Source organism: Euleptes europaea, chromosome 11, assembly GCF_029931775.1.
Source record: "Euleptes europaea isolate rEulEur1 chromosome 11, rEulEur1.hap1, whole genome shotgun sequence".
Lineage (NCBI taxonomy): Eukaryota > Metazoa > Chordata > Lepidosauria > Squamata > Sphaerodactylidae > Euleptes > Euleptes europaea.
In genome coordinates, this window is record NC_079322.1 from 62039032 (window position 1) to 62100675 (window position 61644).

At 43.1% G+C, this 61644-nt stretch overlaps 1 protein-coding gene and 1 non-coding gene across 2 annotated transcripts; one reads left to right on the forward strand and one right to left on the reverse strand.

Annotated features, from left to right (window-relative positions):
• Nucleotides 1-17862: 17862 nt before the first annotated feature.
• Nucleotides 17863-55647, reverse strand: KIF5B (kinesin family member 5B). Its single transcript, XM_056857973.1, has 26 exons — nucleotides 55507-55647; nucleotides 43922-44009; nucleotides 41770-41843; nucleotides 40736-40840; nucleotides 38614-38662; nucleotides 37594-37649; nucleotides 37425-37512; nucleotides 36096-36220; nucleotides 34774-34878; nucleotides 34267-34412; nucleotides 33340-33488; nucleotides 32510-32703; nucleotides 31548-31616; nucleotides 30238-30444; nucleotides 29301-29444; nucleotides 27594-27782; nucleotides 25859-25976; nucleotides 25376-25441; nucleotides 25172-25277; nucleotides 24425-24526; nucleotides 22814-22874; nucleotides 22659-22730; nucleotides 22451-22555; nucleotides 20142-20358; nucleotides 19260-19412; nucleotides 17863-18469 (listed from the first exon to the last, which is right to left on the reverse strand). Exons 1-25 carry the CDS (start codon nucleotides 55630-55632, stop codon nucleotides 19276-19278), a joined length of 2898 nt encoding a protein of 965 aa, XP_056713951.1. The 5' UTR covers nucleotides 55633-55647; the 3' UTR covers nucleotides 17863-18469; nucleotides 19260-19275.
• Nucleotides 27234-27305, forward strand: TRNAV-GAC (transfer RNA valine (anticodon GAC)). The gene has a single exon. It is a non-coding gene; the product is annotated as a tRNA-Val (tRNA).
• Nucleotides 55648-61644: the final 5997 nt, after the last annotated feature.

Sequence of the window (61644 nt, forward strand, 5' to 3'; positions counted from 1 at the left end):
ATATGCCAGTGATCCCTGATGTGCCCATGAGCATCACGGGTTTCCAGTTGTCCATTTGCTTCTTCTCAAAGCCAAGAGCTAGTCCTGGCTACCCTGTACCTCATTGAAGCAGGACATGCTTCAGAAGAATCCTGAAGGCATCATCTTTATGTCTGCAGGGAGCACTTATTCAGAAAGAGCTGCTTCCATTGAAGGTGGATACTTGACTTGCAACATCTAACATTTTGTGATTGGCCCCAGTGTCACCATGACAGCCATTTTGTGGTGACACCCATTACTCACAAGCTTAACAAGATTGGGGACCCCTGCCATATGCTGAAACATTTTCACACATGGGAATATTGAAACATATTAGCCTTGCCCGCATTTTCACATGGCACCATCCTGAAAAGACTGTCTACTTACCATTTTTGTTAATGTCTGAATTCTCTCTGTGGTGCAGCAAATTATCTTTGTTTAGGAGATTCCCAAAAAGCTCTCAAGAATTTGCAAAGCATGGTAGAAGTCTTTAGGGTGGATAAAATCTGAGTCAATGCCATTCATTAATCTGGTAATTACACTGGCTCAGTCTTTCTAATCCTATTAGATTTAAGTTTTTCTTTCTAAAACGTTACATCTCACAGAAGTCATTTTGTGCATGGACATTTCCGGCTCTAGGGATATCACAGGAGCTGAAGATCTATTTATAAGCCATGGGCAATGATATGTCTGAATTAAAAGGGTGGGTGGGAGGGGAGAGCTCTTATTTGGGGACTTAAATGCATTAAGAAACCAATATTCTGGCTTTCTTAAAGGCATACGATTATTTTAGCAACTAGCAATCCTGAACTTACTAAAATTGATGGAAAGTCTTCCACTGGTGGTATGGTTTCCCAGTCAAGAACTGGAAACGAATAATGTAATGATTTATTACAAAAGTAAGATTTGAATCATGAATCTACCGTATCTGAAGGATGTTTTTTATCTCTTGCAAATCTAAGCCAATCTTCTGACAGATATTTGCTGGCAGAGATTCCTGTGCTGTTACCAAAGATACTAAGGGCCTGTAGACAGGATGGAAGCTGGCAATGCCACCTTTGTCAATTGGACAGTATGGCAGAATCACAGGCCAAGAAAAATTGGTTTGGAGTAAGTCATAATTAAGTGATTGTTGGGCTTTGGGAAGAAGAGACCTTTAGGAGGACAAGTAATTTGGTCACACTTTTGAGACATGAACCCTCACCCCAGCACTTGAAAGAGATCTCCCAGCATTTGAAAGCCTTAATTTTGTTGGCACAGGCTTCTATTGAAAAACTAGCTCCTCTGATCCAGTTTTGAGGTATACAGCCAGCTGCTCATCACAACTGAAAAGCAACATGGATTACTACAGGCTGGAGAGCCAGTGTGGTGTAGTGGTTAAGAGTGGTGGTTTGGAGCGGTGGACTCTGATCTGGAGAACAGGGTTTGATTCCCCACTCCTCCTCATGAGCGGCAGACTCTACTCTGGTGAACAGGGTTGGTTTCCCCACTCCTACACATGAAGCCAGCTGGGTGACCTTGGGTAAGTTACAGCTCTCTTAGAGCTCTCTCAGCCCCACCTACTTCACAGGGTGTCTGTTGTGGGGATGAGAAGGGAAGGTGATTGTAAGCCGGTTTGAGTCTCCCTTAAGTGGTAGAGAAAGTCAGCATATAAAAACCAACTCTTCTTCTTCATGCTAGTTGTGCTTTATTAGTACTCTATCTGTATCCTGTTAAGTATGGGAAAACTGTTTTATGACTTACCTAGTTTTAGTAATTTTTCATCCTATCCCTCCAAAGAGCTCAAGGAAGCATACATGGCTCTTCCCTCCTCCATTTTAACTTCACTAGAACCATGTGTGGTAGGTAAGGCTGATGGAGAATGGCAGACAGACCAAAGTTACCCAGGAAACGCCTATGGCAGAGTGGGAATCCAAGCCCAGTCTCTCAGAGACAAATCTGACGCTTTAACTACTACACCACCCTGGCTTTCTTCCCACCCTTTGAACAGTTATCAATCTCCCTAATTACAAATGTGAAGCTGCCTTCTACTTAGGGTTGCCAACTTCCAGGTTGCGGCATAAGATCTCCTGCTATTACAACTGATCTCCAGCCGATAGAGATCAGTTCACCTGGAGAAAATGGCCGCTTTGGCAATTGGACTATGGCATTGAAGTCCCTCCCCTCCCAAACCCCACCCTCCTCAGGCCCTGCCCCAAAAACCTCCCGCCGGTGGTGAAGAGGGACCTGGCAACCCTACTTCTACTGAATCAGCCCATCGGTCCATCAAGGTCAGTATTGTCTACTCAGACTGGCAGCAGCTCTCCAGGGTCTCGGGTAGAGGTCTTTCACATCACCAACTACCTGCTCCTTTTTAATTGGAGATGCTGGGGATTGAACCTGGGACCTGCTGCCTGGAAAGCAGATGCTCTGCCACTGAGCCACAGTCCCTCCCTAAGATCCGAGTCAAAGCTAGATCATTACTAAGTATATGAACTCTTGACTATCTTCAACATACTGTATTTCAAATCCCAGTTTTGCACACTGGGAAACTGCATCAAGAAACAACTTTTTTAAAATCTCTGGAATAACAGTGGTAGAAGAAAGGCCTAATGCCAAATCTTGCAAACCTGATGGAGAGTGATATATTCATACTTTATTTTCATTGACTAGCCCTGGAAGTGGCTGATTAGACACTAATTTAAACATGATTAGGATGCCCCCCCCCAGGGCACTGGATACATGCACATGCCAGATAATTTTCTTCTGATGTTGAGGAAGGAAATCATGGTGACGAGATAAGTACTTAAGCAATAGTGTTCCAAAGCAGAAAAAAGGGAGAGAAAGACTGCCATAGATCACCAAAAGCACGCTAGAACTGAAAACCATTCGTGTTCCAAACAGCTTGTTACAAAATCCACAAGGAATAAAACACCCAGTCCAGGTCAAGGTCCCCTGTGCAAGCACTGGGTCATTCCTGACCCATGGGGTGACGTCACATCCCGACGTTTCGAAGGCAGACTTTGTTTGCGGGGTGGTTTGCCAGTGCCTTCCCCAGTCATCTTCCCTTTACCCCCAGCAAGCTGGGTCCTCATTTGACCGACCTCGGAAGGATGGAAGGCTGAGTCAACCTTGAGCCGGCTACCTGAAACCGACTTCTGTCGGGATCGAACTCCGGTCGTGAGCAGAGCTTTTGACTGCAGTACTGCAGCTTACTACTCTGCGCCACGGGGCTCAGAACAAATAAGTAATATGTTTGCTCTTTAATAATGAGCACATTAAAAAGGGATTTAGTGTACTCATCACCCTGTGCTTTAATCTGGCAGCTGTTAACACAACTGTTTTCTCAAGTCTCTGGCACCCGATTGAAGCTGCCCTCAGAACCAAGGACTATGAGAGAATATTAACACTTCTACAACTTGGGGATCAATGGAAATCACATTCTGAGCAGCTGTAACCTCACACTTCCTCTATTCTGTGGCTGGTTGTTTTCGATATTTGTCAGCCTTATCAGCATTCATCAGATCCATACCCTTTGTGCCCCATAGGCTGCTCTTCCTGTTTCTAGGTCATAGCCTCAGAGAACAGACAGCATTTAAGAAAAAGGGAGAAGTGGGTCATGGAAGGGGGAGGACGACGTGAGGGAGCGCTGGGGCTGGTGTCGAAATGGTGCAGAGAAGGTGGGAAACCGTGTCTTCTCCCTCACAGTGCCTGCTGAATATGCATTTTGAAGAGCGATGTCAAATGTTCAGAGTTGAAAAACAATGGCAATCCGTGGTGTTGAGCTCTTTCCTTTTAAGCCAAATATTGTAGCTGATGCTACAATAAAAATGCCTCCTGTTGAAGGTGTCTTGGGGCTCTTCCTGCCAAATCAGTGGCCAGAAATTCTGCAGCTGGGAAAGAGGTACAGATACAGTCAGGAGGCTGTCTGGTTGTACTGTCTTTAGACCAAAGGGGCTGAGGTGGTAAAATCCCTCAGTTCCCCGGGCGGTGTTATTTGCATGAAGTTATCCCCAGGAGGAAATTGCCAGAATTGCTTCACAAGAGAGAATGTTGTGGTTCAAAACTTCGCTCATAGGGTTGCCAACTCAAGCTTGGGAAATTCCTGGAGATTTGGAGGTGGTGCATGGGGTGGGCAGAATTTGAGGAAGGGGAGGGAAACTTGGTGGGGATGTGATGCCATACAGTCTTCCCTCTCAAGCTGCCATCTGCTCCCTTCCAGGTCCCACCTGGAGGCTGGCAACCCGAACTGAGAATAAAGTAATCCTGAAGATTTTTCACTTGGTGCTGATGTCAGACAGAGGGAAACGTGAGGTAATAAGTTGACCTCAGGACTTCCCACGTGGATCTTTCCCACAGTGGAAACTTCCTTATGCATCACAAGGCTTCCAGTGCAGGGAGGTCCCGATCCCCTGATCAGTCTTCCAGTGGAAAGGTCAGTGGTGTCTTCTCTATAGTGAGGGCTGGTAACTGGCTCTAGGGAATGCCACCAATATGAACAGATGAACCAGCTTTGTTGGTGCTCTTTCACGGAGGCAAAAACAATCCACCCTTTAAACCCCCCCAATTACTGAGATCAATGCTAGATAAAGCCAGAGCTAACTAAAGGAAGAGGGAAGATATATCGCTAGGAAATACAGGATTCCTAAATCCCCATAGAGCGAACTGAATGAACTGATTTTGGGTAAATACCCCTTGGATCAGGGTGAGGATATTGGAATGAGTTGCACGTGCTTCAGGGACAGTGACCCCTCTCCCATTTATTGTATAAATGTTGGAAAACGCACTGAATTCCCCCTGAGCTCAAGGTTATAAGTTGAAATAAATAAATGTAATAAAATTCCCTTCACTGTGTTTCTCATAGCCAAACTGATACGATGCTAGAAGTGCGGAGCATGGCCCTTCTTTTCAGAGGAGAGCTGCAGTGTGGTGGAAAGAGCCACCATGGTAGAGTGATTAGAATATTGGACGAGGGTCTGAGAGACTCCGGTTCAAATCCCCACTCAGCCATGGGAGCTCTCTGGGTGACCCTGGGCCAACCTCGCACCCTCAGCCTAACCTACCTCACAGGGTTGTTGTGAGGATAAAATGGAGAACACACTGGGCCCTCACCGGGGATAAAGGTGGGATATAAATGAAGTAAATTTTAAATATGTAACCCTTGCACCTCCATGCAGTTTTATCCCTCTACTCTCCACTGTCACACAGGCACACATTATTATATTCCCAGTAAAGTAGAAAAAACAGACAAAGTAAGTTCCTGTCTTATTTCTTTTCAAGAGCTAACAACAGACCAGTGTGTGTGTGTGTGTGTGTGTGTGTGTGTGTGTGTGTGTGTGTGTGTGTTTGTGCGAGGGGGAGAATCATCGTCTAACCCAGTGACTGTCTCACACAGCAGCCATGAGTCTCTTTAAAAGCACTAAGCTCCAACCACGTACCTTTCAGTGTCATGTCTGTTTTGGCCCTTCTGCTGTCAATATGATGGACTCATATTGTTTAACGGGGATAGGTGGAGGACAGATATTTCCATTTCCTACAGTCCTGAAGTTTCCCGGGACACCAGCTTCCATTTTGGCTTTTATTCCAGCTCTTAGCCCCTTTCCTATTAAAACTGACAGAGGTCCACCCAAGACAAGCCAGGGAATTATGGTCAATCCTGTGGTGCGGGGAATCTTTTGATTAGATCCCCCAAAGTGTAATTTAACTATAAAAACCACAACAGGGAGAGGGACCTGAATTGGGTCTGTGGTGCCAGAGAAAGAAGGGTTAACTCCCCCCCCACACACACATACACACCAGTTGTTTCCCTTTTTGGAAATGGTTTATTCCCTAGAGTGTGTTTATTCTCAGTACATAACAAAAGATGGACGCCTAATCGAGATTGCCTCTTCCAATGACTTTTCGAAAACAGTTACGTTAACATGTCTGATTCCCCAACCTCATGTGTAGATATGGGAAGAACGAGAAGCAGCTGAGCTTAGCAGGCTACTGTCATCCTGAGTAGGCGTTCAGAAGGAAACACAGAGCACGGTGTAGCTCAAGGCTAGTTCTAACTTCCTTATGCATCACAAGGCTTCGAGTGCAGGGAGGTCACGATCCCCTGATCAGTCTTCCAGTGGAATTATTGACTGGCATTTACTGCACACCACTCGAGTGCTGCTCTGAAGGTCAATACCAACTGGTACAACACGTTGAGTGGGATATTTTTACATGGTCATCAGTTTATTTGCATTCAGAAACAGAATGAGCAGGCCACTGATAACTGCAGTTATTACTCAGTTAGCCCATATAGCACAATACACACACACACACACACACACAAGCAAAGCTGCTGGTATCATTCGCTATTTTAAACAGATAGTTCAAAGCTGATAGTCAAACTCCCCACTGAACTGTTCTTTCGGAGTGCCTACTGCATAGGTTAAACAACATTAGTTAAGCAACATTCTACCGTTATCATGCCAGACAATTTTTTTTTCCATTAAAAAAAATCTAAACAATGTTCCACCAGTCTGAAATTTGGCATAGAGAATCTTGCCAGTAAGCAAGTGCAGTCTGGCCAGGTTTCAGAAGAATACGTTGCACAATATTTGAGTTAACAGAAGCTTTTCAAGGCTGCTATAATGTCGAGGAGGTAACTCCCCCTTTTCAGCAAAGCAAGATATATTGGTGGGCAGGAAGTTGCATGACTCCGTCTGCTGGGTCAAATGCCATCTAGATTGTGACAGGGAATTCATTTCTACAAGCCTTCTCGTCTACATCAGCCACTCCTCTGTAAGTCTCCACACCCAGGAAAAAGGGCATAAATACAGTGAGAGGGCATCATAATCAATATGCTCTCATATCTTGCTCTCGTGTCAAGCCTTGTCTGTAGCCTGACAAAACTCCCATGGGATCAGCTCGAGTCTTAAAAATGTATCTCAGACCTGCTTCCCTCTACGAAGGATGCCAATTATGGAATTTATGGCAATGGGCAGATGCCAGAACATGGCTGCCTGTTTGTCTCTACACAGCCCCCGAGGGCAAGAGGGCTTTCCTGTGAATCACTGATGTGCTATTTTTTCCCCCTGTTTCTGCTGTCAAGAGCATGTGGCTCTGCCCTGACTCAGCCGGCTTGTGAAAAATGATTGCATCAGTCCCTGGAGTTCATTGAAAGCCTGGTGTAACGCACATTCACCGTGCATGTTCTATCACTGAGTGAGAATGCCAAGCCTGCCTCAGGATCCACCACATCCCTTTGCCATTGAAAGAATGCCAGAGTTTACAAATTGTTCCACAAGCCACACCAGTTGTTTAGGCTAACTGTGCCCGCTGATGATACCTTGGAATCTATCAACATCCTGATTAGACATCCTGATGTAACTTCGGTCGGAACTCGAGGCAGAAATAGTCGCGAGAAGATAAGAAACTAAAAGATGGACCATTTGGTGCGTTTAATGGTAGTCTAAACCCTGCCACATGCTACTCCGCCCTGCTTAATGGTAGCGCTGGCCCTTCTTATGCTCTCTTAGAAGCTGCCCAGCCTGAAGCCTTTTTAGACCAAGAAGAGTACTCCCATTCTGTTTTGAAACTATGGTTTGGATCCTACACCTTTGCTCCAGGCATGTTTCTCTCTGTGCGATGTGGAGGCAGTCCTCCACTGCGCTCCTCTTGCATTGGGCACTTCAAGCCTCCTTGAAAAACGAGTGAAAGAGCGTAGCGTCAAAGTAAGCACGCTCTGCAGTAGAGGCCTGCTGCTGCAGAACACGGAGAGAAGTGCACATGAGCCTAACGTAGCTCAAACGGTTGTCGTTGTGATGATAAGGAAGAGTAGGGGGAAGTGATGTTGTAAGCTGTTTTGGGTCCCCAATTGTCATTTACTGCCTCTGCATAGCAACCACGGACTGCCTTGGTGGTCTCCCATCTAAGTACTAACCAGGACCGACCCTGCTTAGTTTCTGAGATCTGGCAAGATCAGGCTAGCCTGGTCCCTTCAGGCCAGGGACATCCATAGTATTTACCTTGTTGTAATTATAGTAATTGTAATTATAGGGTCGTCATGAGTTGGAAGCGACTTGACAGCACTTAACACACACACACACACAATTATAGTACACAACTTCTTTGAGAGTTTTGATATGTTTATTTGCTTATAATATCTATGTTCCACCTCTCAATATAAATACTCTAAAAAGGATAGAATCATTGATCTTCAGGGGAATAATAACCCCTTCCACACCATTTAGCATGCCTATATAGGCTCAAGAGATGCACAAGATTTGCTCACAAACACGCAACATTACGAACTCCATTTGCATGCTGACATGAAGGTATTGTGATGGCAGCATTATATATTTGCATCACTTCCCCATCTGGCATGTCCAGGAGGAAACACCCCTAAATAGGTAACTGTGATGTTTATTAGACCCACGTTTGGCTAGCACCTAATTATGCAATGCCGCTGAGTCACACAGAATTTCTGCAATGGAGAGAATGGAGAGGCAACTAACATCCTGCTGTGACCAAGAACCCTTCCTGAGAAAAGTCAAGTGTTATGGGTAGAGAAGAAGATCTCAACTCACTGTATTAGTCCGAGTTCCGGTGTAGGCGTAGGGTAAGGATGGTTTGAATCATTGTGCTACACTGCCGGCAGCTGTTTTCATCTTGCTAAACACATTTCTTGAGCAGCCTGAACAGCCCGACTAGCCTGAGCTTGTCAGATTTCAAAAGCTAAGAAGGGTCACTCATGGTCAGTACTTAGATGGGAAAGCGCACACACACATACAAAGAAGACCCAGGTTGCTATGCTAGAGGAAGGCAATGGAAAACCGTATCATCTCTTGCCTTGGACAGCCCACCGATGGGATGACCATGAGTCAGATGCGACTTGATGGCACTTAATTTTATTTATTTAATTCAATTTGTTATTATTAAACACATTTCTTCTAGGCTCCCCCCCAACACACACACACACACACAAACCAGTGAAAGTCAGTTGTCTCCCCACGGAGTCTCGCTTTCCAGCCATCTCTAATTCTTCATACACCTTTGACCAGACACCCATTCTCAGCCCCCTCCTCTCAATTGTGACAACTGCAGGAAATAGTGGTTGATATTTATATGGTTTGAAGACCCTTTGCTTTGCACAATTGTATTATTTGGGGTGGGGGGAAATCACCAGTTCTCATTCCATTATAGTTTTTCCTACTGAAAAGTTTCTTTTGAGGGTTGCACCCCTTTGCTTACATGGAGGGCAACCACCAAGAGACTGAAATAGGACAGACACATGCTACACACAGGCACTCCCTCTTGAGCCCACTAGGAGTGGTGGACTTTAATCTGGAGAACCGGGTTTGATTCCCCACTCCTCCACGTGAGCAGCAGACTAATCGAGTGAACCGGGTTGGTTTCCCTACTCCTCCACATGAAGCCTGATGGGTGACCTTGGGCCGGGCACAGTTCTCTCCGAACTCTCTCAACCCCACCTACCTCACAAGATGCCTGTTCTGGGGAGAAAAAGGGAAGGTGATTGTAAGCCGGTTTATCCGGCATATAAAAACCAATGACGGCACTTTCCACCACCACCAAGCCCCATGCAGTACAATACATCCCCTCCCACACACACACAATTCAACATATACAGACTTAACAGGGTTATGTAACTCCAAGGGTGGTTCGACCTCCAGAAATAATTGCTGGTATAAATTTTGTGTCTTAGAATCATAGAATTGGAAGAGACCACAGGGTCATCTAGTCCAACCCCCTGCACAATGCAGGAAATTCACAACTACCTATCCCCCACACCCCAGTGACCCCTACTCCATGCCCAGAAGATGGCCAAGGTGCCCTCCCTCTCATCATCTGCTTAAGGTAATAGAATCAGCATTGCTGACAGATGGCCATCTAACCTCTTCTTAAAAACCTCCAGGGAAGGAGAGCTCACCACCTCCCAAGGAAGCTTGTACCACTGAGGAACCGCTCTGTTAGAAAGTTTTTCCTAATGTCTAGACGGAAATTCTTTTGATTTAATTTCAACCCGTTGGTTCTGGTCCGACCTTCTGGGGCAACAGAAAACAACTCGGCACCCTTGTTCACTTCCGATCTCCTGCATCACCCAACTGCTGCTGAAAGTAGCACTAATTGACCAAAGTGGTGTTTTGCATGGTAGCTGAAGACCAGCAGCGCTGGCCTTCTCTATGGTTCTCGCCCTCCCCTTCCCCTGACAACATCATGCCTTGAAGGAAATGAGCACAATGGAATATAGTGGGACAGCCACTCAAGCGTGATAATCTTTGCGTCAGGTCACTGAATGGAAACAAGGCAAACATTGTTCCTCTAGGGACAAGAGGAGCTTGGAGAGAAATGCAGGGAATGGAGATCAAAACTGAATCACACTCACTTGGGAGAGGAAGCAACAGAAAGGAAAACTAAGGTGCATTTTTCTTGCTTAAAAAATTGAACTAAAGGCTCAATTTAGTACTGCTTATGTGAAGAAATTGTTAAGCGTTGGCCCTGTCTGGGGTATCAGCTATGTCTTTAAACCACACTGTTAGGCTATGTCTTTAAACCACACTGAACAGTTGATCAATTCACACAGATCTGTGTGTGCAGAATTCAGTTGTGCCTCTTGGAACGTAAGTCATGTCATGGGCAGGCTAACAAAACAGCATCCAACTCCAAGGATTTGCCGCCTGTGGTTTATTTCCTTTATTTGCAGTCTTCTACAGGGAAAACTGCTGGGGGAGGGGGTGGCTTTTGTTTGCTAATAAATATTGTTCTGCTCTCATCCATCTTTAACTGTTGCAAAGACAGCGCTTTGGTAAAACACTTTAAGCCTAGCATCATTCACTGTCAGTTGTCAGCTCGCCTGTTGTGTAGAGTTGCTTCTCCCTCCCTGGTGATTCCTGGAAATTGTGACTGGAATAGGTTGCAATGAAACTGCAAAGGATGCATTTCATTAATCTTTACAATAAATACTATACCTTATTTGTCAGATATCACAAATAATGAATATCGTGGGGCTTTTATGCTCCTTCGGTATAATGCTCTCCCTTCTAAGTTTCTTGAAGGGATATATAATAAAAGGCCAATGGATGCACGAAAATGTATATGCAACCAGGACGGATTAGAAACCACTGAACACGTCATTTTTGAGCGCACTTTATACAATCATATACACTCAGGCTCTCTGATTCCCTTGTTAGTGGATTGTTCCAGACCTCTGAAAAAGCTGAACTCAGCTTATACGCGGGTCAATACGGTAGAGGAGGGAGGAGGGAGGGGGGAACTTACCGCCATCACTGCCGCCATCGCCGCCGGGCCCGCGCACCTTTCCCCGGCCAGCAGCGGCCTTCCTGGGCCGGCAGGAGGCCCCTGCAGGCCGGGCCGCCGCTGCCCACGCGCCTTCCTCCGGCCAGCAGCGGCCTGGAGGGGCCTCCTGCTGGCCCAGGAAGGCCGCGCCGCCGCCGATTCACCATCTCTGCCGTTGAGTAGGGGGTTCAGGGGCTCTTCCCCCTCCCCCCCTTGGATGGCACTGGGGTCAGGGAGGGTTGGGGTGGGTCGGGAGGGCCCGGGAGGCCGGCGGGAGGGCAACCTGGGGCAGGGGCAAGATCATCCCTGCGCTCTAAAATGGCGGCTGCCATTTTAGAGCGCAGCATTGCCGGTAAAGGGAATTTCTTATTGACCCTCGGCTTATACGCGGGTCAATAAGAAATTCCCTTTTCTGGCCTCAAATTTGGGGGGTCGCCTTATACTCGGGTCGGCTTATACCCGAGTATATACGGTATTCATGGCTATTCGTTAGAATGGATACTAGTCATGCTGCATACCTATTCTCTCTAGTTATCAGAGGAGCATGCCTGTTATTTTGGGTGCTGTGGAACACAGGCAGGAGGGTGCTGCTGCAGTCGTCTTGTTTGTGGCTTCCTAGAGGCACCTGGTTGGCCGCCGTGTGAACAGACTGCTGGACTTGATGGGCCTTGGTCTGATCCAGCAGGGCCTTTCTCATGTTCTTATTATGTTTAATTGAGGTTGTCTACCTGCACACCCTATCACTGCATCTGTAGACAGGGCAAGTCCCTAAGCTAATGATTTTTGGCTCATCATACACCTCTTTAAAGGCACAGGAGCCTTGCCTGGAATAAACTGGCAACTTTATTCCAAATCAATATTAAAGCAGAGCTATGGTCTTGAGGCAATATTTTAAAGATCCATAATGAATGAGGCTCTTTCAAGATCAATAACAGCAAATGTAACCATTTGCAAGGACTAAAATTTTGTTCACATCCATTATTCACCTTCTTTGAAGTAGTAAAGAGGCAGTCGTGGAAGAAATGCCTTTTGAAATCCTCCATAATTTAAATAACCTGCTCCTTCGCCTTCCAAAGATACAGCATTAAATACAAATTTCTGTTTCTATGGTTACAAAGATCACTCCAAGGTACAAGAGATGATCAATAAAACATGCCAGATGCCTCTTTGAAGTCACTTGTAAGAACACATACAACAAAGATCTTTTAGATAATTCCAGTGGGCTATGAATAAATTGGTACTGAATGATGGAAAACGGCTTTTGAGGAAGGGAATAAAACCGAAGTAACCAGCAATGAGTTTTAAGGCACGTTTCTCTGCATTTTTGAGCTGCACAGATGCTGTGCAATGCAGGTCGTGACAGACACCACAATCGGATCAGGGTTTGAGACTCAAGTACAGCAGTTACCCTATACCAGAAGCTACATTTTACTCGAAGGCTTATTTGGGTCACATCTTTTATTTACAAGATGGCAGGAGTATTACAAGAAATTTGTGGTATGCTTTGAGCACTTCTAGGCTCTCATATAAAGAGAGACATTTACAAAGAGAAATTGCTGCGTGTAGGGTTCTAATTTTTTTGTACCAGACCTAGTGTGTGTAGGGCTCATCTCTGACAAGCTCCAAATTTATGCTTCATGAACAGCGGTGTCAATTAACAATATGACAGAAACATGAGGAAATGAATTGAAAAGTTTAATACCTCGCAGTCAGTAGCAGCAGCATTGGAGGGTGCAGGGAGGGGGTTAAAATTCTTGGTTTGGTGATCATGCCAAGAGATGTCATAAGACCTCTGAGGCACACCAGCATCTAGAGCCCCAAAATGGGCCACAGCAAAAAGCATCACTCACAAAACAAGGCCAAAGAGGAGTACGGAATGGGTGGAATGGAAGACAAGATCATGAATAAGCAGGAGCTCCACGTACTGTTATTCAGACTCACGGAGGGGGGACGAACCTTGGATTACTTACCGTGAAGGTTCGTTCTGCTCTGAGGTAAGGAGGGCATCTTGCAACATTGGTGATGCAAATGCAGGATTTAAAATATGCCATCAATGGCTGTACCCTAAGAATCCCAGCATTGCTCCTTAGGTCTGGGCTTCAGAAACAGGTAGTCAGCATGAACATGGTCAGGGGCAGACATTTCTGCACTCTAAGCAGCAAACTGAACAATGCAAGTTTATATGATCAGCAATATTAAGGAGCAGAATCTTTTTTCTCCTACATAGAAGGGTGGGGGGAGAGAGACTGATTCAATGTCAGGATCATGATGTTAAGCAACATGGAAAAAAACATGCCATCCACGAATAATCAACTGCAGAGAGACTATTACAATTATCTAGGTTTGGCTTTTAATCTTACCAGTCCTGCCCTGACCTGGATGGCCCAGGCTAGCCTGATCTCGTCAGATCTCAGAAGCTAAGCAGGGTCAGCCCTGGTTAGTATTTGGATGGGAGACCACCAAGGAAGTCCAGGGTTGCTGTGCAGAGGAAGGCACTGGCAAACCACCTCTGTTAGTCTCTTGCCATGGAAACCCCAAAAAGGGGTCGCCATAAGTCGGTTGCGACTTGAAGGCACTTTACACACACACACACACACTACCAGTCCTACATTCCCCTTTGTCATAACTCAAAAGCCCACTGCATATAGTTGGCAACACTTGTGGTAATCTTGACTTTGTTGTCAAAGGTACAATGGAAATCTTGACTTTGTTGTCAAAGGTACAATGAAAAACCTAATGTAAGCATGCAAAATGCTGCCGTATAAAAGAACTGTGATATAAAGCTTCAATATCTGAGGCATTTTATATACTTGAATATCGGAGGCATTTTATATAAATGTATGGTACCAATTTAAGTCATCTGCTAAAGGCCGAGATGATTAACCCAACAGATACAGAAACGCCATAGCTACAAGTCTGGTACTGCATTTGTCCAAACACCCATAACCTCTTATTCTTAGAACTCTTCTCTGAGAGCCAGCATGGTGTAGTGGTTAGAAGCAGCGGATTCTAATATGAAGAACCAGGTTTGATTCCTCTGCATGAGTGGCAGGTTCTAATCTGGTGAACTGGGTTGATTTCCCCACTCCTACACATGAAGCCAGCTGGGTGACCTTGGGCAAGTCACAGTTCTCTTTGAAGTCTCTCAGCCTCACCTATCTCACAAGGTGTCTGTTGTGGGGCGAGAAAGGGAAGGAGATTGTAAGATGGTTTGATTCTCCTTAAAAGGTAGATAAGGTCAGCATATAAAAACCAACTCTTTGTCTTCTTCTCCATCCTTAACGTAGTAGCCAAACTTCCAATTCAAGCATAAAAACAATCATCTCTCCCTCCCTTGTTTCGATCTTATTTTTCAACTTTTAAAAAAATCTAACTGCAGCAGCTCAATTGTAGAGGGGTAGAGAAGCCACCAACTTACCTTTAAAAAAAAAAACATCTATTTTTTGGCTTGGGATTTTAAAAAAATGTTTTTCAGTAGACCTGGGTGATGCCCAATGAAAACGTGTCCAAGCTTCTGCTAAATTAGTTACCAGACAAGAACATTTAATCAGGATACAAAATCCCTTCATGTCCTGTCCACAGCGACAGCCAAATTATTTCCTCCTGATGAAGCCCCCATATCCCAATGGATACATCAAAGTTACCAGATTGTCTTCTGGGGCTTCTTGCTCTATATCTATTAGCTGTGCATTATAACAAGGTCACTTCCCATGTTACTTTACGGGATGAACTACAAATGCATCTTTGAAATGTGCAAGCACAGCTCCCTGAAGTATCTGGTCATTTACACATTATAAACGCATGTCGTCCTACTTCATTTTTTAAAAATGCTGTCATTTTAAAAGAAAAATACAAAATGTAAGCAAATTACACCATTCTTTCCATCAATGGCTGAGCCAAAGACTTCCAGTATAATTGAAGGGACTGCTGCACCCTCTAGTGGTCATGTGTTCTTCATGAGAGATTTAAATGGGCACAACCAGATATACAGAGGCTGCAAATGATAAACAGTAGCGAGCATTAACATTTGGAAGTTCAGAACAGGCAGGGTTTTCTTAGTATAAAAAGGTTGTTTTCCCGAGAGCAGAATTTGAACAGGACTGTCAGTACAGTGGACCAGGACTTTCGTATGCAAGATACATTAAGTCTTCCAAGGTACTCCAAGAAAGGAATTTAGGCTGATTTAGACCAAGGTTTTGGGATTTATTCTGGGTTAATGACCATGTAAATCAAGGAGTAAGTCAACATAATGGTAACCATTGTAAAAATGTGATGTTCTGGTCTCAAACAAGCTTAAGAACTGGCTCACACATGGCAAGTGCATGTACTTACTACACGAGCTGGATCCCAAATAAAGTTTCTGAGAATGAAAGAGAAGCAATTTTTGCTGCTTCCTCCCATTCCTCTGCAGACCCTTGATTCATCTCTCACGCTGTTCCTCAACGTCCTCTGTCAGCGTGGCCAAACTAGATGAGACAGTGTCCGTGGGTCTGACCCATGGATGCCACCCCCATTTTAAAGCGACTTAAAAATGCCAGTGCTGTGGGCTGAGGCGCTCTTGACCCCCTGTGCCCCCTTCCAAGTGCTGAAATAGCCCTCCACAGCTAACAGAGGAAAACCCTTTTGACATCAACAAAACATTGCTCGCGCTACCTTCAAAACATGTCAGCGCCGTTTTTCCTATACCTGTTAATTATTGGGTCACGTGCTAACACCTGATCCAACTTTAAAAGATTATGTAGAGCTCAATGGAGTTCACTGAAATTCAAAGATTTTATTTAAACACAAAGAACATTTACAGCATGCAAGTAATTAAAACTATATGGCATCTTCTCCAAACCATTTATTCCGTAATGCATCCTCATGTACTGAGAATAAACCACTGTGTCCACAAGGCAGACTGTTTTCATTTTAGGTCTAATTTAGAGTTACATAAAGAAATACATCAGTAAAGTTATGCAAATAATTTAGTTGATCTCCATGAATAAATAGTGTTTTTTCATCTCACTCAATTCCTATCCCAAGCCATTTTTTTTAAAATGGCCTAGAGGAATAATTAAAAAACCCCAAGGAGTGTAAATTGGAACAGCAATGCTTTTAAAATTCTATTGCAGATTGAAGATCTTAAATTTACAAAACCGGTTAACTATCCTGTTCATGCAACCTACTGTAGGTGATCCAAAGAACTAAAATAGGAGTTCTTTTTGAAAGTCTAAGTTGCAGTTCTTGGTAAACTTCATAAAAGGCTAAAATAAAAAAAAAGCTTAGGTATAAAAAGGATGTACATTTTGAGCTACATGCTAGTTACAGTTTATTTAACCGCTTTAATTACACAGCCATGTCAGCACCAAAACCCGTGATACGTTACTTACAGGAATGAAATTACCATTAACAGCCATGAGAAAATATCCTGCTTCATTTGAATATATGGCCAGGAAACCAGACTTACTGCAACAACCGAATCGGGACTGAAAACATATGGTTACTGTTGAGAAACTGACGTAAGTTGAGAAGTTCAACTTCAAGCCTGACTTGCAACACCTTTTTTTCCTTTGTATTAGCCCCCTTGTAAGTTCCAGAATCAGTTCATTTTGGGTTTGGAGTGTGAATTCAAGCACAAACACAGGTATGAAAATCCCTAAATGGCGAGGGTCTGGCTGGTAAAAAAAAATCCAGCCTCTAAAAACAAATTACATACAAAAAGGGACAAATCATAAGGAATAGGAAATAAATGACTACCCAAGTGTTCCATAATACAAATATTTTTGTTTGTGTTAAAAAAAAAAAAAAGCCAATCCTCAAGATCAACAAAAGTGCTTGTGAACTTTCTATAGCAAGATATAAAAGTGGCATGAACCTACTCCAGAAAAGCCGTTATTCAGTATCTCTCCAACGCTGCAACATTTCTTCTCTTGCCTGCTACCAACCTAATCACTGTCTAATGAGGAAGGAACCTTTTGGAACACCCCATCACAGGCATTTGATGTTCACGTGATTATAGTTACAAGTGCTTTTTTACAGGGCAATATTTTTTTTCCATTCTTAAAGTTGCTAAACAGAAAGGTAATTAAAAAAAAAAGGCCTAACAAAGTACTCTGGAAGAAAACATTTACAGAATTCTAGATTTACAAATAAGTTACAATACAGATTCAGTGTAGCACAACTCCCACAACCACCTGATGCTTCTGGCCATGTCAAGCACTTTTGTCTCCTCACTGTATCCAGCTGGTTCCTTGTGTCCAAGTGATTCACACACACCCTTAAACCGAAAACCCGATCTGTACTTCGCAGATAATTAATAAAACCACGGCTGGCACAGGAGGCAGTCGACAGCGTCCCAATTGCTCACTACAGCAGTTAACGCCATTCATCCAACCCTGGCGGCCATTAACAGGCTCATCAAGATGAAGCAGAACGTTTTCACCTCATCGCCCTATTCCGTGTCTAATTGGGAACAGGACAGATGAAAGAAGTCGCTGCCAAGTCTTTCTATGTAAACTTACATTTACTACTTGCTATACAGTATTAACTCATTAATAACCTGATAAGAGAGGTTTAAACAAATAGTTCAGCAGCCTCATTAGAACAGAAGATTTTAGTTCCACGTTGGAGACTTCAGTGCCTTTAGGGCAGTCATCATAAGCACATCTCAGTAACTGCATACTGTACAAATAATTTCAGTCTTATGCTCTATACCGCCATGTGGGCAAACTTAATGTACAGTGCTGCTCTAACTCAAGATTGGGCCAAATAGTGTTATTTAATAGTGGTAAAAATTAAAAACATACTTTAACATTGTTCCACATTCCCTAAGACCATAAAATATACACAAATTAAGCTAGGAAGTTTTTTTTAAACTAGGATGTTGCTTAACATACATTCAACTTGGCACAGTGCGGACTAAGTTTAAGACGTGAAAGACAGGATTGTGTAATGGAAAGAGATACATTTTAAAGTTACAAGTCAATTTTCCAAGAGGGACAAATTTTCTCCATAATTTCATTGGGAATCAGCCGAATCTGTAGAATGAGGAGAGCTGTACAGACCAGTATAAATTTATACAATTTTCCCAAAAAACAATCCTACAATTCCCCGTTAAGAGACAGATATAGAGATCACTGTCACGGAATGACTCTCGCTGCACAATACCAATTTTCTCCATGCTGCATGTACCTTTCAGCATCTACAAAGAACCAGAGAAACTTATTCAGAAACATAACTTGTTAAGTTATGTAGTTTTATGAAAACAGGTAAGCTTTATACTATGCTGTTAGAACTATTCTCTGTCTTCAGCAGAAGCGAAATTATGCGGTATACAATTAAGGTAAAACGTATGACAGGGTTTTAACTAATGCCTTACTTAGATCTAGAACATTATTAGTTGATAAGTTTATCCCCATATTTTTAGATCTTACTCTAATCTGAACCCCTAGTAATTCATCCAATTTGGTCCCTGTTTCCCTCAAAATCCCAAGAGACTCCCGTTCTTCTGGGTTGTCCTTTTTAAAAAAAAAAAAAAGGAAACAAGTTCTTTAGCTTGTTTATACAAAGTTCAATATTCCATTATAAAAGTTGAATATGAAGAGATCGTCATTTTACAATTAGTTTGCTCTGGTAGATTTCATTAGAAACTCTGTTCTTATCCTAAATGGGCTTTGTACCTGGTTCAAAATTCAGTAGGACTGGCAGGACGTGGGCAGACTCCCTCCCCCCAACTGATCTATGGCTAGCACACTGAAATAGTGAACCAGAGGCACAAACTAAGAGCACGCTGGGCAACTTCTGAACCAGTCAAGACTTTACCCAGACCCCGTGTGCAACTGAAGATGCTCTTAACTACAACAAAACCCACTTGCCTACTGGGAATTTTACTTTGTAGTACTACTATTTCATATTCTGTGTTTGCCTAGAAAATAATTTCTTTCCTTTAGAATTTTCCAATGGAATAAATAAGCATCTCGTTGAAAGCCAACCTTTATGATGTAGATGTTACACTTTATCCTGCCGTCCTCCACCTCCACGCAGGGCAACTGGCTGGCTGTTCTGTGTAAAAGCACCTCCCCCGCGAATTGCACTTGGATGAGTAGGAGAAGCTGCTGGATGCTGGCCAGGGCGGATAGGCTTAGCTGCATGGAAGAAGCGCAAGGGTTAAAGACAGAGCAAACCACAGGACATATGAGGTCTGCAATATAATTTATTTTCCCATGTAATGTGTGGAATTTTCTGAAGTGTGGTGATGAAGGGGGTCATTTGACTTCTGTAAGTCTATGATGTCTGGAGGTCTTCTGGCAATGATCCCGCTCAGAACCCCCCCCCCAAAAAAAAACTTTTAAGTGCCTAAAAGAAGGTAAAGGTCCCCTGGGCAAGCACCGGGTCATTCCTGACCCATGGGGTGACGTCGGTCACATCCCGACGTTTACTAGGCAGACTTTGTTTACGGGGTGGTTTGCCAGTGGCTTCCCCAGTCATCTTCCCTTTACCCCCAGCAAGCTGGGTACTCATTAAGTGCCTAATCAATACCTAATCAATAACTGTTTCGGTTACTAGTTTTGTATTATGCCAACTTCCTACATGCCAACATTCAAATTAAAGTTGTTTTTAGAAGCTTACACTTCTAAAAGATTTAAATCCCCAAGTGTGCAGACTGGGCAACTGCTGCACTAATAATAAACAGAATACTGATGATTGTGGCACAATAAACTGCATCTGCTCTTTCAAAAAAAAAAGTAACAAACTTGAGATAATATGAACATGCACAAATGCATCTCTCTGGATATCTCTTCCACCACTAAAACAACATACGGCATCATGCACGCCCCTCCGGCAGTGACTGCTCTTCCATTTCTTCCACTTACCAATCTGTGCAGAATGAGCCTTTCTGATCATATTCTTCGATCTGACGGCTTCCTTAATACGATCAACTTCTTGCTGATATCGCTTGCGATCACGAGATGCATTTTCTTTGGCTTCCTTCAGTGCAGACTCCAAAGCTTTAACTCTCTCAGCTGTAGCTCTAAGCCGTTTCTCCAGTTTTGGAAGCTCACAACGAAGATCCGCATTATCACGCACCAGCTGAAGGACAAAAACACCCCATATATTTGGCTTTGCTGTCAAAGGAACCTCATTCATTCAACATTACTAAAAGGCAGAGGTCAGAACACAGAGAAATGTAAAGTATGAACCACCAATGGAACTTTATATGCAGTAATGATAAAAAACACATATACCGTATATACTCGGGTATAAGCCGACCCAAGTATAAGCCGAGGTGCCTAATTTCACCCCCAAAATGGGGAAAAATTAGGCACCCGCGTATAGGCTGAGGGGGAAATGCAGCCCCTCCCCCCCTGCAGGCTTACCTTAAGGCGGGCGGGCAGCGGTGGCCCCTTCCCTGCGGGCCAGGAGCGGCGCACGGGGCCTCCTGTGCGCGGGGGGGGGGGGCTGCCGCCGGCTGCCTGCGCGCCTTCCCTGCGGGCCAGGAGTGGCCTGCGGGGCCTCCTGCGCGCAGGGAGGGGGCCGCCGCCAGGGAAGGCGTGTGGGCAGGCGGCAGCAGCGGCCCTCTTTCTGCGCACAGGAGGCAGTGCGGGCCGCTCCTGGCCCGCAGAGAAGGCGCGCGGGCAGGCTGGCAGCGGCAACCCCCTCCCTGCGCCCAGGAGGCTGCGCGGGCCGCTCCTGGCCAGCAGAGAAGGCACGCGGGCAGGCGGCGGTGGCGGCCCCCTCCCTGTGCCCAGGAGGCAGCGCGCGCCGCTCCTGGCCTGCAGAGAAGGCGCGCGGGCAGGCAGTGGCCCCCTCCCTGCGCTCAGGAGGCCGCACAAGCCGCTCCTGGCCGCAGAGAAGGCGCGCGGGCAGGCTGGCGGTGGTAAGTTCCCCCCCTCCCCCCCACCTTATAGACCTGCATATAAGCCGAGTTGGGCTTTTTCAGCACTTTTTTGGGGCTGAAAAACTCGGCTTATACACGAGTATATACAGTAAAAGTTCATATTGAGTACATTTGGCTCTAATCTTAGCCGCAACTAATGTAATATAAAGCAGTCATCAGTGTAACCTTTGATTTTGCCATTCAGTAGAAATTGTTTCAAATAAAATATGATTTACACCAGATAACAAGAAAGGTAAAAGCTCACTATACTTTCATACTTGAAATAAGGTAAAGGTCACCTGTGCAAGCACCGGGTCATTCCTGACCCATGGGGTGACGTCACATCCCGATGTTTACCAGGCAGACTTTGTTTAAGGGGTGGTTTGCCAGTGCTTTCCCTAGTCATCTTCCCTTTACCCCCAGCAAGCTAGGTACTCATTTCACCGACCTCGGAAGGATGGAAGGCTGAGTCTACCTTGAGCCGGCTACCTGAAACCGACTTCCGTTGAAACTTGAAATAAGAGAGATCTAAATTTTCCACTAAAACGACAAAACTGATCAAAAGAGGTCTTCTAAAAACTCTAGTGATCTTCGGCTGAAATGTAATAGAAGGCTGTTCTTCTTTCAAATGAGAGGTGAACCATCTAGACCCGTGTTGGCGAACCTATGGCATGCGTGCCAAGTCCGGCACGCCAAGCCCTCTCTGTGGGCACGCGCAGGAGCGGCGGGGGCTTTGAAGGGAGCACGGAGCCGGTCAAAGCCCCCCCTTCCCCGGACTCCCCGGCGCCCGGCTTTGAAGGGGAGCCGTTCAAAGCCCCCCCTTCCCTGGACTCCCCGCGGGGGCCCCCCTTGCAGAGCTGGGAGGAAACCTCAGTATTCAGGTTAAATTGCCGTGTTGGCACTTTGCGATAAATAAGTGGGTTTTGGGTTGCAGTTTGGGCACTCAGTCTCTAAAAGGTTCGCCATCACTGATCTAGACCTTCCATATGAGTGAACTGAAATGCAGCAATATCTGCTCAGGATTCAGTATCCTCCATTGTTGTTTTAAAGAATGACTGGCTGCAATGGAACCCCGGGAAATATCAAACAAGCCAAGGCCATTCAAGGTGTCAAAGTTGACAAAGAGTTTTCGAACTTCCCTCACTAACCCATATAATCTGTAAGGTAGCTTAGCTGGAAAGTGACAATTTCTTGTGGCGTCGCACAAGTCAAAGGCCTCTAGGATCTACAAGAGCAACCAGCTTTTATAAATCCACGGCCAAAAAAACAAACGCTATAGCGATGCAAGAAAATATTATAGGTTACCTGTTTGTGGACTTTTGTGAGCTGCTCAAGATTATTTTCAAGAAAAGAGATCTTTTGCTTTTGTGCAGCGCTGCCCCCGGTGTCATCTGAGTCAATCTCGGCACTCTGTAGGAAGGAAGAAGAGCAACCGATGAGTTCAGTTTCCAAAGCAACCAGCATCAAAAGTGGCTACAGACTTTGAAATAAAACCAATTACTTTTCACGTTACCTTCTTAACTCTGGTGGCCAAATCTTGAACAAACAGCTTCCTCAGATTGTGCAGGGTCTGAAGTTCTTTGGCCTAATAATACAAGTCAAATTTTAGTAACGTTCTAAACGGAGGAACTCAGCCATTTGAAAAACCATTCTGCATAAATTACTTACCACCGTCTCTTCCAAACCTTTCAAGTCTTGCCTTGCTTGTTCTCTCCTATCTTGCATAACCCTAAAGTTACAAAAATTCACACTTACAACTCTGGAGGAAACAGAGGCTACCAGTCTGAGGCTCAAAGCGGTTTACAATAATGCTACACACGAAGAAAATGAACCGTCAAACCCCAGACAACTCAAAGAACTGGCTTTATATCTCATATCAGAACAATTAGACTAAGCTTTTATTGAAGAAAAGCAGTCTTTGCCCACATGTTGAAAGTCAACAGGTTAGGCTTAAGTGAGCTGAATGGGATGGGCTTATACCATGGGGCACGGGGGAGAATATAAACCCATGGTAAGTTTTATACGAGACATTTAGAAGGTTCAGACAGATGTGAAGAACACACCGTGACTATATGTTCTCATGTTCTTGAAAAGAACTGATCACATCACAAACCATTTTATTTGAGAAGCCAATAGTTCCGGCAGCAGAGGGAGGAAAGGTTACTTGAACATCACCCATCACCATGAAAAAGCAGGGGGGGGGAGCTGTCTTATTTGTGGACAACATGTGTTCACAGCCATGCTGGTCCAAAGTCCAAACCCAAACCACAATCCAGGTAACGCCTTTTAATAGGACCAGCTACAATTACATCACACAGGGTGCAGGCTTTCAAGCTGTCCAATGATAGAAAACTACTTGTTGAACTTTTAACTACTGAGCAAATCACAGGAAAGCATGCACAGACCAAAGAGTATAAGATTGTTTTAGGGTGATTCTCAGAGCTGAGAAAATGTTAATGCACGAAAGGGAATCAAACGTTCTTAACCACTTCTATATAAATTCAATATTACAGGGAACAAATGTCTGACATGGTCCCTTTCCTCTACCTCAGTTTTATAAATTAAGAGCTGTTTGGAGACAGTTCTGGCATTACACAGAACAGGGCAGACTACTCATCATGCTATTAAGGGATTAAAGGATGTTACCTGTACACTACTGATCAAACAGTTTGGCACAGATCTTTCAAACGGCACACCACACCACATTTTCAAAGGCACACCACACCAGGGTTTGTGATGTAATGGAATGCATTTTAAACAAATCCCTGGAGTTGGTCTCAACAGTTGGCTTCAAGTCTATTACACACATCCACATACCAGATTTCTCCAAACCTCAAAGTGTGCCAGCAGTTTTAATGAGAGATACTTGACAGTACAGGGTAAGGTATTCTAATTTTAACACAGTATTTACCCAAAAGGAACTCTTTATCATTTGGGCTTTTAAGAACAGCTTCTATTACAATTGCACATAGATGCTTACCTCAATGTCATTGAGTTTATTTATTTAATTTCCGCCTCACCCTTCCTGGCCAAAGCTGGGCTCAGGGTAGCTAACAATAAACACAATTAGTTCCCTAATCAGCAATTTCTAGAAATGCAATAACCACCCCCCTCCCCAATATGCATTATCTAGGGATGCTCAGGTATGGAAAGTACTTAATATTTTAGTGGTCATTATTTCTACACCGCTACAGATGTACACGGCACACCATACCACATTACTACAGATTACTTTCATTGCAACTTCTACACACTATCTTCATTGTAACTTCTACTTACGTAAGTTCATGCAGCTTCCTGCTTTTCTCTTGATCTGTAGCTTTCAGCTTATCATGCTCAATTCTGAGTCTTTCCTGCTCAAGCATCATCTTCTGATTTTGACTGAATAGAAAAACAACAACAAACATGCAATTAGGAAGAGAGAAGAGTTCTACAAAGATCAACATGTCCTTAATCTTGTGACATATGGAACTCCATAAATACAAAAATACGTACATTAGCCTAGCTCCATTTGTGCTAGAAACTATAACTGCAATCCACAAAAGATGCAGAATCAGACAGCTTGCAGTTATATCTCCCAGTAGATGTGATTGCAAAGCTTTAATCAACTTTTAGAACTGACAGCCAACTAGGAAGACTCAAATAAAATGTACTTTGAAAAAAGCTGGTGATGCTTCAAATTCTCCCTTTTTATTTTAATATTATGGTGCTAACACTAGTTCCTGTATTTTTCACTAAACTTGCAAAATCAACATGAACAGGTGATGATATTCTCCTGCAAAGATAAGACATCGTCTTAACTATCTGGTACAAAGGACACAGCTAAAGTAAACAACGAAGAATGGTTCAAAAACAGAACTAGACCCCTAGCTCTAGCTTTGGATCTCCTGCACTGAGGGGGACAGGATGGGACACTAAACAGCCTGCAGTGCCTCTTTCAACTCTAGAACTCAATGTAGCAATGCAGCAATGTAGCAATGCAGTGCCTCTTTCAACCACAAACATAAAACAGCTTGCAATGCTTACTCTTGCAGTTCAGTGATTAGTTTCTCCTTTGCCTCAACTTCATCTCTCAGGCTGCTGATCTGCTTTTGATGAGTCTCACGGTGGCTCTGAATCTGCTGCTCAACAGCTTGCTAAAGAATCAAATACTCTGATTACTTTTACAGCACTGAAATCAGAAGTTGAAGAAATTCGTTCTGAACAATCTATTAAAAACACAGAGTTTACATGCCTTGACTTCATTTGCAGTTTGAACTTTGTTCAAGTGCTCCTTCTCCATTTCATGGACTTTTTCTAGAGAGAAAAAGAAACACAGACTTTTGAATACACAGCTTCACAGTCATGGCATGCCACTCCTGAAACAGTGTACTTTACACAAAGAGTATCAGCAGCGGTCCTGTTGGAACAGGCCAATCTGATCCTGTATCCTGTTTCCAAAAGTGGCCAGCCAGATGCCTCTGGACATTCACATGACCGCATAAGCACTTTTCACAAGTGTCGAAAAGCACTTCACAGTGTGGGTATAAGGATCACTAAGAATGTGTGAAGTATGCCATTATCAGTCCCATGTTACGGTTAAGAAGCTGAGAGTGGCCTGCCCAAGGACAACAACTTCACAATCAGCTGACCCGGGAACCTGGGGCTTCTTCAAGCTTACAACTCGTGCTCTTCCAACACTACAAACAAAGTATATGCATAAGGAAATCATACTTTGTGCTCGAAGCTCGACGAGCTCATCATTAAGGGAATCCACAGACTCTTCAAGCTGCCTTTTCTTCTGTTCCACATTCTGAAGATACTCTGTAAGCGACTTGATCTTGGCTTCATGCTTTTGGATTGAAAATAAGATGAGTATTAGATTCAAGAATACAACACGTCGATAGTTGAAACAACAAGACTGAGATGTTAGTCAGGAAAAGTATACACGAAAGTAGGTTGTTCTACTGTAATTATCAGAGGTTCCCAGTCTTTTTATGCCACAACAGGTGGAGCCAAACGCAATAGCTCCCTCTTTGCTTTGTGAAAGAATTGCACGGCAACCAAGCAGAATATATGAAACTGGCTTATTAGGAATCCAGACATTGATCTGTCAAGGTTAGCATTCTCTGCTTTGGTTGAAAGCACGGTCTAGCCCCTGGGAGGAAGGCAAGCCTTGAGAAGGAGGGGATGGGGTTCTACTCCTGGAAACTTATCTCCACTCAAGCAGCAGTCCAAATCCCTGGACTCTAAGGCTAGAACAAAGCTCCTTCTCTGATCTGAAAAAGAGGCTCATAGCAACAGTCAGTCAGGTTTGAAGGGGAATGGAAGCACACACAGGCTAAGGAATGCCAGGGTGCTTATCAGTCCTCCTGATCCTGCAGTGGCTACAATTGCTTTTGCAGCCATGGGCACCCCTTTCAGCCAATAACAAGCCCTGTCTTACAATGGCCCCATCCACTTTCTGAAAAGCTTGGTGGGCACCAGGGGATGAATTGGGTTGGTGAGCCCTGGCTTCTACTTGCTGCTCAAAGTTATCAGAGGTGGAGCTTTCTGCCAGCAGTGGGAGTAGTCAGCATCCGATACAACTGCTACCTTTGTACAATGTTCATGACAGCTTTGTATGGCAGCAAGCTTGCAATGTTTTTAGGAAAAAGAAGAGTTGTTTTTTTTATATACCCTGATGTTCTCTACCTTTACGGAGTCTCAAACCGGCTTACAATCACCTTCCCTTCCTCTCCCCACAAGGTATCTTGTGAGGTAGGTGGGACTGACAGAGTTCTAGGAAAGCTGTGACTAGCCCAAGGTCACCCAGCAGGCTTCATGTGGAGGAGTGGGAAAACCAACCCGGTTCACCAGATTAGCCTGTGCCGCTCATGTGGAGGAGTGGAGAATCAAACCTGAGCCCACAGCTCTTAACCACTACACTATGATGGCCCATGAGTTCAGACATATAAATATTAGAATAAAAAGAACAATTCATACTAATAACTAAAACCTGTTTACTGTAATAGCACCCTACACAAAAACTCAGCTGGCAAAGCTGCTAAAGTGTTGTCAAAAATCAGCCACACTCCATACAAAAGCTACAGTGTATGGGTGTTAGGAAGGGGGTGTGGCTCAGTGGTAGAGCATCTGCTTGACATGCAGGAGGTCCCAGGTTCAATCCCCGGCATCTCCAGTTAAAGGGACTAGGCAAGTAGGTGAGACCCTGGAGAGCCGCTGCCAGTCTGAGTAGACCAGACAATACTGACTTAGATGGACCTTGATGGTCTGAATCAGTATAAGGCAGCTTCATGTGTTCATGTGTATAAAATACTAGGCTCGTTAAGAAAATAATAACACACTTATTTTCAAAGAAATTTGAATGCTTATTAGCTTAAAATGCTGTTTACCTGCAAACATTTTGCTAACCTAGGACTCAAGAAGCAGAAGCAACAAACTAGCAGAACCGAGTCAACACATTTACCTGTGAGATACGAAGCTGACAGGCTGCTAGCTCTTTCTCGTTTTCTTCCATTTTCTTATTGCTTTCTGTTTGAGTACTTTCTAACTGCTTGCATCGCTTTACCATGGTTTTCACTTCAGACTTCATTTTACTGATGTAGAGTCTTGCAACTGTGAATTCTTCATCTATCATGCCAGTTCCTTCTGGTTGCTGACAATTTAAAAAAAATATTGAAAATAATCATGCAACATACACACGGGTAATCACAGCCACAGTTCAAGACAGTTTTCAAAGCATTTCCTTCCTATCTGTAGCTATGTAAACTGAAAAAAAGTTTAATTATGAACTCTGAACTTTAACGTTTTCTGTATCACAACTATGTGTAATACAAAGACTATTTTGTTTATGAGACACTGCCACACATTTTAAACCACTGCATTGTTTAGGTACCCTACCGTTGCAACACGGTTCGTTAACATTCCCTTAATATTCTACAGGTTTCCAATCCTGCAAAAGTAACTTTACTCACATTTACAAAATGTACTCCCTATTGATTACTCAGGTATAGCAGAAATCTGAAGAGGAACCAACAACAATAGTAACTGATTGTGGTCTCTATCCAACCATGTGTGCACACAAAAGTTATGTCTAGTTTTCCTGCATTCCAACAACCTCATCCTCAGCAAGATCATTCTTGGAGTTGTGGGACCTGCACAGAGGAAGTCACGTGAACCTGGGCACTGCAGTAAGGGGGGGGGGGAGTTAGAATTGCCCCCTTTCCTTTCTCTTTCTTTTGACAGCAGAGAGACTTGCATAAGACACAGAAAGAATGATTTCACCCCGTTTTTATTCTTCCCTGCAGGGGTCCATGCAACTATCCCTCTGTGCAAGTCCCACTATCCCAGGAATGAGCTTTCCAGGGATTGGATAGAACTGCCAGAATAAAGAGGAAGAAGAAGAAGAAGAGTTGGTTTTTATATGTCGACTTTCTCTACCTTTTAAAGGAGAATCAAACCTGCCTACAATTTCCCTTTCGTCCTCTCCCCAGAACAGGCCCCTTGTGAGGTTGGTGGGCTGAGAGAGTGCGAACTGTGGCTTGCCCAAAGTTACCCAGCTGGCTTCGTGTGTAGGAGTGGGGAAACCAACCCGGTTCACCAGATTAGCACCTGCCACTCATGTGGAGGAGTGGGGAATCAAAGCAGGAAGATCAGTGTTGTAAACACAGCAGTGGCCACAAGCATGTATATAGGCCACAAGCCTTTGAAGGAAAGATCCATCAATGGCTGCCAGCCATGGTGAGTAAAGAGAACCTCCACATCCAGAGTCAGTAAACCTTTGAACATCTGCGTAGGAGACAACACAGGGGAAGGCCCTGGCCTCTATGCTCTGCTTGGCCCTCCAGGGCAAGTGGTTGGCCATCGTGCTGGACTAGACAGACTATTGCTCTGATCCAGCAGCTTCTATTTATATTCTATGCATGCAAGGTTGGATACAGCCCACTACAAACATGTTTACTATCATTACAGGCAATAAAATGATAAGTTTTATCTTGTAGTATTCGTTAGTAAAATACAGACAGATGTAGAGATACAGTCACACAACTAACAGGTGCTTCTAATGTCTAGGAATCATCTGTTCAAAATGGTGTCAGGAGCTTTTACATTCCAATAAGAGGACATACGTGAATTTGCTCCTAATGTTCGGTTGCATGCCTGAGTTTCCACTTACCTTCACGTCATTATTCCCCACAGCAATTCCTATTTCTGCAAGATCTTTCAGTAAGGATGCCATCATTTCTGTAGCCCGCTTTTTCTGGTGATTGGTCATTTCCTTAAGTTTCTGAAGTTCTGTATCTATACTGGCTAATGTAACCTGAAACGAGATGATGAAAACAATCAGATAAAGAATGCACAGCATAGCAGATGCTATCTGTATGCACAAAAAGATTGGAGAGCCTCCTAAACGGAGTCTGAAGTGGGATGGTATAGGCAAAGCTTCTGAAGTGAAAGGATATACTTAAGCATCAATTTTATATATGGGAACTCTAGTACTTATGGATTAACGGTACCACTCAATTCCAGAAGGTAGCCTGTCTTCTTTGCTCTCAAAAATGGAATTGAGCAGAAGATTATTTTTGCAGAAATAAGAGACTGATGCCACCAGAAGCTATGCTCAGGAGCACAGAGACAAAGGAGCAAACAGTCATACTGATTTTATAACCTTAACATCCAACACTAACGTACAAGGCAGCAAAAGATAATGTTTAAAGTTTTCATGGTGTCTATGAAGATCTCTTAATTGAGAAGACATCACAACTACTGACATATATTAAAAATGGCAGTTTGAGTTCTTCAGATTAAAAGCCTGGAATAAAGTGGCAATAAATTAGCTGGAACCCCCAAGAGGTTCTGCCGCTGGCATTTACAAGTAGTTAAAAAAAAAAACCTTAACAGAAGCTGCAATAAAAAATCTTTATGCAGCTACTTTTTAATCAAACAAATGGCTCATGAATGCACATAATTTCAGATGTCCATGGACTGCACAAGCACACACAAAACTTAGTTTTAAAAAGGAGACCCAGAAAAGATGTTGTTTGGTTCCTCATTCCCAGCCACCAAAAAGTTAAGAGATGCTGAATTCCTTGCCCCAACCTCCCCTTTCCTACCGATTTCTGATTAAGTTCATCACTAAGCAGCTCATATTCCTTCGCCTTGTCCTCCACTTCCTGAGACTTCTGGTCGTAGTTGACAGCAAGTTCCTCAAGGGCCTGGAGCACCTCTTTCACCTCTTCTTTAGAAGCATCATTTTCAGCCTGGAGGCGATTCAGTTCAGCTTGCATGTTGTCTTGGTCCCGCCTAGTTGATGCTAGAAGCTACACACAGAGGTTATTATTTATTATCATCATCATCATCATCTTTAATCTTATATCCCACCCTTCTCTCGGCCGAAGCAGGTCTCAGGGCGGCTTACAATAATGAAGAACAACATATAAATCTAGCAACATGTAAATTATTAAGTTAAAACCAACAGATCTAAGTTTTAAAAATCCAGATGGCGCTCATCCAGTACACAGAGGTCAAGGGCCAGCCAGGGTCCCCTAGTCCAGAGCCTAAAAGGCAGCAGGGGAGCAGGAAGGGATTATGTCTATAGTCTGCTTAGCAGTTATTGGCTCAACTGTAAAATGATAAGATTTGCAAAATGAACAAATTCTAACATACTTCTAATTATCTATTTGATGACTAGCTAACATGGTCTATGTATATTTTGGTAGCTGCTCAGCTGCACACGATTTAACAGTTCACTGAAACATTTCAAAATGAAACCAACTTATAGTCTAAATTCTGAGAAATTCCTAGATTTCTGCAGTTGTACTCTCAAGGGTGACTCTGAAGACGTTACCCAGAAACCCTAAAAAAAACTCTTACAAAATATGACTTTACCTTTCTGAAATACTTTAAAAATAAAACCTGTGAAACACTGGTAGTACTACAAGTTACATCTCACTTCAGCGGTAGCATTATTTGCAAAACCACATATTGCTATTATTCATTTATAGCCACCACTGCATATGTTGTACAAGGGTCCCCATCGTGGTACACGTGGGTGCCATAGCCTCCGCCAAATGTATTTAGAAAGTGGGCAGGGCTAGGAGGGGACTGTAACCCAGCAAGGCTTCTGTTCACCCACTGGAGAACTCACTGGCTGTGCAGATCTTTAAAAACAGTGTTGTGGCAGAAGCTGCCACCACGGCTTAAGGGTCTTCACTGTGTGACTGACGGTAAGATGCGGCAGCCACATTGTGGCTGGCTATGCCTCCTGCAGCAGCAATTTTGTGACTGCGCCCACCATACTATGTCAGAATTCCAAAGGTGCCTGCTGGCTCAAAAAGGTTGGGGACCTCCACTCTAGTAAATTGCATAGGTGATTATAGGGTACTAGGCATTAAGAAAGCAACACCCCAAGAACTAAACTTACCTCTTCCTGGTCCAACATCTGTGTTTTCAGCTTTTCAACCAACTGGCTCTGCTGATTAATTTCTTCATCCTGTATATGTATACGAAATCTATTTATACTCTACAGTCCATTAAAAATGTCCAAGTTCAATAAAATGTGTTTGACCAGCTTCATAATTAAGCCAATGATCAAGATCCAACTGATTCTTTTTTTATTTATGTTGTTTATAGACCACCTTTCTCACAGGGACTCAAGGCGAATTACACATAGCGAGTCAGTATAATCAACAAAATGGGACATTCAGTAACCAATGCATTAGGATTTCAGAAGCCTGGAACCACAAGAACTAAGCACAGTAAGTATTAACACAACACATTAAGTGGTACAGAGATTACATAACAGGACAGTTCCCTAAATAGCAACCTCTCTTGCCACATGGCAACCCACTTTTGAGAAGATTATAACTTTTCAAAGTAGGGCGCAATACAGGAGGAAGTGGGCTACCAAAAAAAAAGGTCAGTAATGCTAATGCATGCACCCAAAACCTGGGCACACCTGAAGAAGCCAGATTCTGGCCAAATCTCAGCTGAAATTTTCCAACTAATGATCTTTGACATACAACAAAGTTATCTGGTACCAAAGAAAATCAGAACACAAGAAAGTTTGTCATGAGAATGTACTAAACTATTTTCCACTCATGAACTTTGCCACTGAATTTAAGTTTGTCACTTTAAAACTGTTGTCTTAACATGTGTTCTCATGATCTTTCAGGTGTTCAATCTTTAAACTGCCTAAGATCAGGTGACCCTTACAGTCTCATCTGAATAAGAATGAACACAGCCTCCAGTTCCTACTTGAAATGAACGCATATTCTTTTAAATTACAGTGAAATGCTTGGTTAGCTATCAGAACACACACTGGTGGACTGTATTAAATGTTTTCAATTCCAAGAAAAAGAATGTATGTTAAAACCTAACACATACCTTGTCATCTAGTTGTTTGTATAATTTAGCAATTTCTTCTTCACACTTTCTCCTTTCAGCATCAGTAAAACTGCCTACCACTCCAATAGTAGCAGTTGGAGTATCATTAGTAATAGTAACATCCTTATCCACAGCAAATGCTTCCAAGTTGGCTTTCTCCTTGTCAAACTGCTCATCAATAGGTACAGTCTCACCTTGAAATACAATTAGTCCCCAAACAAATGTTACCACTATTGCTGGAAACATATTTACAAGTTGATTCAACATTAGGTTGGCTTAGATAGGGCACCAGTTTCACAGACAAGTAAAATATTCACATTTTTAACGCTACTTTCACATGAAGCTGCCTTATTCTGAATCAGACCCTTGGTCCATCAAAGTCAGTATTATCTACTAAGACCAGCAGTGGCTCTCCAGGGCCTCAGGCAGAGGTCTTTCACATCACCGACCTGCCTAGTCCCTTTAACTGGAGATGCCGGGGGTTGAACCTGCAACCTTCTGCAAACCAAGCAGATGCTCTACCACTGAGCCACAGCCCCTCCCCACAAACCTATCTGGAGATTCCACAATGCAGCTATGGTATTAACATAGTTTATGAAGTAATGTTTTAATCATTTGGACAACACCTTTTCAGTTAAGAAATTATTTAGAAGGGCTGGATTAACACTCCAAATTCCTAGGCATAAACTTCATCTCAGACATCTCTACAGCTGGAAGCCTGGGCTTTTTCCAGCTTTACATCCAATATTAGTTTGCAATGTAACAAAGAGCCTACTCTGATCACTTGCAGCATAAGTAACAGCAGAGACAACAGCAAAGATTCAACTCACCATTGCGCCATCTATTGAGCTCATTTTCAAGCCACTGTATGGTGTTGCGCAATGTCTTATTTCTCTCCTTTTCTTTCTCATATTTTTTCTTCCATTGCTCTGCAGTCAGCTCTACATTGACACAAACTGTGTTCTTGATAGTCTTGGCTCTAGAAAAGCAGATTAAAAATTCATTAAGTTAACAAAAATACTGGGCAGCTCAAAAGCTATTCCAGTCTAACCTGTAAAAAGGATTTTAACTTCAATCTACAACACAATATTTCCTTCCTGACTTTAAAGGAGCCTCAAATAGTTTTTCAGTCTCCATACTGCTTCAAAGGATAAATGCATCCTTTGTTGCCTTACAAACTCACATCTAGATACTTCATGTTGTAAGTTACTTTAGCAGACGTAGGCCTGCCAACTGCCCTCCTGCCCGTCACCGCTGCTGACAGCCATGGCAGGAGAAAAGGGGTGGAGAACGGTGCCTGACCCCAATCATGTATTAGGAACCCCTCCAAAATCTCTGCGGTCCTAGAATGTCAACAGGAAGTGATGTCACTTTCTGGGGTCAGATTCAGGCCTGCTCCAAAAATCTACTAAGGGCTGCAAGTACAGGCCTGGCATCTCTAAGCAAAAGCACAGGCATAATGTAGTCACACCACAAGAAATGTTACGTTTTAATGAGAGCTGCAGATGAGGTTATAAAGCAAGAACTTCAGTTCTGCAAATTGGCAAAACTAAAGCCACTAACACCACCTTTGCAAGCCATAATCCTGAGGCTCTGACTTCTTTTAAATGCAAATTCACAAAAGTCTACTGGCAAACTCAGAGATAAACAATACAGATCAGGGGGTCCACTGGTATATTAAGAGTCTACCAGTTTCCAAAGCAGCACAATCTCTTTGGATTGTGCTCAATAAGCATATTCTTCTTTTAAAATCTCACCTTTGACCAAACAGCAGTGTAGATTTCGTTTCAGATTCATTGTAAGATGATGGAGAGCAACAAATAACAATTGTTGTTCTACAGTTGCCACCTAGTGAATCTTGAAGGATTCGGGTCATCTTGCTATCACGGTATGGAACATATGACTGTAAACAAAATAAGGTGACCTGCTAAGTTTACAACACTTTACCTAAGTATCATTTGGCTAAGCACTTTCTTTTGTCAAGTTATGCAAAGCGCAACATTATTGTATCTCCACTACCTGAGATAATGAACTTAAACAATGACATTTTCAAGCAGGAAGTTGTACATTAGTATATTGCATAAATGCTATTGTATATGTAGTTTTGAAGGCACAGCATCTCAAGGGAATTACAGACATCCAGCTCTAAATCTTTCTCCCTGCTGTAGACTCTCATTTTTGTTTTGTTTCTATTTGGAAATGCTGAATGTGGCTTAACACGATAAGAGATTTTCACCAAACGCATTCAAACCAGATATACTTACACTGTTTTCGGCTAAAGCAGAAATGACGTTGCCAAGCGCTGACAAAGACTTGTTGATGTTCTTAGCTTCATCCAGCACAGCCCCTTCTGCTCCTGTTTTACTAACCTAAAATAATAAAGGCTATCGTAAGCCAAGTTTATCATCAACTCTGGTCTGGATTTTTTAAAAAACACTGCATGGTTCTTTTTTCTCTGTGTACGATAAGATTTTCCCCACCTTGCTGCTACAGCTACAATCTCCAAGAAGTCATTCCTCAAGGCCGAAGGACTCTCTAGAATAGTCCAAGGAGCCTTAGAATCTTTGTTTGTACATAACCATATAGTATTAAAATCCAGCATTATTCAAACTGTAGAATCTTAAACACAGTTACACCCTTCTAAGCAAATTTAATTAAATCAACTTAGAAGGGTGTAGCTCTGCTCAGGATTGCAAGGTCATAAAAGAACAAGAAGTGACACATATATCAGCAGCTAAACTAGACACTTATGGACGTTAGCTATACAACCCAGCGAGTCATAATCCAAGAGGCCCACAGCTTCACAAAAGAGTAAGCGCGGTGATTTATATCAGAAGCTCTCTAGAGTGGAAGCTGATGACTGTACATACTTTTCCAGGTCTCAGAAACTACTGCAAACATATGCTATCGGAGGACATATTTGTCTAGATGTACTGCAAATCCTAAACTCGATAGGATTTACATATAACTAGACAATAAAAGGAGGCAATTACTGGTTCTTGTAGGTTATCCGGGCTGTGTGACCGTGGTCTTGGTATTATCTTTCCTGACGTTTCGCCAGCAGCTGTGGCAGGCATCTTCAGAGGAGTAACACTGAAGGACAGTCTCTTCAGTGTTACTCCTCTGAAGATGCCTGCCACAGCTGCTGGCGAAACGTCAGGAAAGATAATACCAAGACCACGGTCACACAGCCCGGATAACCTACAAGAACCAATGAACTCTGACCGTGAAAGCCTTCGACGATGCAATTACTGTCCACAATTGTACAGAAGCCCCACACACTGGTAACTGACTAGGATTCTTGACCATATAGGACAGACAGAAGACAACCACATATAATTCTGCATAAGTATCTTCTAGAAAGAGTTCAGACACAATGGTGCCTCCCAAATACTCCTGGATTATAGATTAAGCACATGTGGTTGTAAAAAGATGCTGCGCACAAGGTGAGGAGGTTGAATATTCATGGCTCACAATGCAGATCAACAGGCGACCACACCCACACTGGCACTGTAATGTCAACACCCATCTGGACACTGCAGGGTAATTACCCACTTTCTATTCATTGTTTCAAAACATGTATTACCTTTTCGCTACCTGCCAAGTCTACAAGGTAAAGCTTTCCACTTAATTTCTGTTCCGTTTGAGTATTTTCTTGTTTTACATTGATGAGAAAGATGCTATGACTTCGAGAACTGTGTTCGTTCATGTCTAGAATAGAAACATTTCACAGTTTTGTAAACATGCAACAAATCTCAATGGCCAATTCAATTTCACTGGCCAGTAACTGAAGTGGAAGAGATTACATGGGCAAACCAACGGCAACAGATTGCAAAGTTCCTTGGGACTGAAGGACAAAGAGAAGATGCAAGGGCCTGCCACGTACATGCAGATGTAGTTTTCCTTAGAACCACATTAAACTCTTTGTAGCAGCAAAGAGGAGGGCACTTTTTTAAAGAGGGAAACACACTACCCCAAGTTGTTAGTCAAAACCGATACAAATCTTCTCTCTAAGGGATCATCAATCATATGACTTATCTGTCTAGATACTGTAATAAAAATACATAATTGCAGGCAGAAGAAACTTCCTAGCAAGAAAGCTACTGACACTGCATAATGTAACTAGCTGCCAGCATCTGAGCCCTCCTTTTCTCCCTACATTCTTCTACTCTGTTTCCCATGAAACGTTTGAATTGCAAGGTGCAGGCACTCTCCTAAATGGGAAATGAGAAGCAACATCTCATTTCCCATTCAAAGAGTGCCGGCCTGTTGGGAAGACGGCCACAGGCCAAAAGGAGTGTAAGAGTTACACCCCACTTCTTTCCTCGCCAACAGGTACCTCCCTCAACAGGAGATGAGAGACCGCAGTTTTCAATTTCCTGGTGGAAGAGAGATACACCCCAACCTTGTGCCCTTCTTTTGGACAAGCCAGCTGGTTCCCCAAGTCCAGGGGAAGGGCACTAGCTGGCTCAACTCTAAGGAGCCGATGGCTGCTTCTGGCTCAGTTGGGCAAGTTCTCCGCCTACCGGAAAAATAAGTCTCTTGGGCGATATTGCATTTCCTGATGGAAGATGCACTCACTTCCAGGGAAAAGGTCCTGCCAGGTTCTTCAGCCTGGGAGGGGGAGGCACTCCCTGCTTCCCAGCCAAGATGTGAAAGCTGGGTTGTGTAAAAGTCACGGCCAGTGACTCCAACACTTTAAGAGGTTTGACTGAAGAGAATCCAGCCCAACCAGGCAGAAGAATTCGGCTATTACTGGATGACAAGTTTCCTAAAGAGGAAGAAAGCACCATTTAAGCACAATATTGAAAAACTAGTGCAATTTATTTATACTGAATATGCTTTGTATGTGCTCACCATGTTAGACAGCTGTTTGTCCAGAACACTAGCCCTTACTGCCAAATGAACCACTTACTTGTAACTGCTACATGTCTGTTAGATTTTCCTTCATCTATTGTATCCATAACTTCATCTGGACTACACACAAAACGTTCAGTGCAGCCCTGCGGAAAAGTACGTAACAGCTGTTACTTTCAAGAGCTCCAAGGAGAACCAAGTCACCTGGCTCCACTTCCTATACCTACCTTCACATAAGGTACCCTGTTTTTGTCCTCATGAACAGAAAGATTGGTCTTGGAGACTGAAAGAGAAAAAGTCGGAATTAAGAGTTGTCTTTTGCCGGACAGCTATTATCTGGCTAAAGAGAACATAGTCTTAAGGACTATCCTCCGATGTGAACCTGCCTGTTCTTTAAGGTTTGATTTAAGGCCCTGTTCCAGGTGCCCTGCCTTCAAAGAGTGGGTGGAAAGCAACTACAAACACAGCCTTTTTTCAGGTGGTGCCCTGTTTATGGAATACCCTCCCAAGTCACACTCCTATTGCACCAACTCTGTCGAAGACAGTTTCACTCTCATGGGCCTTTGGTGACTGATCTGTTGCTCTTGCTTTTATCATGGTATTAAATGACTTACTGGAATTTTATTACTGGGTCTAAAACCTTGGGAGATCACGCAGCAAAAAGGCGACAAATATTTCAAATTTTTAAATTACCTTTGCCCAGCAGAACCACTTACTCCAGCTTTCTGTTTCTAACAACAGCAATCCATGTCTCACTGGAAAGCTTACAAGGAAGTCATGAAGGTAATGTTTGTTTCTTAACAGATAGTTCTCTCAAGATACCTTTCCCCTAAAGTTTAATTTAACTATCATTGCTTAAATCTGTGGATACACCTAAATCATATGGATTTTGCCAATCCTGGTTTAAATCCAACTAACCCTGCAGCCATCACTGTACCTCTTCTTTACTTCACATGCTTTCCTATTCAATGTTTCGCCTTTACTCAAAAACATCCCCAAAAGTAATCCCCTACTCTGCCATAAGCCTTGTCACACGTCTTGCACATTTAACCTTATCCTAACTAATTTCGCCTTAGATCACTATCTTAACTTGACTATCTCTCTAGTTGTTCAATAACCACTGTATCAGCAACAAGCTTCCACGTATTGTTTCAAGCACATGCCTAACTTCCAACTTCAAGTGAGACAGATAAACAGAATACAAGGTGATCAAGCTCCATCATTCCCCATTTGTAACATGCACTTACCATCCAAAAGGTCCCTTATTTTATCCAGGTAAATTTCAAAATATGACACCTAAAAGAATAAGACACATTAGGAAACAATGAAGCCTGTACTTCCAATCCAGCTATACAAAGCAGCCTGTAAACCTATACAGTTCTAATAGGTTAAAGGTAATCCAAGTCAGACAAAGCTCTAAGAAAATAAGAACTTCAGCAACTTCACTTTAAGATCATACTGATGTCAATTTACAGATTCACATATTGCTAATGTTACTCCAAATATGTGCATTAAAAAGCCAACAATATTTCAAACGTTGTCTGCTGTAAAACAGACATGACTCTTCTCAGCAATATTCACACATATCTGGCAGATTAATGTACACGTCTTAGGATATAGCTACATTACGATCCAATTTTATCTATGATCAACTCCCTGATGCAGCTTAGCCAGCGTGGTGTGGTGGTTAAAAGTGGTGGTTGGGAGTGGTGGACTCTGATCTGGAGAACCAGGTTTGATTTAGGGCTCCTCCACATGAGTGGCGGGCGCTAATCTGGTGAACTGGATTTGTTTCCCCTCTCCTACACATGAAGCCAGCTGGGTGACCTTGGGCTAGTCACACTCTCTCAGCAGGTTTGATTCTTCCTTAAGTGGTAGAGAAAGTCGGAATACAAAAACCAAGTCCTCTTCTTAAAGTATTTGCGCATCCCCTCATAACAGGGTCATGGCACTGGAGGGCTTAGTTCCTCCCCACGAGCAGTTTCCCCGATCCAAAAGTGTTATTCCTAAACCCTCACACTGCCTTTAGCCTCGGCGTAGAAGAGCGTCCCCTCTCTGGATGCTTTTCAAGCCTAGAATACACATCCAGGGACCTGATCACAAATCCCAACGTTTTCTGCTACAAACTTTGGAATCACTTGTTTAGACAACAGCAACATTTTGAGAGCTACACTTTAGGTAAATGAAATACATGAAGCACCTATCAATTAATCACATTATATGTTGTATAGGATATAAAAATATTATGTTATACATTCTTAAAGAGCTTAGTAGGACATACAAGTGACACTGACATATCAGGCAGGATCTAATAAGTTAGGATGACCTTTTGCAGTGATTAAACAAATAGTTTGCAGAGCCATGCTGTCAAGTCACGAGACTTCTTAAATCAAACTATGTTTCTCCATTATGCTTAACACCAGCATTAATTTCTTGAACAGGTTATTAAACAGAAATAAACTTCTTTTCCATCAGGCATGTCCCATAACAAGAAAAAAGGACAAAAACACAAATAAGAGTGACAGAAGTAGAACAGACTAGCTTTCATCAAAATCATAAAAACAATTAATGATTAGGTTTGACAAGAACAGAATGGGAATTTGGTAATACCAAAGCATAAACCGCTGGCTCAGTTGTTATATTCCAATGCAGCTTAATATATAAAGAGCTAAGATTTTAAAGACCAGTTTTCATTGCACAATAACATTTGGAGGGGGGGAATGTGTTTGCAGCTTACATATGAAGCAGTCATTTAAATGAGTAATCAATGAAATCTCACAAAGGCAAAAGTGGACAGAATAAGGGTATTAGTAAGTCTGCCTATAAAAGAACATTTGATCTCCAGTTAAAACTCAACAGAGAAAAGGGCTCTTTTTAGAGAGTCATAACTGGGATGAACAAGGTAACCTTCCAGTCAATGTTAGTATTTTTCTTTTAACCATCAAGTCATAGCTGACTAATGGCGACCCTGTAGGATTTGCAAGGCAAGAGACATTTAGAGATGGTTTCCCATTGCCTGCCTCCATAGCATTTTCATGCATGATTGTATTGCTAATCACTACAGGAATGTCATACTGAACAGAAACATTGGACTCTCAATTTAAACTCTTACTTTATTAGCTCTGTTTCAACGTTAGTTTTCAAATTTAGCCAGCTCTGTTTCAAAGATAGGATCTGAGAAAATAAACAGCACTTCAGCATTAGAAGCAGACTCTGGTGTTAAGCTATTTGATATAAGAAAGGTGGAGATATATTTTTTCCTTTAAAAAGTTTTTAAAACTCTGCTCTAAAAAAAAATCTGCTGACATCCTAAGGAGCTTGTTTGGAGACACTTCTAACCCACTATATTTAAAACAAAACAAAGATTACCTTAATGTGAAATTCCAAATTTTCATCCATGGAATAAATATAATTAAATATATCTTGCACTATCCTTGGAATTATCCCCATTCCATCTGGATCATGTAGTTTCCCCTTGAGATAAAAATGAAATAATACAAACTTAAGTGCACTGTATTATTAACAGAATTCCACGAATATGACCACAGAGTACTTTTTCTGTGATGCCCACCCCCTCCCCCACAATAGCAGCTCCTGAAGATTAGGGTATCTTCTGAAATAAAGTATGATGCAAACCACTGCAGCAAGAACGAAAGAGACTGGCAGTCACCCTATCCCCCAGTGCGAGTAGAAGTGGTTTCTACCTCTCTTATGCAACACTGCACAGGGACCAATGTCAGTGCTGTCCACACCTTGGACCAACACTACATGGGCAACTTCAAATGTTGTAATAAAAGTGTACTTGATTGAAACGGTAAGATATCTACCCATGTAAAAACAAAGAAAATTCAGTGCAACGGTTACATCAATCAATCAAGTACTTTTAACGCAACAAAAAATATGTCTAAACGAACACAGAAGTTGGTTTCAGGTAGCCGGCTCAAGGTTGACTCAGCCTTCCATCCTTCCGAGGTTGGTAAAATGAGTACCCAGCTTGCTGGGGGTAAAGGGAAGATGACTGGGGGAGGCACTGGCAAACCACCCCGTAAACAAAGACTGCCTAGGAAACGTCGGGATGTGACGTCAACCCATGGGTCAGGAATGACCCGGTGCTTGCACAGGGGACCTTTACCTTTTAAACGAGCACATTAGATTTTTTCCTGCGGTTAAACAAAAATGGAGATCTTCATTGGAAGTATAAAAAAAAAATTTTAAACACAGAAATACCAGCCCTCCTCTCAAGAACAGAAAAGTCTGCAGTCACTATATCCTTTGTGATTTAACTACTCTGTGGAAGAGTATCTAATAAATTGTCTTGCACTGCTACAACAGAAGAAAGAGTTAGACTGAATTACGGCCTCTACCAAAGATTTTCATTTAAGGTTTCATTCCAGGTGCATTACCTCCATAGTATGTGTCTTCCCAGATGATGTTTGTCCATAAGCAAATATTGTACCATTATATCCCTCCAGTACATCTAGGATAAAAGAATTTACACACTGGTTAGATACTCTGTGACAGTACCTATTTCAAGATGGGGGTCTCACGCAAGGCTGTTTTTCAGAATGATTTCAACAAATATTAAGAACTTAGCATATGGCATGCAATGAACGTCTTATCTAGTACACAGAGGAGAACAGAACAAGTAGTCTTGGGCTACTCCGCATCAGCTTCAGTCAAGAGCAGTAACAGCAAAAGAACTTATTTTTGCACTGCACATGACAATTCCTAGCAACTGTAGAATCTAACTTGTCATTTAAAAGATTTATGCAACAACCTCTCTCCTGAGCATTTCTGGACTTAAAAGTGGAAAACAATATAAAAACACTAAAACAGATATAAAATACATCAAAATCACTCTAACAACACCTTATCCCCCAGGATGTTCCCCCTTTGACCAGGCTCAGGATGCTCCCAATGCTCTCCAGGGTAACTCTGTTTTGCAGCCTCGCCAGAAAGTAAAAAAGGGATGTGGACAGAATCGAATGGGTACAGAGGAGAGCGACGAGGATGATCAGGGGGCTGGAGACCAAGCCCTACAAGGAAAGGCTGAGGGAGTTGGGAATGTTTAGTCTGGAGAAGAGGAGACTGAGGGGGACATGACTGCTCTCTTGAATTATTTGAAGGGCTGTCAGAGGAGGGTAGGGAGCTGTTCCTGTTGGCAGCAGAGGATAGGACTCACAATAATGGGTTTAAATTTTGGGTGGAAAGGTACCTGCTGGATATCAGGGAAAGAAGTTTTACAGTAAGAGTTGTTCGACAGTGGAACCAGCTACCTAGGGAGGAGGTGACCCCCCCCCCGGGGAGTCTTTAAGCAGAGGCCGGACAAGCACTTGTCAGGGATGCTCTAGGCTGATCCTGCATTAAGCAGGGGGTTGGACTAGGTGGCCTGTATGGCCCCTTCCAACTCTATGATTCTAAGAATAAGCATCCCCCTAACCCCTTTGAGGAGGCTGCCCCACAAGCACAGGGCAGCTGCTTAAGAAGCCCAAGCTGGAATGTTGAAGAACATGCCTTAGGCAAATGGGATACTGACAATAGACCTTGACAGAAAACTGCTGCAAGAGAACATTCAGGAACAGGCAACCCTTCAAGTATGTGGACCCCAAATCATGATGGGCTTTAAAGGTGAGCACTGACCCACTGAATTGGACCCAGAAAGTAATGAGCAGCCAGTGAAGGGACCGCAAAATAGAAGCAACACAGTTCTACTAGCTAGCCTCCTGTAATAAACAGTCATCTGAATTTTGCACCAGCCCCAATTTCAGGATCGTCTTCAACAACTGCCCCACATACGTGTTACTGTAATCTGGGCTCAAGGATATTGAAGCATGCATAAGAATGACCAGATCTAGCATCTACAAATAGGGAGCCAGCTTCAAAAACAACTGTAGGTGGAAAAAGCATTTTTGACTGTCATGGACAACTATTTCTCCAACAGGAGACCAGGATGCAGCAGGACTCCAAAGCCCTTAGTGGAAAGCTGCATACTGCCAACACAAGGAAAAGCATTTGAAACAGTGGTCCTACCAGCCAGCATCCCCTCCATCTTACCTGGATTCAACTTCAGTTTGTTCTCTCTCAGCCACTTGACTACTATATTCAAACTAAAGTCACTTTTCAATGGGTTGTTTGCAGCAAACCACCTAGACCCATAAGGATGTCTCTCAAACAGCAGCTGGGTAACCCTTCAAGAGGGTGAGTGGCAACCAGGGATAGATCCTTTTGAAATGGTACTCTTATTTATGGAACACCTTCCTCCAGAGACATTCCTACCACACCAACACTGTGGAGGACAATTTTATTCTCCTAAAGCTTCGATGGATGGATTCATTGATCCTTCTGTTATCATCCAATCCAATTAAAAAAATCCAATTTAAATTTTAAAAATCTGGTTTATATAAAATAATTCTGAATTTTTAATGTTTTTTTAAAAAATCATTTATTTTTATGTACCCTGCATTAGGTTGAAGACAAAGACATAGTACCATACCACAAAACTTCATTCGTGACGCATGCCTTTTTATTACTACATATTACAAAGTCTCCTCTTACCTTTGACAATCTTTTTTGCACAATCATTATATACTTGCTCCTGTGACGTGTGAGACTGGAATACATGATCAAATACATAGGGCTTGGACTGAAAAGACATACAAAGATATCAAACTATAGACAAAAAATCATATCAGCTGAATCAAATCTTTACAGTATCCCAATTATTTTATTATTGGCTTGAGTGTAACTGCCGATCTAAAGATATATTCTTACCTACAGTTACAGTGAACACTAAAAAGGCTAATTTATATTCTTTCCATCTGTAGAACTTATGTTGTAATAAACTTCAGTTCAATGCATGACTGGTAAAGATATGTAAAATGCTAAAATGTAGTAATAATTTGTTTACTTAAAATATTTATAACCCACCTTATCTGTTCAAACTCAAGGTGGTTAACAAAGCAGCAAGAGCTGACAGGACACAAAAATCAACTATCAGTCAAAAACATTTTAAAATGCACAATTAAAAACACAGCCAAATCTGCCAAAGCAGTTTACTCTCCACCAAATGCCCTCTGGAATAAAACCATCTTACATGCCTTCTAGAAGGCAGTACACATACAATAAGTAAACAGTTGAAACACAAAGAAGTGCTAGCACACAAAACACAATTCATTGGGATAAAACAGAATTTCCTCTGATTTTTCTCCCTGAAGTGTTTTATTAGCCAAGTGTTACATAGACTTTGAAACTATACCATTATTAGTTTTGTGTGAAGGCAGCCACATCAGAATTAGTCCTTTCACTAGTTTTACCATTCAGCTCCTTATTGTGGCACCCTAGCAAGTATTTCAAGCGCAAGACTGAAGAGCTGTCTTACTGTGGGAATTAGTTCAGTCTGATAGTTGATAGGTTAAAAGTAATAGTTTCAGTATTTCCTATATTTTATCTACTATGTCAGAAACTAACAGTGCCATCCTAAGCAGTTACATCCTTTTAAGCCCACTGATCTGCATGGATGTAGTAGGATGTAACTGTTCTTAGAATGGCATCGTAGGCTATTTCTTGTATCTTACATATGAGCTTTTGTTTGTCCCTACACACACATATATACATTCTCTGTCTCACACACACACACACAAGGAACTAAAAAAAAGCACAGTCAGGGCAAGAACCACCGGTAACTTTCAGGTTACAGTTTCTTGAGGTAGACAAGTGCCTTTATACAAACCAAGTAGTAGGAACTACCCAACAAGCCCATAAACACTCCATGACAGATATGTATTTTGTTCTTCTGGGAAGCCCCTCCCTCAGTGCTTTGCTCTGTTAAATAGAAATACTAATCAACTATAATAGCCAGAATACTCCACCATAGATGTATGTAAAGTCCAAACCCTACCTGAAAATTAAACGAAAGACAGATGGTCTGATGACCCAGGGACTCCTTTTAAGATTACAATATAACTTTATCGGTACAGCAAATCATTAAGACTATGATCCAAATGGAGCACCTTGAGGTTTGATTGAATAGAGCAAACCTCCACTGCAATCAATAGAACTCTATACTAGTTGATTGTGCCCTAAGCATATAGAGGCCACATTTCAAACAGTCAGATTTGTTGGAAATAAAACCTTATCATTCTAGCTGGAACTTCTAACACACCTTTATCCTTCAAATGCTCTTGAGATCATAACCTTTGCATAATATCGGTGTTTTATAAATATTTATTGTTGATTCAGAGCCATCAGTGAACCTTACATCTGACAGATTAACATAAGCCAAAAATAAATAAAGATGAAGTGATAATACTGCAAAGCACAGCTTCTTTTGAAACAAAAAGGTTTTGCCAAGACAAGTTAAAAATGGAAATGTATCCTGCATTTTTCAAACTGCCAGGAGAGGAATATTTCTTGATTAACAGTTCCATGTGAAGAAAGAAAAGAACAAAAGCACAGGAAGAAATTCCTTCCAGCCTTTAGTATACCTTGAACTCTCAGAATTCAAGTTGTATTATAAAAACAAAGCTCGACTCCCCAGTATCTTTTGATAATACAACTTTCATAGCATTACTATCACATACACCAAGTCTACTGGCAAGTTCAATAAAGGCAGAAATGAGTGAGTGCTCCCCATTTTGTTTATATGTATTTTTCCTAATGCTTTCAGATATCTACTTTTTGTTATTGGTTTTGGTATAAAGCAGGGATTCTCAGCTTTTTTTTATTTTGCAGGCATCTTTGGTATTTTGGAAGAGTTGTGGGTACCACCAGAAAATGGCTGTTGCAAGAGGCAAAGCCAAAAACATAAGCTTGTACACGCACACACATAAGCATACACAAACACACTCTAGAGAATGGGACATGGTGAATAACACAGAGGAAGGAACAATGCTGGTTTTCCACAATACTTGCTGTCTTACCCCCTCCCCTTCCAATCTACTGATCCTGCTAGCATGCTTGGATTAACAGTAATAAACATTGGGATTGACACAGCTGATACCAGAAACCTGCAAACCAGCTATGTCACTATGATGGCAAATGTTGTACAGTTGCCGGAGAAAGACAACATCTGGAAGCACATGGATTCAAAACTTCAGCAGGAAGCACTGCAGCCACACTTTACCACTCACCTGCACCATGTATACAGTAAGGTTTGAAACAAGGTTTGAAACATGGTTTGAAACATGTATACAGTAAGGTTTGAAACATGACAAGCCCAGCAATTTCTACAAAAAATTACATAGCAAGTGTGGCTTTCAGACCTCCGACACTACGCACCAGACAATCAACAGCAAGACTTCTTTCAGGCCACTGAAAGACTTTGCCCACTGACAGCCAGCCAGCATAAAGTGAAAAATTCTTTTCCTTTGCAGTTCCTCAAACTTTGCAGAGAACTTATGGGAGGGTGTCTTGACAGCTTCCAAACTTCTGTAAACCGTAGCAAGGACTGATCCAGCCTACTCCTCAAAAACTGAGTCAGTGACAATGATAAATGATGGCTGGTTGCAGTTTATGAGCCTCTGGCAGCTATGGCACATAACCCTGCGCCCAAATTCACCTAAGGGCATCTTGAGAGCGAGTATGGTGTAAAGATTAGAATGTCGGACTAGGATCTGGGAGACCAAGGCTCAAATCCCCACTGTGCTTATTTTTTATTTATATCCTGCTTTCCCCCGATTGGAGACCTAGAGCAACTTTTCACATGGTTTCCCCCCTCCTCAGCCAGCGTGGTGTAGTGGTTCAGAGTGGTGGTTTGGAGCGGTGGACTCTGATCTGGAGAACCGGGTTTGATTCCCCACTCCTCCACATGAGCAGCGGACGCTAATCTGGTGAACTGGGTTGGTTTCCCCACTCTTCCACACTAAGCCAGCTGGGTGACCTTGGGCTAGCCACAGCTCTCCCAGCCCTACCTACCTCACAGGGTGTCTGTTGCGGGGAAGGGAAGGTGATTGTAAGGCGGTTTGATTCTTCCTTAAGTGGTAGAGAAAATCAGCATATAAAAACCAACTCTTCTTCTTCCACAGTTCTCATAAACACCATCTTGTGAGGGTAGGTTAGGCTGAGAAATTGTGACAGGCCCAAGGTCAGCTAGTGGATTTCCATAGCAGACCAAGGGATTCAAACTTGGTCGTCCCAGATTCTAATCTGATACTTTAACCACTATGCCTTGCCAGCCCTCTGCCAAGGATAATATCTGTGTCACCATGGGCCAGCACGCACATTCACAGAATCATAGAGTTGGAAGGGACCACAAGGGTCATCTAGTCCAACCCCCTGCACAATGCAAAAAATTTACAACTACCTCCCCTCCACACACCCAGTGACCCCTACTCCATGCCCACAAGATGGCCAAGATGCCCTCCCTCTCATCATCTGCTTAAGGTCACAGAATCAGCATTGCTGACAGATGGCCATCTAACCTACAGCACAAGGTTATTATAGGAAGATAAAATTGAAGCAAGGAAAACAGTGTAAGCCTCTCTACCTCTCACTGGAAGAAAGGGGAAATATACATGAAGTAAATAAGTCTTCATACAAAGTCCCCTATGAATTTATCTACATTTCATTCAATTTTGATTTTTGTAATAAATACTACGTAGCTGGAATGAACCCCTACTCTAGTGCTGTTTCGTCAGTGAATATCCTTGTCCATTGTGAGGTGATCGGTTCTGACAGAGGGGGAGACATGTGTCTTGAAGTTTCCTAAAGACACATGTAAACACCATTAGAGAAGTGTATCAACAGATTCCCAAGCCCTGGCATGTAAAGAGTATGGTAAAACCAAGGTGCAAGACTGAAATGTCTCACAAAGTTCCCTGTTAGACATGCAAAAGTATACAGCACTAAACAAACACAGACATGCAAATAGCTACTAGGTAGCTTACCAGTGGCAGGCAACATATGTTTCAAGTGATTTGGTATCCCTGTCTGAGATGTTCACTGTTTGTGTCAAAATGTGACTTAAACCGAATGAGTGTCTGGGCAGCTAATGGATGAATGGGCCTGTCTCAGTGGTGGACTGAACTATGAAGTCTGTTCGTCTGTTACAATTACTCAACTCTATGCAATCTTCTACAAATACAGAAATTAACGTCGACACACCATTTAAATAAAAAATAAAACAGGGCATTGTGGCCAAAGAATACCATCAGAAAATCTTGAAAGTGGTATTGAGAGGTGGCAAAAGATGTTTCATATTCCATATTTTGCGGGAAACATGTTTCATACGCCATTATATAGTGTTCCTAATTCATCCTAAAAGCTACTGCATGGGGTGGCTAAGCTGACTGCCAAGCATGTCTTTTTCAAGTTTACATACATAGGTAGGGGGTTACCGCACTTGTATTCCCAGCGATGTATTAAGAGTTTGAAAACGTTATAAAAAATACTGTTCGCACTTTGTTTGGCCCCTTTAGCTGTGAAGATGTCTTCCAACCATTTTTTAGCTGTGGTATCCAAAAACCCTTTTAAAGCGATGTTTTTTATAACATTTTCAAACTCTTAATACATCACTGGGAATACATAATGCGGTAACCCCCGTAGTCTTCCCAAATACTGTGCAGTACCAATGAAGCTACGTTGCCTTGATGTACTTCCTCAATCTGTGGAAATGTAAAATTGGGTGATTCCTAAATTTTGTTGGCTTTGGTTGTAAACATCTACTCTGTACTGTCAGTTTGTTTTACCTGGCATACTAGCCGCAAATAAAATTTATTATTTATTTAGTCTTCCCAAATAACCTCCACATAAATATTTAGTTTGAGTGTAAATGTCTCAAAGCAATCGGCAAATATAGCATTCTGACTAGAACTTTAATATTTAAGAAAGAAGTTTCAATTGCCTCTGCAGCTTCTAAAGAAACCTTTCACTTGCTTTGCGATACTGAACACACAGCAAAGTAAAAGATTTTTAAAAGGCAGATAGTCCTCTATTGATTTATACCAGGAGTCCCCAACCTTTTTAAGCCTGTGGGCACATTTGGAATTCTGTCACGGCATGGTGGGTGCAGCAACAAAATGGCTGCCTCAAAATGGCTGCTGTAGAAGGCGGAGTCAGCCACAAAACAATTGCCACAGCTTAACTTCAGTAACACGGTATAGATCTTTGTGCTATGGTGGCAGCTGCTGCCAAAGCAACATTAAAAAAAATCTGCACTGACAATCAAATCTCCAATAGTCAATCAGAAGTCTTGTTGGGCAAAAGCCCTACATGACCCCTCCACTTCCTAAAAACACTTGGTGGGTGCCAGAAAAGATGTAGGCGGGTGCTACGGCATCCACAGGCGCCCCTGATTTATACTGTAACATTTGATTTTAAAGTTAGTCCAAAAAGAAGAATCAACAATTAATGTTATAGTGAATCTAAATGCTAGGAGAAAATGGTGAAGTTCAGTGATGTGAGGCAGAAATTTTTCCAAAATGGAAAATTTTTCCAAAATGGAAAATTTTCCAATGCATTTTTTCTCTGTGGAAAACGTTCCATTCCACATATGTAAATATAGCCTGTTTATGGTTGGCACGGTTGTTCTGCTGCAAAGCAATCCTGTTAGATGGGTTAATGTGGGGTATGAAGCATGGACAAACCGCGATGCTTGTACATGGTCCAGGCTTGCATATGGTTCTTTTGCTAACAGTAAGATATTTATTTAAATTCAAATCTGAAAAAATTCTCATTTAAATCTTCCTGGAAAATCTTGGTGTTGTGTTGGTGAAAGGGTACAAGGTATGTTTTTTCCTTGAGCAGTATTCATTTTCTCCCTACTGGATGAAAACTACTTCAAGAAAGAGGCAGGCACTGTGCCTTAAAACAGCAGGGTTCTGCAAAGGATGGGTAAATGGCAAACGTGAAAAGGTCATTGTAGGTAACTACAAACACCTTCTAGCTCACAAAAGTGTGCTAGTCTACCACTGATGGAGGCGGGGAGGGCAAGCATTCTCCAAACCCTGCCCCAAAATGTGGTGATGGCTGCCAACTTGGAAGGCTTTAAGAGGGGAGTGGACATGTTCATGGAGGATAGGGGTATTCATGGCTACTAGTTAAAATGAATACTGGTCATGATGAATACCTATTCTCTCCAGGATCAGAGGAGCATGCCTATTATCTTGGGCGCTGTGAACACAGGCGGGATGGTGCGGCTGCAGTCATCTTGTTTGGGGGCTTCCTAGAGGCACCTGGTTGGCCACTGTGTGAGCAGATTGCTGGACTTGATGGGCCTTGGTCTGATCCAGCAGGGCTTTTCTTATGTTCTTATGTAAACCGCCGAAGAGCACAACCCAAGACCTCATGCAGTTTTAGGCATAGGAATCTGCTGTATGCTTGGACACAACTGAGAAGCAACTCATAGCAATACTGGTATGAGTGCTGGGACTCACGTACTCCTTTCCAGGACCCACAAACTGCTTCCAGAATTCTAGCACCCCTTGAACTGTGCTGCCCAAGGTAGTTGCCTGCCATTTTTTAAAAGGTAAAGCCAGCACTGAGCTTGTTCACATTGTCCCTCCTCTTTCCCAATTCAACCAGCAGACTATCAGGCAGTACTTGGCTGCTGTTACAGACTGTTGTGGGAAAGAGGCGAAGCAGGAAGGAGCAAAGCTCAACTCCAAAAGATACAGAGGCAAACAGGGACTTGACTAGCCAAATGCCTTCTGTGGATCTTCAAGTATTCAGTGAGAAGGAGAATAAGGGATACAAAAGAGGTACTATTTTGCCTAGAAGCGGCTTTTGCTCACTGAATGCTATCATACAAGTGGCAATTTGAGTCTCTAGTGTAGCTGATAGAGGGTCACTGATTGTTTTGGGGGAGGGGGTTATTTGACCATTAGACTTATTTAATTAAATAAAAATACATAGGCCCTTTACAGAGTAGCAAAAGGGAAAGTCATGCAAGCGCTATGGCCCCTTTACCAAGAAAGGCACATACAGAAGAAGCAATAGGTGGGGGACAAAAGGGTAAGGGGAGCTATGCCCTAACCCCTCTCTTGCTGCATTCTTCTCTTTCTTTTTAGTATTTTTCTACCAACCTAGCTCTGATACCTGAAGTGACCCAGGGAAGGAAAAAAACATTACTAACGAAGAAGCACGGTGTCAGAAAACTGAAGGAAGGAGGACCAAAGCCATTTAAAGCTTTAAAAGTCTGGCAGCAGAGTACTCAAGGTGGCAAAACAAAGGACAGAAGACAGCTAAGACTAAATTTTTATTTTCAAATCTAGCAATATCTTACTGACTCATTAGCCTAAAGGCTTACCACCCCATCCCTTACATCTAGGGGTTAAAGAATTCTCTATCACTCACCAATGCCTAGGACCTTTTTCAACTCCTGCCCACTTCTCACTTATCATCTTAATCTGTGTCATGGATCCCATCCCAAAGTGTGGCCCAGATGGAATTACTCTTCCTTGTCCACAGCATGAGGGCACAACGTATTGCTCACCTTTAAAAACCTTCCTATAGTTTATAATTGTCTACTGTTCCATCTTCACAACTACTGCAGCAAAGGTTAGTGTGATTCATATTTTTCAGATCGCATCAGACTGAGCCCAGAGCTTAAACTGGGATTTGACTCAAGCCCACCACTGTGAAGTCCCTTCCACCCATATATACACGATATTTAACTAGGTATTTTATTAAACTGGCAAGTGGTTTTTCCCATCTTCTTTCACTGAGATCACCAGGATGGATTTAAATAAACCACCATGTGTCTGATCTTTTTACAAGAGGAACCTATTAGAAAAGGAATTAAGTACAGAGACCAGGCCTCCAGACAACTGAACAGATACATATGAGTGCAAAGGGAGATACAAAATAGGCCAACAGTGATTGGTATAAAGTGAATAAACTACTGACCCTATTACTAACATCCTGACCTGCATTTATATGAAGGTTATAAAAAGTGAACCTGTTCTCAGCAAATGTTAAAATAAGCCAAATATCCAACAGCCTGAATAAGCTTTAAATTGTAAATGTAACGCAAAGAGCTAATTTTATCAAGGTGCCAGTCAAGAATTGTTTTTCTCCAAAATTTGATTTGGGGTGGCTCAGTGGTAGAGCATCTGACTTGTATGCAGAAAGGTCCCAGGTTCAATCCCTGACATCTCCAGTTAAAATGATCAGGTAGTAGATGACGTGGGAGGGAAGGCAGCAAGGTATAGCCCGACCTCGTAAGCTAAGCAGGGTCGGTATTTGGAAGGTATACCACTAAAGAAGACTCTGCAGAGGAAGGCAATGGCAAACTGCTTTTAGGGGAGGGGCTGTGGCTCAGTGGTAGAACATCTGCTTGGAATGCAGAAGGTCCCAGGTTCAATCCCCGGCATCTCCAGTTAAAGGGACTATGCAAGTAGGTGATGTGAAAGACTTTAAAGAGCCGCTGCCAGTCTGAGTAGACAATACTGACTTTGATGGTCCAAGGGTCTGATTCAGTCTAAGGCAGCTTCATGTGTTCAAAAGCAGCCTGCGGAGTCACAACTGTTTTTAACCAAAGCCAGTTTTAAAATAAAAATCTATAGACGTAATGAGACACGACACTGAAATTAGCACAAAGCATTTCAGACCTAAGAAAAGAAGGAAATGTAGTCTTGTAGAACCAACCGATGCACATCATGGGAACAGCTATAGTAGAAGTCAATCTTATTTTATTCATTGGGACTTACTGTCAGGAATTGCAGCCTGTGTACACTGATATTTGTTTTTGTCGTAAGCAAACTATTATTAGAGCTATTTACCTATGTCCCTTCTCCCACGAAATCTCTACGCGGAACAGACTTCCTGCAGAAGTGATACTGTACCTGAAGTATTTAAATGCCAAGCATTGCTTCAGGTACTATAAAAACTTGTCTTCTATATAAGCACTACAAACTTACTTAAGCAGCATCAGGCAAGGACAAGCAGAAAAGCTGGCAGGATACAACCCAACGATTATTGACAGACTCCAATATATACTGTATTTTCTGGCGTATAAGACTACTTTTTAACCCAGGAAAATCTCAAAAGTCGGGGGTCGTCTTATACGCCGGGTGTCGTCTTATACGCCGGATGCTGAATTCCGAGCCGGACTGGAGAATCTGCCTGGGGAGCCGCCTCCGCTCTGTCCATGTCCGGCAGAGGAGGGAGGGGAGGCGAGCCCGGCGAGGGCACTCACTGCCCAGCTCGGAGTCGGAGCCAGGTGCGCCGGGGTGCACGGAGGGAAGTGCTCGGCTGTGCTCCAGCGGCAGCGCAAGGCAGGCATGCGGCTGGCTGGCCGGGGCTGGGGTGGCCACTCTCTTCTCCCGGCACAGGGTGTTTTGGCTGCCGCCTAGCACACCCAACATGCCCCCTTTCCTCCCCAGCCTCCGCTTCAGCTTCTGTCTTTATGGGCTTCCCTCCCCTCCAAACCCTCCTTTAGCCCCGCCCTCCACGGGCCGTCGGCTCAGTCCTCCCCTTGCCTTTAGCCTCACCCTTCTCGAGGGCCCTTACTCTCACCCCCGTCCCCCTCTTCTTCCCCGCCCCAGGAGGACCGGGGGTGGCCGCGGGATTGGGGCGCAGTCTCGAGGGCTGGCCCCAGGCCGCGGACTCGGGACAATCCCAAACTCTATATTTTAACTGTAAAAATGGGTGGTCGTCTTATACGCCCAGTCGTCTTGTACGCCGGAAAATACGGTAGATTCCATTAGCATTTGGAGTCCGAACATGCAAGCTTTAAGTGACTTGGCTTTTGACCATCCCCTCCCACACCCATCCTTATTTTCAATCACAGTGGCTTTATAAGGGCTTTATTTTATAAGCTGTAACTACACCACCAGCAGCCAGCGCAGTTCAAATAGCTGAAAACATAAGCTTGAGGTCTACTAATGTATTTCCAAGTCCATCTTTTTTTTTTTTGGATACTCTTTTATATTCGTTACTCCCATGTTTGCAAGCTTCCTCTGAGTCGACACTTTACAATTAGCAAACTGAAGAGGTATAAGCCACCATAAATGATGAAGGGTGGAGCAAAAAACTGTGACGTGAATTGCCAGCTATGAAAATGCATTTACAATATAGCAGTTCTATTACCCCCCCTCTCCCCCGCTTCACATAAACGACAAAGCCAGCAATTTAGATGACAGGCTGAACAGTAAGCTATGAATCCTCCAAAACATCCCTGCTGAGGTTATAACACCCGAGGAGACTAATCCCCTCCCCCAAATAAGATCCGATCTGTAGATTCTAGTCCATACAAAAGAGGGAGGGAGGGAGGCAGACAGGGAGATCAGAGCCGAAGGTCTCCCCAGCTGCTTCTGCTACCACCGAGGCCAGCGCCCAACCCCTTAAACCAGTGGTTCTCAACCTTTTTTGCTCCATTCCCCCCCTTTCACCATTGTTCAGAATATAATTCCCCCCCTTCCCAAGACTTCTCCACACCCATCTCTCCCCTGGACATCACAGACTCTTCTGCACACCACGCCTAATCCCATCACGCCTGCGATTCACATTGACATACTGTTAACATTTACATACTAATGCTTGTCTGAATTCACTCTCCTCTGCTTAAAGACAGATGGATTCACATTCTAGCTGTATCTGAAGAAGTGAGCTGCGGCTCACGAAAGCTCATACCCTACCAGAAAATATTGTTGTTAGTCTTTAAGGTGCTCCTGGACTCTTGCCCTTTTCTACTATCTGAAGAAGTGAGCTGTGGCTCACGAAAGCTCACACCCTGCCAGAAAAGATTCTTGTTAGTCTTTAAGGTGCTCCTGGACTCTTGCCCTTTTCTACTACCTTCCCAAGATAGTCTAACTAAAAAAATAAAAAAAACCCTACAATTTTACAGATTGTACATAATCTGCAGGACATCACACTTTGCTGAACAGTGGTGCACCCCCCCCCTTGCTGAGAGCCCCTGCCTTAAGCTCTCCCTTGCCATTCATTGATTTCCCCCCTCCCTGCTCTGCGCCCTCGACCCCACCTCGGCTCTCCCCGTCGCCAACCCCCATGGCCGCTCACACACGCCCCCCCCCAACACGTCCACACCTCGGAGCACCCAAAGCCACAGCCCTCCCGCGCCGCCGCCCCCTTCTCCCACCCGCTACCCGTCGCCACCCAGCCCCTCCGACCTCTATTTCCCCCCCCACAATAGGGAGGGGTGTGTGTGGGGGGGGTCTCCCTCCCCCGCTCCCCCCCCCACTCACCGCGATGACGACGGTGTCCTCGCCCTGGAACTTGGCGATGTACTTGTCGCCCCTCGTCACCTCGGAGTCGTTGAGGGGCCTGAAGCGACACATCACTTTGATGTTGCACTCTGCCGGGTCCGCCATTTTAGGCCGAGGCCCACCCCGCCTGCCCGGCCCTCAGGGCGGCCGCGGGGTCCCCTCCTTTCGCCCCGGCTCTAGGGACCGGCCGGGCGCCGCCGTCGAGAGGCGCGCCGCTCTGAGTGAGGAGGCCCGGGGAGAGGGACCGGTGCTAGGCCGCCGCCGCCGCCTCCCGCACTCACTTCCTCCCCAATATGGCAGCCATGGCGGCGCCTGCAGCCGGCGAGCGCGGCCCCGCCCCTTTCCCCCGCACGGCGAGGCAGGGAGGGGATGACGTCACCCTCTGCAGAGAAGGCCGCCGGCGCGCCGGGGCTGTGGTTTGGGTTTTTTTACTGCGCAGGCGCAGAGACGGGCCCCGCGTCCCTTCTTTTTATTTTTTTTAATAATATTTTTTTTATTTTCTTAATTTGACATAGGGACATATCAAACAGTATCCAATATTTAAAATAATAATTTTATTTAATTTGACATAGGGACATATCAAACAGTATCCAATATTTAAAATAATAATTTTATTTAATTTGACATAGGGACATATCAAGCAGTATCCAATATTTAAAATAATAATTTTATTTAATTTGACATAGGGACATATCAAACAGTATCCAATATTTAAAATAATAATTTTATTTAATTTGACATAGGGACATATCAAACAGTATCCAATATTTAAAATAATAATTTTATTTAATTTGACATATGGACATATCAAACAGTATCCAATATTTAAAATAATAATAATAATACTAAAAAAAACCCACAAAGTTCCTAAATTAACAATGCATTGACTTCCCCCTCTCCCTCTTCCGTCTAAAAATAAATTGTATAAATTTAAATTTTTTTAAAAAAAATATTTTTTTATTTTCTTAATTTGACATATGGACATATACAACAGTATCCAATATTTAAAATAATAATAATAATACTAAAAAAAACCCCACAAAGTTCCTAAATTAACAATACATTGACTTCCCCCTCTCCCTCTCCCGTCTAAAAATAAATTGTATAAATTTAAAAAAATTTAAAAAAAATATTTTTTTATTTTCTTTATTTGACATATTGACATATACAACAGTATCCAATATTTAAAATAATAATACTAAAAAAAACACACAATTAAAGTTCCTAAACTAACAATAAATTGACTTCCCCCTCTCCCTCTTCCGTCTAAAAATAAATTGTATAAACTTTTGCTAACGGAACTAATCCCTTTACTATTTTAATTAACATACTTCTATCTAACATCCTTAAATCAATAATTAATATAAAATTAATGAAGGTGTAAATACGGGATTAGATCAACAAATATTCTAAACATGGTCCCATTAAAAATTAATTTTTCCCAAAAGTAAACACACAGTTTAACAGTTAAAGTAGTCAATAAAAACAAATAGGAACCAGCGTCCCTTCTTGATGTCATTCTTCTCTCCCTCATGCCCCCCCCCCCCGCGCAACGCCCAGACCGCTCCCGTTCGGAAGCAGGAGATTGTAACGCGCAGGCGCACAATGATTGGGGTGAAGGGAGGGAGAGCGGGAGACCGCGCGTTGTTCCGCGCAGGCGTAGTGAAACGCTGGAGGAGGGCGTGGGGAGGGAAGGCGCTGCAGGTGTAGGGCGAGAAACTAGAAACGTAAGAACATAAGAAAGGCCACCCTGGGTCAGACCAAGGCCCATCAAGTCCAGCAGTCTGTTCACACAGAGGCCAACCAGGTGCCTTTAGAAAACCCACAAACAAGACGACTGCAGCAGTATTATCCTGTCTGTGTCCCAAAGCATCAAATATACTAGGCATGCTCCCCTGAACCTGGAGAGAATTTCCACCAGCAATAAATCATTAACCTTTTCCCTAACATTCACACATTTAGCACCTGATTTTAAAGGCATAATATATAATAATTGGCATCTAGTAAGCCACGTACCAGGATGTGATTCATTACCAAAAATAGGCTTGAAAAAGACTATGGCTATCAGAGACCATCTCATAAGATCAGATATTATTCCAAAGAGATTTCCACAACCCATAGTCAAAGGACACTATGCCTGTGGGAGATATGTCCAATGTAATTTGTCCTTACCAGTGAAAGAATTCATATGCCAGAAAACAGGTTTTCGTTTCATACTTAAATCATTTACTAACTGATTCTAAGGGAATTGTTTATATTATTAAATGTATATAATGTCCACTCCCCTCTTAAAGCCTTCCAAGTTGGCAGCCATCACCACATCCTGGGGCAGGGAGTGCCACAATTTAACTATGCATTGTGTGGAGAAATACTTCCTTTCATCTGTTTTGAATCACCTTCCAGCTTCAGCAGATTATAACCGTTATAAAGATGATAATACAGCTGTTATACGTCAATATAATAACAAGCAGTCGATGAACTGTTATATATACTGTATTATGTATACTATTAAATGTACTGTAACATTATATACATTGTGTTCTAATTCTGTAATCCTAGATCTGGTGCTTTGTTTATTGGACTGATCGCATTGTTTCTGCAATCTGCTTTGAATCTCAGTGAGAAAGGTGAACTATAAATGAAATAAATAAATATTACAATAGTAAGCGTAGGATGCCCTGACCTGGATGGCCCAGGCTAGCCCGATCTCATCAGATCTCAGAAGCTACGAAGGGTCAGCCCTGGTTAGTATTTGGATGGGAGACCACCAAGGAATACCAGGGTTGCCGTGCAGAGGAAGGCACTGGCAAACCACCTCTGTTAGTCTCTTGCCATGAAAACCCCAAAAGGGGTTGCCATAAGTCGGCTGCGACTTGACGGCACTTTACACACACACAAGTGTACAATAGCATTGAACACTAAAGTTATATATAATATATATCATATTCACTGTTCAAAGTGCTTCATACATTATCTTGATGTATACCTTACAGTAGTCATATAAATTAGGCTAATATAATACATGTTATAGACAGTGGAGGAGAAGATCCTGAAAGAAAACTGGCATATGCCTAAGGGTGAGTTCATGGCTGAGATAAGAGTTGATCTAGGGACCTCCCATATCACTGTCTGCAAAGGTGGTAACCAGAGATGTGACTTTTTTTACTGGTGGTACCTTGCCTTTAGGAGCCCCGTGGCGCAGAGTGTTAAGCTACAGTACTGCAGTCAAAAGCTCTGTTCACGACCTGAGTTCGACGGAAGTTGGTTTCAGATGGAAACTCCCGATGGAAGTCGGTTTCAGGTAGCAGGCTCAAGGTTGACTCAGCCTTCCATCCTTCCGAGGTCGGTGAAATGAGTACCCAGCTTGCTGGGGGTAAAGGGAAGATGACTGGGGAAGGCACTGGCAAACCACCCCGCAAACAAAGTCTGCCTTGGAAACGTCGGGATGTGATGTCACCCCATGGGTCAGGAATGACCCGGTGCTTGCACAGGGGACCTTTACCTTTTTACTTTGCCTTTGGGATGCTCTTCCACCTTGAAACACACCTTCCACTTACGTTGCTGCCCTTTAGGCACCAGGCCAAAACATTTCTTTTTATCCAGACTTTTAACTGAGGTGTTCCAGCTTTGTTTAACTGTTTTTATGGTCTGTTTCATGGCTGTGGAATCATTTTTTATGCTGTTTTCATACTGATAAATTTTATGTTGCTGTTTTAATTAATTTATTGTATTATTTTTACTTTGTGAGCCACGTCAAGTGAATCTGTGGAAAGGTGGCAAATAAATACAGTGGCTCAAAATGGTGGGGGGGGGGCTCCCCTACTTCCATTCCTTATTGAAATAGATTTCTGCCACACCCCACCCCACACCTGCTCCTCAGGCCTCTTCTGGCTTCAAATCTGGCAGCATCAAAACCAACGCTACCATACAGACGTTTGGGTCATAAACAAGACTCCCAACTTCACTTCCTGTCCCTGTTCCCAAGGCTTCCTCCACACCACAGGAAAGACAAAATGGACCTTGCTTGAAGTGGCTCCTTATGAGCAAGGCATTCTTGTCTCCTCCCTCCCATGACTCCTAATCAAGGGAGCATGTCAGATTTGTGTCATTTTGATTCACCATTTTCTGTGCTTTAAGTAGGGTTGCCAACTTCTAGGTGGTAGCTGAAGATCTGCTATTACAACCGATCTCCTGTCGATAGAGATCAGTTCACCTGGAGAAAATGGACGCTTTGGCAATTGGACTCTATGGCATTGAAGCCCCTCCCCAAACCCCACCCTCCTCAGGCTCCGCCCAAAAAACCTCCTGCTGGTGGCGAAGAGGGACCTTGCAACCCTAGCTTAAAGAGACCTTATTTCTACCACACCCCAATGCATTCAAGCATCAAGTCACGTGATGTGCATATAACCAACCCTTGAATTCCTTGGTCTGGTTTCAGTTTGTCTTATCAAAGCAGGAACAGATGTGATGGAGTGCATTTTCAATCAAATGCCTCAGCAAAACAACATTGCTCTTCATTCTCAGCTCTCCTGATCTGAGGGAAGTGACAATATAGGGCAGCCCAAAGCAATGCTAATTTTAGCATGAGGGAGAGTTTGCAAGAATGCTGCACTATGAACTGTCTTCATAAGGCTTGGAAACAACCAGTGAAGGCCTCTCTGCATTATCATTTGGCAAAGTATTGACAATCATTTTCATCTTCAGGTTTGAATGAGAACTCTGCTATACAAACCAGGGGCTAGATGCAAATTTACATCTTAGTTCATTTAAGGCCACTCAGAGATGGCAGTCACCAATCTCAACTGGGAACATAAAATGGGCTTGACATTAAGGTATAAGGGAGTCTCTTGCCAAAACAGAGGAGCTTTGATTGACTCAGAACAGCCGAGACATTTCCTAAAAACAGCTGCATTATTTATCAGTGTTATTTGAGAAAGAGTCTGGTTAGGATTGCGTTCATGAGCACTTTGGTGACTTGCAGTATCATCCTAAGAATGCTTTCCTGGGAGTAAGCCCTACTAAATAGACCTGAGTAATATTCTGAGTAGATCTGCTTAGGGTTGCTCCCTCAGAACATGCATGAAGCTACCTTATACTGAATCAGTAGGGTTGCCAACCTTCAGGTACTAACTGGAGTTCTCCTGCTATTACAACTGATCTCCAGCTAATAGAGATCAGTTCACCTAGAGAAAATGGCCACTTTGGTAATTGGAGTCTATGGCATTGAAGTCCCTCCCCTCCCCAAACCCTGCTCTCCTCAGGCTCTGCCCCAAAAACCTCCCACCATTGGCAAAGGGGGACCTGGCAACCCTATGAATCAGACCATTGGTCCATCAAAGTTAGCATTGTCTACTCAGACTGACAGTGGCTCTCCACATTCTCAGGTGTCTTTCTCATCACCTATCTGGTCCTTTTAACTGGAGATGCTAGGGACTAAGCCTGGGACCTTCTGCATGCAAAATAGATGCTGTACTAGTGAGCCACAGCCCTTCCTAATATTGTTCTACACATTACTTGTTGCAGACTTTCCCAGTGGTTAGATGCTTATGGTTGCCAGCTCTGGGTTCAGAAATATCTGGAGATTTTGGGGGCGGAGCCTGAGGAGGGCGGGGTTTGGGGAGGGGAGGGACTCCAATGCCATAGAGTCCCATTGCCAAAGCGGCCGTTTTCTCCAGGGGAACTGATCCCTATCGGCTGGAGATCAGTTGTAATAGCCAGAGATCTCCAGCTAGTACCTGGAGGTTGACTACCCTAACCTGGAGACTGGCAACCCTAGTCCCAACCCACCCATTGAAGACCAACAAACGAATGGATGTAATCTAAATACACCTTGAGGAGTTTTGGTGTGATTTAACATTTGGACTAATTTCTTTCAGAGTTTAATGCAGTGTGATATGGCAAGTTTTAATTCTCTCGCTGTCAAGATCATGTTGTAGCAAGCCTACCCATCCATATATGGCTGAAGCTTTCAAGAAGGTGTTCTGCCTTAATCAGGGCAGAAACGGCTTTACCTCACAGCGAAAGAACTGCTGCAGGCGATCATTAGTCACAAGGCCGAGGGTGTGAACACGGCTTTTACAAGGCTGCTGTTCTTTGATGAAGTCTGCAGTGAGATGC

What these genes read in the sequence shown, in the direction of transcription:
- KIF5B (XM_056857973.1), bottom strand. Translation starts at nt 55,632, where the DNA reads ATGGCGGACCCGGCAGAGTGCAACATCAAAGTGATGTGTCGCTTCAGG. An exon ending in GGAAGACACATACTATGGAG is followed by an intron (nt 40,841 to 41,769) that starts GTAATGCACCTG and finishes TTTTATCTCAAG; the next exon opens with GGGAAACTACATGATCCAGA. An exon ending in AATAAGGGACCTTTTGGATG is followed by an intron (nt 37,650 to 38,613) that starts GTAAGTGCATGT and finishes TTTCTCTTTCAG; the next exon opens with TCTCCAAGACCAATCTTTCT.